General features: G+C 37.6%; 2 pseudogenes; one reads left to right on the top strand and one right to left on the bottom strand.

The window, feature by feature from the left end:
* Positions 1-52588: 52588 nt before the first annotated feature.
* LOC149248561 (3-oxoacyl-[acyl-carrier-protein] synthase II, chloroplastic-like) lies at positions 52589-55217 on the bottom strand (annotated as a pseudogene).
* Positions 55218-56252: 1035 nt separating this feature from the next.
* On the top strand, positions 56253-56799 carry LOC149248560 (heat shock 70 kDa protein, mitochondrial pseudogene; annotated as a pseudogene).
* Positions 56800-72089: the final 15290 nt, after the last annotated feature.

Genomic DNA, 72089 nt, shown 5'->3' with positions numbered 1-72089 from the left:
GTTTATTTCGGTTTTGGTTTATTTAGTTTTTTTTATTACTAGATCTATACCTTTCATTTCTGCGTATGCTCTTTGCCCTGTGACTCTGTGCGATCTGGGCAAATCAGAAACAGAAAGGAAGGATTTTTCTCATGCGTATGCTCTTTTCCCTGTGGCTTAGTGTGATCTCGGAAAATCAGAAACATTGAGGAAAATATTTAGTTTTCGGCTAAAGCTAACTTCGAACCGTAAGGTTCGTTTTCTTTGTATGTCCGTGTTGGGCTTTGTGTTTTTTGTTTTGTAGGGAAAACGAGCTCTCTCAAAGCAAGCACGCAACCCAAAGCATCAACCCCCCCCTCTCTCTCTCAATTTTTTTGTATAGCTCAATTGGTTGAAAGATATCTTAAGAGAGTAGAGGTCTTGGGTTCAAATCTCCATTTTTTGGGCGGATTTTTTCATTTCCGCACATTCCCGCACTTCGTCGGCAACTTCAACAATTTTTTCCAAAAAGCCATAACTTCTTCATCCGGAAGCCGTTTTCAGAGCCGTTTTTTTTAAACCAGCCTAATTTTTCGAGATCTATCCATTGGAACATTTAGTTTCAGCATCTACAACTTCATTTAAAATAAAAATAAAAATGGAAAGTCCATGCCAAGTTATTCTTGATAGCACTAACTACTTCCAATGGTTTTCCTACATGGAGGATTTACTTAGAAGTAAAGGTCTCTACCGAATAGCCTCAGGCCAAGAAAAGAAACCGAAAGATGAAGACAAGGCTGCTAAATGGGAAAATAGACAAGATCAAGCACGTGGTTTGATAGGGATGTCTATTTCTCCAGATCTTAGATTCCATATTGCAGAACTTGATACTCCTCATGAAGCAATGGAACAAATCAATAAAGTTTTTGGGATTAAAAATGAACTTAGAGCCCATCAACTTGAAAATGAGTTGCTTATATTGGACACTAATAATTTTTCTTGCATTGAAGATTTCTTGTCTAAGTTCAAGACCCTTAGATATCTCTTGGAAGGTGTTAAGGTAAAGAAACAAGATAGTAACCTTATTTATTCCATCCTTACTAAGTTGGGACCAGCCTACTCTGTGTTTGTTTCCACCTTCCATTCTACAAGAGAAACCTTCATTTCTCAAGGAACAGACTACAAGCCCCCTTCCTTTGACTCTTTTTGTGATTCTTTAATAAGAGAACAAGAAAAACTCTTACACCTTGGTCTTCTTAATATTGGAAACTCTTCCAAGAAAGCGTTAGCCGCCCAGCAACAACCAAATTCAAAGAATCCTAAGAAGTCATATCCTAAAAAGAATGGTCCTAAACCAAACAGGGGTCCTAAGAAAACTCAGCCTCAAAATGAAAAATCATTTCAGCAAAATGATAAGACAAATAAAAACAAATGGGAGAAGACTGATAGACATTGCAACTTTTGTAATCGAGATGGCCACTTAGAATCCAAATGCTTTAAGAAGATGGAAGCCTTGGAAGCAGCAATGAAGAAGCATAACATTCATTTGGAGCATTCTTCAACTTCAACTTCATCTTCAGGAATGGAACTTTCTGCATGTGGCTGTCAACCATCTCGGTCTGGTTATGCATTAAATGTATCTTCTTCTTCTCATTCTCATGAGTGGCTCATTGATTCTGGAGCTTCTTATCACATGGCCAAAAACAAAGCCATGTTTTCTGTTTAAATGATTGTAACACCAAAAATATATATGTTGGTGATGATAGATCTCTTAATGTTGTAGGAACTGGAACTGTTCATCTAGACAATGGTCAATTTAATGATGTATTATGTGTTCCAACCTTATCCTGCAACCTTCTATCTGTATATCAGATAACTCATTCAGGTGAAGGTAAAATCGTTGAATTTTCACCTCATGATGTTGTAATCAAGGACCTAAGAGATCCTAAACAGATTTTAGCTACTGGCATTACTGATGATTCTACAAGGTTGTATAAGTTTCACAACTTTGGGTCATCAAATCTTCCCTAAGTATTTGTTGCTCATAACGATGAAGTGAGCAAACTTTGGCATGAGCGATTTGGTCACTTAAACTATCGCTCTCTTCAGCATCTATGTAAAGAAAATATGGTGATAGGTCTTCCAATGGTATCTTGCAGAGATGGTGTTTGTTCCGGATGTGTACTCGGAAAACATCATCGGGACAGTTTTGAAAAACGTGCCTCTTGGCACGCCTCAGCCCCTTTACAGCTTGTGCATAGTGATTTATGTGGTCCACTTCCAGTTGCTTCATTCTCTGGCTGCAAGTATTTCTTAACTTTCATTGATGATTTCTCCAGACGCACTTGGGTATACTTCTTAAAACTCAAGAGTGAAGTATTTAACACATTTTTGGCCTTCAAGGCCTTCGTTGAAAAACAAACTGGACATCAAATTCTTAAGCTAAGATCTGATAATGGCGGAGAATATGTTAAAAACACATTCATCAACTTTTACACTGAGAATGGAATTCAAATGCAACATACTGTTCCATACACTCCACAACAAAATGGTGTAGCTGAAAGGAAGAATCGCACCTTAAAGGAAATGGCTAATTGTATGCTACAATCTAAAGGACTTGGTCTTAGTTTTTGGGCAGAAGCAATTAACTGTGAAAATTAAATAATAAATCACACTCCTACTAAGGCTTTAAAGAATATCACTCCAGAAGAAGCATGGAGCTCAATCAAACCAGATGTAAGTCACTTTCGTGTTTTTGGAAGTGAAGCATGGGCCCATATTCCATATGAAAAGCATAAAGCTTTAGAACCTAAGAGTGAAAAATGTACTTTTGTTGGATATTTTGAAGATGTCAAAGGCTATAGACTTATTCCATTTAAGTCCAAAAATGTTATCATTAGAAGAGATGTAAAATTTGATGAAAATATATCGGCCTGCGAGCCTAGTCCGGCGGATGTGCCACCTCTCCCTATCTCTTCTACTTTTGAAATCTTCTTCAGATGATGAAAGTGAGGATGACACTCCTCCCCCACCTTCTCAGGATCCTCCTTCAGCTCCTCAGCTTCCAAGATGGGTTCGTGCTACTCGGGATGCAGCAGGTGATCTTGCCGATGATCCTACAGATCAGCGACACACTCGTTCTCAGTTTGACAGAGCCTCTTCTTTACTGGCTCAAGCTCCAGTGAATTCTGATCCTGACACTTTTGCAGAAGCTTCAGGCCATCCAGATTGGGAAGTAGCTATGAATGAAGAATATCATTCATTATTGGCAAATGATACATGGGATCTTGTTCCTCTACCAAAGGGACGAAAACTTGTTAGATGCAAATGGGTTTACAGAACCAAGTATGGACCAGATGGGAAAGTTGATAAACATAAAGCTCGTCTTGTTGCTAAGGGCTATTCACAAGTTGAAGGCATTGACTACACTGGAACCTTCTCCCCTGTTGCCAAAATGAACTCTATCCGCCTTGTTCTTTCGCTTGCTGCCTCTTTCAAATGGGAAGTCCATCAGATGGATGTTAAATCTGCTTTCTTGCATGGGGACTTGCATGAAGAAATCTATATGGAACAACCTATTGGCTTTATACAAATAGACTCCAGCCTTGTATGTCGACTTAAGAAATCCCTTTATGGTCTCAAGCAAGCTTCTCGAGCTTGGTATGCCAAAATGGATAGCTTTCTTTTAGAATCTGGCTTTTCTAGGTGTCATTCTGATAATACTGTCTACACCAAGAAAGTGGGCAAGTCTCTTATCATCCTTGTCCTTTATGTTGATGATCTTATCCTTACTGGTAGTGATCCCAACCTCATAAACCATGTGAAATCCAGCCTTAAAAAGAAATTTGAAATGACAGGCTTAGGACACTTACATTATTTTCTCAGTCTTCAAGTCTTGCAATCCAAGGAGGGTATTTCCCTTTCCCAGTCCAAGTATGCTCATGATATTCTATGTCATTTTCACATGGAAGACTGTAAGCCAGCCCCTTCTCCCTTTCAGTCTGGAGTCAAACTTTCAGTCACTTGTACTTCTCCTGAAGTTGATGCTACCTTATACCGTCAACTTGTAGGAAAAATTTTGTATCTAACCCATACTCGTCCTGACCTTTCCTTTGTTGTTGGCCTTGTTGCTCGGTTTATGCAAAAACCACATGAAAGTCATTGGAAAGCAGCTAAAAGAATACTTCGTTATGTTCGAGGTACAGTTCAGTTTGGGATTCATTACAGTGCTGAAGCAGCTCCTCTATTGGTTGGTTTCACTGATTCTGATTGGGCTGGTGACCCTGATGATCGGAAGTCTACTGCCGGTTATGTGTTCACTCTTGGTTCAGGACCTATTACATGGGCTTGCAAGAAACAGGGTGCCATTTCTGTTTCTTCAGCAGAAGCAGAGTATCGTGGTGCCGTAGAATCTAGTAAAGAAGCCTTGTGGCTTCGACAAATCCTGTCAGAGTTTGGCTTTCAACAACAGCATCCTACTACACTTTGGTGTGATAATCAAAGTGCCATTCAACCATGCAAAGATCCAGTCCAACACCAGCGCAGAAAACACATTGAACTGCACATGCACTTCATCAGAAAGCTCATTCATGACCATGTTCTTGAAGTGCAATATTGTTCAACAGATGATCAAGTTGCAAACATCTTCACAAAGGGTCTCACAGAGGTGAAGTTCACTAAACTTCGATTTATGCTTGGAGTTCAGGAAGTTGTCACTAAGGGGGGATAGGCTCTAGTGCCTCCTTCCTTCTCCTATTGTGTCATATTTGTAAATCCTTCAATCCTATCCCAAGTTTTTCTTAAGGGGGGATGTTAGGATATTCCGACACATAGGAAATAGTTAAGTACAACTTGGTCTAGTATAGGGTTAGGTAAAGTGTGTTTCTTTACTATGTACATTTTGTAACTTACAATCCGACGGTTCACTCTCTCCTCGGTATTACCGACACTTGATCCGTGGCTTGACACCCGATTGGTCCATGATTTCTATTTAAAGCGCATGGAGGGTCATTTGTAGGGTAATCCGTCTATGAGAGAAGCTTATGTAAATTTTCATTCTTTTATTAATAAATTTCCTGAAGTGGCCGCGTTGGCTCAGGCCGTGGACTGTTTCCCTCTTTTGGGGTTTTAACCACGTCAAAAATACTGGTGTATTGATCTGTGATTTGGTTGTGAGCGGTGTCCTTTTGGTATTCTGTCTGAGGAACTTACCCTGTAAATTCCTACATTTATCATTAAAAATAAATAAAAACAGAAATGTCCATAACACAAATGATTTATTGAATCCTAAATCTTATTATTCCTATATAATTAATAACGACAATATATATTATCTTTTTGAATTAAGTTTTCCTATGATCCATAATAGCTATAACAAAATCTTTTGGTAAAAATCACATAGATATTCTCGTTGACACGTTTCGAACGAGTGTGGTTCATATTTTATATCAAAATTTCCAAATAACCAAATTCACAATCAAATTAAGATTAAAATTAATTGTTAAAGATTAAAAGTACATGATTGTAAGTCTTGTTCAAAAAATATACATAGTTCTTAGTAGAAAAGACCATTCAATGGGGCCTACTTTGGCAATCTTGATATATTTTAAACTTAAAACAAATTAAAAAAATGACTGATTGATTTTAAATTAAAAACTACTTTGAGGCAGAGTAGAACAAAATGATAGTGGATAATTTTACACTAAAATATGTCATAAAACAAAGTAAAAGCAATCTTTATATTATATAATGATTTGTTGTAGAATGATAGTGACCTGTGGAAAATAACTCACAAGCTAGTGAAAAATAACTACATACACTACCCAAAAAAAATGAAGTGAGTACCTAAGTTTTCTCTGGCAAATTCATCAGCCTGTGAGTTATTTTCCACTCGCCATTTTGTAAAGGTTGCAAAGTGGGCCAACATTATGGAATTCTCTGGAACTCTTCTGAAACATTGGAGTGGCAAGTTTCTTCATTTAAATTTTGTTTTGGAATTTTATTGCATAGTAATATTTTCAAAATAGAAAATGTAAAATTGATTAAAACCCACTCGCCTTAACACTCTACATAATTTTGTTTTGGAATTTTATTGCATAGTAAAATTTTCAAAATAAAAAATGTAAAATTGATTAAAACCCACTCGCGTTAACGCTCTACATAATTTTAACAGACAAAAAAGAATATATGCAAAGCAAACTAAGCACATTTTTGAATGGTTTAATGGCCTCCATCCAACCACGAAGGTATTAAGGCCATGCTAAGACAGAGGAGACTGCCTCCAAGGTTGTGAAACCAAACAAGTAAGCCCACATGGAGTGCAATGATTTTAGCATAGCACAAATCGATGGAGGAGGCCTTGATTTTACAAGGCACAAAAAGTTTGGTATACACTTGATTCTTCAATTCCATGTCCCATCCATGATCCAATGCTCTCCATGTGGAGTCACTGTAAGTTGTCCCCTACCCATTTTTTTAAGAATATTACACAGTTGGGCACATTCAAGCATGATTTGGAAATAAATCAGTCAATTTCATTGACAGTACTCCATTGATACATTAGTTGAAGATCATAAATTCTCCAATGTAATGTGCCAAATCAATTTCCATCATACATTTTAGTAGATGAGAGAGGCGCAAGGACAAACAACTTTGATGTCTGCATACTCATAGTCTTACTCTATACTCAGTGAATAAATGGATGGATGCATACTCGCAGTCTTACCCCATACTCAGTGAATAAATGGATGGATGCATACTCGTAGTCTTACTCCATACTCAGTGAATAAATGGATGGATGTGACACCATGACAAGTCCCAATCCAAATGAAACACAACTTGATATACAATATTAAGAACGTTTTTGGAAAATAATAACCCATCAAAAATACGTTTTGTAAATTTCAGAACAAATCAAGGAAGATGGTTATGCAAAATTTTAAACATCAGCAAAAATACCATGTAACAAACATTTTGCCCATCAAATTCCAACCATAACCCAAATTAATTAATATTAATAATAATATATACTAACACTACTAACTATATTTTAAGTATACTAACTATTCTATTACTAATTCGTATAAATATAATCAAAATGATACTATTACGTAGTTAACCTAAGCATTATGGATATGGAACTCATAATATAATACATTAACCATGCCCATAGTACATTACTATAGTCATATTATTAATTACATTATGCAGCGCTGTATAGCGTTGCCTTATATGTGGTTATAATAGTAGGTATGATCATTAATACCTATGTTCATATGTACTTATAAATATTTGCTAGGCTTATATGTTAATTAGATTATTGATTAATGTTATTAATGCTTAATTATTATTAGAGTATATGAATGATGAGTATTAATAGGTATATTGATTTAATTTAATTAATATTAATTAAATTAGTAAGGTATTTGTTAATATTATAATGATATTTATATTAATAGTCTTATTTATATTTTATAGCATGCTAGAAAATAAAATTAGCAAATGGGAAGAAGAAAGAGATAAGCGTGCTAAAGGGCAAGCAGATTTTTGACCTAAACATACTGCAGTTGATCATTGTATAACTTTAAGGCACATCATTGAAAAAGTTTGGGAGAAAAAGGAAGGAGTCTTTTGTTGCTTTGTTGATTTCAGAAAAAGTGTTTGACACAGTTCCTAGGGATAAGATTTGGCACAGAATGAAGGAACTTGGGGTTCCTAAACATTTGAGAGTAGTTGTGCATAGGTTGTATGAAGAAGTGAAAGTCAAAATTAGAATTTCAGCAGGCATTTCTGAGAGTTTTAGAAGCGATATTGGGGTCAAGCAAGGTTTCCCACTGTCTCCTACCTTTTTTGGTTTATATATCGACAAGCTTGAGGAGTGGTTAAATTTGCAAGGGGGTGACGGTATCTATTTGGGCAAGTTTGTTATAAGACTTCTTTTGTATGCAGATGAACTTATTCTGATTGCTAAATCGACTCTTGGTTTGTAAGAGCACTTAATATCCCTTGAGCATTTTTGTAGAAGTGTGGGGGTGCAAGTCAATATCAACAAAACGAAAGTAGTGGTTTTCTCTAAAAAACATGGATTACACAAGAGTATGGAGGAAAACTTGAATAGCTGTATTGATAATCAAGAAAGAGCCAAGAGAGTTACAACCAGTTGTTCTGACCCAGCATCATCCTCTCAGCAAGTAAGCCCTTCTTCACCTCATGCAAAGCTTAGATCACCCAACACTATGATGTTGCCTCAAGAAACCGACAACAATTCCTTACAAGATGCAACATTCCAGCCTCTGGATCTCTGGGATGAGGGATCCATATATAGATATCTGTAAGGGAGATGAGTCAGCTTGTGATTTGATTAGTGTCTTCCCTCTGATAGTTCTTGCTTCCACTTGGAGATTGATGATCTCTTACTCATCCTTGGTCGAATTCAGAAAGGAAAGTGTCACAAGAGAAGTTTCTAGAAGATTCCATGCTTCTCCACCTCGCGAATTGACACTGCCATTTGTCTCTTCTCGCCCATCGCACCCCATAGAAGGGCTTTTTGAAATGCAACGCACCCACTGAGTGTACTTAGGTGAGATGCAACGCACTTTGCCTATGGAGCAGGTGAAATGATCCTGTTTTGACCAGTTCTGAGTAGTTTTTCATGGAGAACTTCTGGGAGAAGCTGTAATCAGTTGACCTTGTTCCTTTAGGGGTTAGAACAACACTTTTAGGGACTTAGGAGCCCTTGGTTTATGGACATTTTATGCTTGGGGTTGCAGTGCCCAAAAATGTCTATAACATCAGGCAGCTGAGATGATTCGTTCACTAGACCTCGAGGAAGTCACTTTGCCAGATGGATCTTTGAGCGCGGAGGCAGTTGATCAAGGCCATAGTGAGTTCTTTGAAGAACATCGGCCTCAACCTGGCCGCGCTCCCGAATGAGTACCTGTACAAGCTGTAGGCAGGTGTGCTAGCAAAGTTCTGGAACGGGAGCAGTGCGCCCTAAGCCTTACAAGTGAATACAGAGTGAACAATGAATAGATGTTTGCTGAGAAGTCAGAGGCGCTAGAGGCACAAAAAAAAAATCCAGGGACAGAACAACCAGCTTGTAGCCTCAGTGGGAGAAGCCTGTAGAATAGTGCCTGAACTGCATATACCATAGGAAGCGTCATTGGAGGTGAAGATCAGAAAGTTGGCTACAGGCATGCGCGACACCAAGACAAAAGTGGCTTGAGTTAAGTTTGAGCTGAACTTGAAGATCATAGAATTAGAGTTGAAGTCGCAGCCTTCAACTCCGCTAGATGTAAGGGAACATCGCGACGCTGTTGTGAAGGATGGAGTCGCGACAGTAGATGCCACGGTTGTAGACTGCACCTCGCTTTTTGAGAAAGCAATGGAGGTGGTCACATCTCTGCAGGAAGATTCCACCCTACAGGCCTTGAATACAGAAGTTCGCGAACTCTAGCAATAGTATGATGAAGTAAGGGCGACGACTCGCACCGTTGCTGCTGCATAACGCCTTGCTAAGCTACAAGAGGTGAGACAGCTATTTACACAGGTGGAAGCAGCGTAGAAGAGAGAGATAGTCCTCAAGGCTAGATTGGAGCCTTGGTTGGATGAGGCCTACATCGTCTCTACCAACGTTCAGGAGAAATTGGAAAATTTACAAACTACGTTGCAGAAAATCAAGGAGGACAATGCAGGACCAGCAACAGAGTAGTTGGTGGAGCACATCATGTAGGAATCCATGCAAAGAGCGGCTGAGCTAGAATTAGCACGAGTGTAGATGGGGGATCTTCACAGTAAGATCTCCGCGCCAGCAGAGTGACTCGAGAGCGAGTCACGAGTTTTGTGTTAGGGGCCTATTGCGATGGGGTCCCCTAGGGTCAATTTTAGGGCAAATGCCCAAGTTTTTTTTGTATAAAGGTGTAAAGTCTCTGCAAGTTGTGGTCGCGGAGCACGTAGATAGTTAAAGTGTAAAAAAGGGTTTTACCCTTCTTTTATGTTAGTTGAGTCGGCTTTTGAATATCTACCTGTGGTCCGTAGACCATGGGATTGTATAAATAGGTGTGTCTTACAGAGGCCTGGAGTAGAGTCCGCTGTTGAGTGCGCAGGAGAGTCTTGAGTCTATAAGCAGAACTGAGTATTAATAAAGAAGATTGTTGCATAAATACTTGTGTTATCTCTTTACTTCTGTTTATATGAATGTGCCTTATGTTATAATGGGTTTATGAAATAATGATGTATTGATGCGCGACTTTACACGACTTTTACTGTTATACGAACGCAATTACTATTAACTGTTTACGCGAAGATTATCTTGTTGTATGTTGAAGTTATTGAACACTCAAGCTAATCTGAGTAATTACTAGGTTATACGTAATCTTTGATGCGCGTAAGTAATGGATTCGCCTATTCAAGATCCATGAAAGACAGTGATAAACATTCGCGGAGGTATAGAAGCTGATTAAGGATAGTTATATCGATAATCCCTAAAGGCTTATCGCTTTGCGTGAAGGAAGATCTAGGGCATAAAATGACATCATGCTCACCTCTAGGTGCAGAAACTTGGTTCCAGCACCCCCCCATACTGCTTCGGGTGAGACTTCAGTCCACGCTCCGCGGATTGATTCCGAAAGGGCCAGTAGTGTAGGGATTTGTTTAGTGAAACTAACTCTGAACCTAGGCCAGGACCCACTAAGCCAACACCTATACCCTTCTTTAAGCATGAAACATGGAGAGCTGCGGGCACTCGAGAAGATGCAGGAAGCTCCAAACTGTATGCCATAGTACCAATGTTTTGCAACACCTTGTAAGGACCATAGTACTTTGTTGATAATTTATTATCCTTCTTAGATTGCTTGAGGGACATTTGTTTGTATGTTTGTAACCGTAGAAATAACCAGTCCCCTACATCAAAACTTCTTTCGCTACGATGTTGATCTACCATTTTTTCATTCTGTTTTGTGCCAAAGTGAGGTTATTCTTTAAGAGTTGGATAACTTGTTGATCTGAAAATGGAATGTACTTGTTTAAGGGTGCAAGGTATCCATTTCCAATAATTTCAACTGTGAGCTAGACACTCCAAATGACCTCTAAAAATGTATAAACTTCTTATTTCTTATACAGAGATAGACTGTAGGGGCATTCACCGGACATGTCACCTCTAAAAAGAGGATGAGTTCCAGAGGCTACCTGGCCCTCTACAGGCTCTGCCCAAAGAAATAACAAAGTAAACACTTAGAAGTCTTGGACATACACATACTTGAAGGTTAAGGTCTTGCGGAATAAGACAAGTAACTTTCTGTAGCTGAATAAGTGATTATGTGTGTATGCAAGTTATATTTATTTGCTGTTTAATACTTTATATCAGTTTTTTTTAGCATATCATCTGCAGCAAATAAAGACATCAAAATGATAAAGCAGTTCACCCCCCCCTTTGGGCTACATCTGCTGGACCAAACCTCTCCAACTAGGCTTGTCCTCTTGTATTAAAATTGCTACAAAGGCTAATACAAGAATATGGTGTCTCAAAGGATAGATTTGACTGTAAATACAGAATCAGAAGATAGGAATTAGCCAAACATGCTCTTTCCCAAACACTAAACAGTGAATTTTGTACCTTACACAATACTTTCCCCAATTGGCCCTAGTGGCCCTTTAAACTTGCATGGAGAATTTCGAGGTGAAGATGACCTCAATTGGTTCTGAAACCTCTGCCATTAGACTCAGAAGGTCGAAAATATCATACATAGGCTTTTGAATCACCAAAAACGGATGAACAGAGCCCCCAAACAGCTCAATCCCTGAAATGGCCTTGGTGGCCCTAAAAGCTTCCCTGAAGCTAAAAAGTGAGAAGAATACCTCAAAAGGAAAAAAGAGCTATAGAAATGGATTCATAAGGCTGGAAAACTTCAGGAATGACCTTCGTTCCACATTCACTGGCTGCACAATTCCCAATGCAGCTCCCAAACTGATTTGGCCCTAGTGGCTCCTAGAACTTCCACGAAGCTAAAACACCTACAAATAACCTCAGATGGCTGTAAAACCTGCACCAATGGCTTCAGAAGGTCGAAAATACCTAAAATAAAAAAAAAATTCGTCCAAAACCGACTTTCCTAGCCAAAGTTATGGCCATTTAAAGTTTCTCCAGTTTTTCCCTAGAAAAACTCCAGCTAACTTTAGTTAACTCCAGATAGCTCCGCCAATTATGGCGGGTCCGCCAAATTTGGCGCTCCTGCCAAAATTCCGCCAACTTAACTGCAGTTACATTTAATGTTTGGTGGTTGCCTCGGATTTCGTGCCAGGAAGAATATTCCTTTTTTAATTTTTTTTTGAAAAATTAAAATTTCTAATGTTATGGACAAATTCTTCTTTTTACCATAACTTCCTCATACGGCGACCGTTTTTCGAACCGTTTGCGGTGCCGGAATCAGGAAGACGATCACTTTCCAGTCATTCAACTTTGAACCAGTTCTAAGCACTTTAAATTTTGAGCATTTTACGACACTTAGGACATGAGCACCTGATCACACCTCCCAAATGAGAAGGCTTTTGGTCCCCAAAAGCTCACTGAATCTCTGAACTGAACTGTACAGCACTTGAGGAATAGAAATATCCTCTTCCATTCAGCCAAAAGAGCATACTAATGCCAAAATGTCCTGCCTTATCAACTGTCGTCATGGCGAATGTTGCTGCATAAACCAAGTATTCGTCGAATCCCGACCAAGCTTGTTTGCCAGACAAACTGAAAGTTTGCAGAAACCAGCAATGAAACTTTCTGATATATGAGCTGAAATATTCTCTTGAACATGTGGGCTTGCTAGCTGTCACGATGCCCATCCATGGCACCTCCGCTCCAGAAGAAAAGCTGCCTCCCAAATGAGAAGGCTTTTACAAAGATGAAACACCTCATCATTTCTCCTCTTTACAATCTTGGAGATCAAATTAACTTTTTCCAAGTCAATATTACATTACATGCATGGTTAAAAACAAAGTAATCAACCCTTCAAGTTAATCACACATACATGTTTAAAATACAAGGAAATCATCATGATCCATGTGCTCATGCATATCATTCTCATGCATGCAGTTTATCCTTCAACTTTCTCTTAAGTACAATCATAAGTACAAGATCCTCAATCACATGTACATGTACTTTCAAAGCTGAAATGAATATAACTTCCACTGCAATAGAGTGAGTCTCATACTCAGCTTTTCCTTCCTGCAACTTGCATTCCCTTAACAAAGAAATGCATTCAATCAAAAGACATGCCACTTTAATTGGATAAGAATTCTAACCATTTCTTACCAATCCATTTCAAAGGCGCTTCCTTTAACTGCACATCAATATTAACATGCGTATCATCCTGACACATATCAATGATGGAAACTTCCTTCCCATTCTTGCCATACTCTTTCTCCCATTTCTTCAATTTTCGTGGAAGCATTGTTGGCTTCAGAGTCCAACACCTTTCAACAGAATGTCCTTGCTTATGGCAATAAGTGCAACACAGGTTCATCTTCTTGATAGCATGATTTGCATTGTTCAATGGAACTTTGGCTTCTTGCCTCCTTTCCTTCAAAAGTTTCCTGTATGTTGCCATTCTTTTCCAACATCTAGAAACACTATGGTTAAACAAACCACAAAAAGAACATGCAATTCTTTTCCAATGCTTATGTGGAAATTTTCCATGCTTTACATGATCAAAGGAAATATGATTGAAATCAGATTTATACCTTTCCCTTTCACCTTCATTACCTTCATGAGGAGGTGAATCAAACGAAGAAGAAGCTCCTTTTGGAACACCATGAATCCTTGCAATGGCTTTAGAGCTTTCACCACTTCCTTGTTCAAGTGCATGCTTATGCACACCTTCTTCCTGCAAGGTCTGTTTCAAACTATTGCATTCCTCAAGGATACAACCTTTACAACCTTGAGATAAAGAACCTGAAATGAAACTCCTTCTAGGAACTGTTTCAATTGCCTTCATGGCTGCTTTGGAACTTTCTCCACAAGATTGTCCATAGCCAAGACCCAAATTCTTAGACATTACCTCAACCATTATTGGCTCAACTATACCTTGTGCATGTTTGCCCAATCCTTTTCCTTCATATCCCATTTTGGACATCAACTTGGACCCTATGCCTCTGGTATGTTTCTCAAAAGAACCAACATAAACATTCTTATCAGAATTTGAAGACAAACTAGAATTGTTTACCTCTTCTTCTAGCTGATACTTGGCTAAGGCTTCTTTGGAAACAAGGAGTTGTGTCTCCAACTCATGCATCCTTTCCAGCTTCATGTTTGCAATATGAAGTTGGCCTTCCATTTCCTGCAATTGGTTAGAAAGCAACTGATTCTCTTCCCTCATGGAATTCAACTGCTCTTGAAGTCTAGAGCTCTTTCTTTCATCCTCATACATTTCTCTCACCATATTCATCATGATGAAAAATTCTTGCTTCAAGCCTTCATCAAAGAATCTTGTGAAGGAGGACGATTTTGAGAACTCACTTATGGAAGTTGTCATTGTAAAAATGAACAAAAGAGCTTCAGCAACTCAAACAACAAGTACTTTGCGGAATAATAAAGCAGTCAATCTCCAACACTGCTTAAGACACCTTTCAAGCTACACAATCAAGCTAGTGATGTCAGTCAAGCAACCTAGTGCTCTAATACCATCTGATCTGAAAATGGAATGTACTTGTTTAAGGGTGCAAGGTATCCATTTCCAATAATTTCAACTGTGAGCTAGACACTCCAAATGACCTCTAAAAATGTATAAACTTCTTATTTCTTATACAGAGATAGAATGTAGGGGCATTCACCGGACATGTCACCTCTAAAGAGAGGATGAGTTCCAGAGCCTACCTGGCCCTATACAGGCTCTGCCTAAAGAAATAACAAAGTAAACACTTAGAAGTCTTGGACATACACATACTTGAAGGTTAAGGTCTTGCGGAATAAGACAAGTAACTTTCTGTCGCTGAATAAGTGATTATGTGTGTATGCAAGTTATATTTATTTGCTGTTTAATACTTTATATCAATTTTGTTTAGCATATCATCTGCAGCAAATAAAGACATCAAAATGATAAAGCAATTCACCCCCCCCCTCTGGGCTACATCTGCTGGACCAAACCTCTCCAACTAGGCTTGTCCTCTTGTATTAAAATTGCTACAAAGGCTAATACAAGAATATGGTGTCTCAAAGGACAAATATGACTGTAAATATAGAATCAGAAGATAGGAATTAGCCAAACATGCTCTTTCCCAAACACTAAACAGTGAATTTTGTACCTTACACAGTACTTCCCCAATTGGCCCTGGTGGCCCTTTAAAATTGCATGGAGAATTTCGAGGTAAAGATGACCTCAATTGGTTCTTAAACCTCTGCCATTATACTCAGAAGGTCGAAAATAGCAGACATAGGCTTTTGAATCACCAAAAACGGATGAACAAAGTCCTCAAACAGCTCAATCCCTGAAATGGCCCTGAAAGCTTCCCTGAAGCTAAACAGTGAGAAGAATGCCTCAAAAAGAAAAACAAGCCATAGAAATGGATTCAGAAGGCTGGAAAACTTCAGGAATGACCTTCGTTCCACATTCACTGGCTGCACAATTCCCAATGCAGCTCCCAAACTGATTTGGCCCTAGTGGCTCCTGGAACTTCCATGAAGCTAAAACACCTGAAAATGACCTCAGATGGCTATCAAACCTGCACCAATGGCTTCAGAAGGTCGAAAATACCCAAAATAAAAAAGAAAATTCGTCCAAAACCGACTTTCCTAGCCAAAGTTATGGCCATTTAAAGTTTCTCCAGTTTTTCCCTAGAAAAACTCCAGCTAACTTTAGTTAACTCCAGATAGCTCCGCCAATTATGGCGGGTCTGCCAAATTTGGCACTCCTGCCAAAATTTCGCCAAATTAACTGCAGTTACATTTAATGTTTGGTGGTTGCCTCGGATTTCATGCCAGGCGGAATATTCCTTTTTTAATTTTTTTTTGAAAAACTAAAATTTCTAATGTTATGGACAAATTCTTCTTTTTGCCATAACTTCCTCATACGACGACCGTTTTCCGAACCGTTTGCGGTGCCGGAATCGGAAAGACGAGCACTTTTCAGTCATTTAACTTTGAACCAGTTCTAAGCACTTTAAATTTTGAGCATTTTATGACACTTAGGACATGAGCACCTGATCACTTGTTGTTTTTGAGGGTCTACCTTAGCACCTTCATGAGATACAATATGACCCAAATATTCCACCTCTTATACTCCAAAGAAACATTGGGATGTTTTCGCATATAATTTTTTCTCCTCCAATAGTCTGAGCACTTTATCAACATGTTGAACATGATCGTTCCAAGACTTGTTGTAGATTAGTATATAATCAAAAAATACTAACACAAATTTTCTAAGGAAGGGTTTGAAAATGGAATTCATCAAACATTGAAATGTAGAAGGTGCATTGGTAAGGCCAAAAGTCATGACCAAAAATTCATAATCACCCTCATGAGTTCGAAATGTTGCTTTCAGAATGTCTTCAGTCTTCATTCTAATTTGATGATATCCTGCAGGAAGGTCCAACTTGATGAAGTAAATTGCTCCATGCAATTCATCCAATAATTAATCAATGAGAGGAATGGGAAATTTATATTTAATAGTGAGCTTGTTAAGCTCCCTATAATCCAGACACATGCACCATGATCCATCCTTCTTGTGCACCAATGCTACTAGAGCAAAGAAGGAACTTTAACTGGGTTAAATTATACCATCCTCTAGCATTTTTGAAACCATACGTTCAATTTCACTCTTTTGTGCATAGGGATATATGTAAGGCTTGATGTTTGGAGGAACACTTCCTAGAATCAAATAAATAGCATGATCATGATCACGAATAGGTGGGAGGCATTTGGGAGTCTCAAACACCTTGGAATGATTACCCAAGACTTTTTAGAGATCTGGGGAAATAGATGATTTTGACATGGGAACCTCTAGCGAACATAATTGTGCAATTACCCCACATTGTTCTTTCTTTAGAAGCTTCGTCATGTCGTTAGATTTGATTATATTTCTCAGTTTCCCTTCGATACCCCTTAATTCAACTTCCTTTCCTTCTGGAAAATAAAATAAAATTAAATCAAATCAAGAAAACTTCTTGAAAATTAAAAATTATCATACCCAAAGATTGTAGCCATTGGACTCCTAGTGCAACATCAGCACCACCCATTGGAATGGAGATCATTGGACCATTCAACAAATATTCTCCCATGGATATCTTGTGTTAGAAAAGTATATATTACAGAGCAATGGAACACATAGAATATAGTAGAAATATAAACACAGAAAATGCATAAAACCAGAGAGACACAGATATACGTGGTTCACCAAGTTTGGGCTATGTCCACCTCGAACAGCCAGTCCTTCCTTTATATTATCCAGCAAAATGAAGAGACACAACCTACAACAGATACGCTGTAACATCCTCTATTTTCTCTCACAGTCTCACCTCTCTGTTTCTCGCTCAGAGAATACATATCTATTACACAGCCTCAAAAATACAATGCCCTCATACAAAGAGATGGGTTGCCTTCTAGGGCAAAAAACCCTAAACTAAACATAAGTTCTACCGTCAGATCATCCGCCTAATGAATGGCCCAAATTGACTAGAAATTACTATACTTTTACAAGGAAAATTTACATTTGTTTTTAGCTTCAGGGGCACTGCCCCTGATATCCCCGCTGAGGGACCGCCGGCCCTCAGACCCCCCAGCTAGGGCGGACGGCCCCCCCGAACTCCAGCAGGGGGGACAAGTCCCCCCGACACCCCCCCACACCCCCCCGCATGGAGGGGTGTACAAACTTCCTGGGGTATACATCTGGCCTAAACAAAGACCTCTAAAAAATCATGCTCCATACTCAACAATCTCCCACTTGGAGAATGATTGTAGCAACTCCACCGCTGCTTCATTTGCTAGACAATGACTACTCTTTGGACCTGGATGTTTCTCATCTTCATCGTCATCCTTGAAGACCAATTGAAATTGAGCATATTCTTAGTTTCTCCCTGGTTACAACTTTTGTTAGCATATCTACAAGATTCTGGCTAGTGTGTACCTTTTCTAGCTTCAACTCTCCATCTTCCAACACTTATCGTATGAAATGGTAATTGAGCTGTATGTGTTTAGTCCTGGAATGAAATGATGAGTTCTTTGCAAGATGAATGGCACTTTTTTATCACTGTATAATGTGCCCATATCATGCACCTTACCCAATTCACCCATAAACCTTTGTAACCAAATCATTTATTTACTAGCCCCTGTAGCAGCAACATACTCTGCTTCTGTTGTTGAAAGTGCAACAACACTTTGGATTTTTGAAACCCAACTAACAGCTGTTCCACCTACAGTAAATACATATCATATAGTGCTCCTCTTGTTATCTCTGTCACCTGCCATATATGCATCAACATATCCCTGTAGAGAAATGTTTGAACCACCAAAGCATAATGCTTGATTTGTGGTAACTTTCAAATATCTGAGAATCCATTTCACTGCCATCCAATGTTACTTTCTTAGATTTTCCATGTACCTGCTTACAACTCCCACTACATGTGTAATATCAGGCCTTTTGCAGACCATTGCATACATTAAGCTTCCAACTGCTGATGCATATGGAACTTCAGACATATAATCCATGTCTTCTTGGGTCTTTGGGCACATTTCCTTACTAAGTTTGAAATAGCTAGAAAAAGGTGTACTAACTGGTTTTGCATTGTGCATATTAAATCTTTTCAACACCTTTTGTATGTACTCATTCTGAGACAATGTTAATTTGTGATTTTTCCTGTCTCTAGTCATTCTCATACCAAGGATTTGTTTTGCAGCTCCCAAATCCCTCATTACAAATGAATTTGCCAATTTTCTTTTGAGCACATTTATTTCCTACATGTTAGACCCTGCAACAAGCATGTCATCTACATACAATAACAATATAATATAGCTGCCATAATTTTGCTTTTTCAGATAAACACAATGATCAGAGTGACATCTAGTATAACCTTGTTCAAACATAAAATTGTGAAATTTTAGATACCACTGCCTTGGAGCATGTTTTATGCCATACAAGCTCTTCTTCAACCTGCACACTATTTTCTCTTTCCCTTTTACCTCATATCCTTGTGGCTACTGCATATATATCTCTTCCTCCAAATCCCCATAGAGAAAGGTTGTCTTTACATCTAACTGCTCAAGATGCAAATCTTCAACTGCTACTAGACTTAAAATAGTTTTGATTGAAGTCATTTTAACAACAGGAGAAAATAATTTCATCAAAATCAATACCTTTCTTCTGTGCAAACCCCTTCACCACAAGTCTAGCTTGGTACCTTTGTTTTCCTCCATCTTCTTCCTTCGGCCTGTAAACCCATTTATTCTTCAATGTAGTTTTTCCTGTAGGCAACCTAACTAAGTGCCAACGCTGGTTATGCATTAAGGAGTCCATCTCTTCTTCCATGGCTACCTCCCACTTCTTCCTGCTTTCAACCTGCATTGCTTCTTCATAACATTCAGGTTCACCAGAATTAGTCAACAATAAATAATATAATGAAGGAGAGTATCGTTCAGGGGGTATACTTATCCTAGTAGATCTTCTAAGACCACTTTCAGGTGTTTGGGGTGCCTGTTGTTGTTGTGGTGGTTGTTGTTGTTGTGGTTGTTGATTATTATTATTTTCAGGAACCTTTACTTTTTCAGTGATTTCATCAAGAATTGCGTATTCCTTGTTTTCTTTTTCTTGTTTCTTTTCTTACAACTGATTCTTATGCAAGAACTTTTCATTGAATATTACATCTCTGCTCCTAATGATTTTTTGATTTTCGTAATCATATAAGCAATAACCAAAATCATTAACACCATATCCAATAAAGGTACATTTCTTTGACTTTGCCTCAAGCTTTGTTCTATTTTCTTTATTAATATGGACAAAGGCCTCACAACCAAAAGGCTTTAAAAAAGAGTAGTTTACCTTTTTACCCATCCATGCTTCCTCTGAAACACCACCATCCAAGGAACTTGAAGGCCCTCTGTTAATTAGATAAATAGTAGTATCTACAACATCTTCGCAAAATTGTAACGACAATCCTACATGCAATCTCATGCACCTTGCACGCTCCATGATTGTTCTATTCATCCTTTCTAACACACCATTTTCTTGTGGTGTTATTGGAACCATCTTCTCTCTATGAATTCCATGCTCTGAACAGTACCTATCAATCTCTTTGCTGCAATATTCACCTCCATTGTCTGATCTGAGACACTTTAATTTCTTTCCTGTCTCAATCTCAACCAAAGCTTTCCATTCCTTGAAAGTATCAAATACATCAGATTTATTCTTAATACAATAAATCCAAGTTTTTCTAGTTGCATCATCAATAAAAGTAACATAATAATGAGAGCCACCGAGAGATGATACCTGAGCAGGTCCCCATACATCTGTATGCACAAGCTCTAATTTTATGCTCTTCTTTTCTTTCCCAACTCTAAGAAATCTGACTCTCTTCTGCTTTCCATAAATGCAATTCTCACAGAAGTCCAAATCAACATTCTTCAAACCCGGCAACAAATTCCTTGAGTGAAGAATCTTCATCCCCTTTTCACTCATGTGTCCGAGCCTATGATGCCATAATCCTGCATCTGCTCCTTTGGAAGTTAAAGCATTAACAGAGTTAGAAATACCATTGCATAAATACAATGTACCAACCCTTTCACCTTTTGCTATTACTAGGGCTCCTTTGGTGACCTTCCAAGCTTTATCTGTGAAATTTGTCACACAACATTCACCGCCTAACTACCCTGTTGAAATCAAATTTTTCTTCAGATCTGGAACATGCCTTACCTCCTTTAGTAGCCATTGGTTTCCATTCTGCTGTTTTACAAGAACCTTACCCATTCGAACAATTTTACAGGGTTTATCATCACCCAAATAGACTTGTCCAAAATCTCCTTGAGCACAGTCATGAAAATATTTCTTATTAGGTGTGGCATGGAATGAGGCCCCTGAATCTGCCACCCAGGAATCAGTAATATTTTCAAAAGAAAGAATCAAAGCATCTTATAACACCTCACCTGTCACATTTTCTTCATGATTTTTTTCTTGTTGTGCATCTCCTTCTTTTCCCTTCCGATATCTATAGTCTTTCTTTAGGTGTCCTTTATTTCTGCATTTCCAGCACACTATCCCTGATCTGGACTTGGATCTGCCTTTCCTTAATTTACTGCGATATCCTGAGCTCTTTCCTCTTTCCATTTTTCTTCCCTAGACTCTACACTCAAAGAATTACCCGATGTCTCACTAGAGCTTTTCCGTCGCATTTCCTCACTAAGGATAGCACCGACAACATCATCAAACTTTAAAGTACTAGATCCAGAAACAGAGTTACTAATGGCCATTACTAAACCATTCCAACTTTCTGGCAATGAGCACAAAAATAACAGAGCTCTAACTTCATCATCAAAGTTTACCCCTACAGAACATAACTGACTTGTAACAGTATTAAAATCATTTAAATGGTTTGCAACGAATCCACCTTCTGACATCTTCATATTAAATAACCGTTTCATAAGAAATACCTTGTTCGAGGCCGAGGGCTTTTCATATAGTTTCTCCAATGCCTTAATCAAACCCTCTGTCGTTGTTTCCTTCGAAATGTTGAAGGAGACCGACGATGCGAGGCACAACCGTACTGTTCCGAGTGCCTTTCTATCGAGAAGGTTCCATTCTTCATCTATCAGACCCGTCGGCATCTTTGTTTTTCCACCCAATGGTAGGTACAGATCTTTCTGTTACAGATAATTTTCCATCTTCATATTCCACAGCGAGAAGTTTTGGTCGTTAAATTTCTCGACCCTAAACTTACCATATTCCGCCATTGCTCCCACTCAAATGAGGAACCCTTCTTTCCTGCAAGTTTATCAGCCAAATAGACCTTCGGCTCTGATACTAGTTGTTAGAAAATTATATATTACAGAGCAATGGAACACATAGAATATAGCAAAAATATAAACACAGAAAACGCATAAAACCAGAGAGACACAGATATACATGGTTCACCCAGTTTGGGCTACGTCCACCCCGAACAGCCAGTCCTTCCTTTATATTATCCAGCAAAATGAAGATACACAACCTACAACAGATCCGCTATAATATCCTCTGTTTTCTCTCACAGTCTCACCTCTCTATTTCTCGCTCAGAGAATACACATCTATTACACATCCTCAAAAATACAATGCCCTCATACAAAGAGAGGGGTTGCCTTCTAGGGAAAAAAACCCTAAACTAAACATAATTTCTATTGTTAGATCATCCACCTAATGAACGGCCCAGATTGACTAGAAATTAATATACTTTTACAAGGCAATTTTACATCTGTTTTTAGCTTTGGGGGCTCTGCCCCCGAAACCCCCGCTGGGGGACCATTGGCCCCCGGACCCCCCAGCTGGGGGGGATCGGCCCCCCTGAACCCCCGCGGGGGGGGGACAAGTCCCCCCTGCACCCCCTCGCGTGGAGGGGTGTACAAACTTCCTGGGGTATACATCCGACCGAAACAAAGACCTCTAAACAATCATGCTCCATACTCAATAGCTTGATATTATGGAATTTTCCAAAGAAATTTATGGTTCTTCCATTTGCAACCATCACTTGACACTCTGGTGCTAGATATAGGAAGTAATTCAATTCCTTCGCTATCTTACAATGAATAAGGTTATGGGTACTACCTAAATCAATCAACACTATTACCTTTTTCTTCTTGTTATGTCCTTCTATCTTGATAGTTTGAGGAGTGGTTATTCAAGCTAATGCATTACAAGATATGATCATATTCATTTCTTCTTTCTCTAGGCCTTATTCCTGGTGTGTATCCTCTTCTTTTCATGTTTCTTGTTCCTTTTCTTGTTCCTCTTCACAATCTATGTAAAATAATTTATTCTCAGCACATTTATGACCTTTAGTGTATTTTCTATCACAACTGTAATAAAGCCCTTTTGCTCTTTTTTCTTTCAATTTTTGTGGTGTCAACCTTGTAGATTGTGGACGGTTAGGGGCAACAATACTTCCATATTTATAGTTGTGATTGGTAGGCTTCCTTGTTGCCATAATTTTTCTTTCATTTTTTCTTGCCAACCTTAATTCCTTCTCCAATGAATCAGGTTCCCAAATTCGAACCTCATGTTGAATGTTATCATCTAATGTCCCTCTGAACACATCAATCGTATGCTCCTCTGTAATATCGTTTACCCTTATATTCAATTTTTGGAAGTCCTCAATGTGCTTCACCATTAAACCATTTTGTTTGAAATTTATCAATTGGCTAAAACAAGTGTTTCTTTTTGTATCCTCATAATGTGCTATCATTTCTTCCGTAAAAATTGCGTGACAATTTTTTTACAAGAGAAAATCCATCGATACCATACAAAATGATTGGGTTCCAAATATAAAGTTACAATGCATACCTTTTGTGTGTTTTGCACATTATGGAGATCGAAATATTGCTCCATCTATGGTATCCATGTTACGGGATCCTTGCCATCAAACTTCCTCATATCGATCTTTGGAACGTGGTGGGTATTTATTCCAATGTTAGAGTCTATGAAATCATGATTAACATTTCTTTTTTTCTCATCATGAGTTTTATCTGCTACTTTTTCACCATTAGGAAGCCTTTCTTGTAGCAACTTTGTCAAACGTTCCTTCAAACCTTCCTTGTCTTTCTTCAAATATTCAAAATGTTGTCATTCTTTGAATCATGATTAACATTTCTTTTTTTCTCATTATGTGTTTGCTCTACTACCTTTTCGCCATTAGGAAGACTTTCTTGTAGTAACTTTGTAAAAACTTTCTTCCATGTCTTTCTCCCAATATTAAATGTTGTCTTTCATACCATCTATCTTATCTTCCACGCCTTTCTTTAAACCATCCATCTTAGCTTCTGTTACTTTTTGTGAGAGTGAAATTTGTTGCACTTGGTCTCGTAATTTTGATATATCATGTTGCATTTCTTCTTCTTCATGAGTCATGCTAGCGCTTTCAGGTTGCTTACTAGGTGTTTCCATTTTCTTTCTTCGGGGAATTAATTAATGGTGATTATGCTTCAATATTCCCTTTGAATTCCTTCAAACTAATTTTTCAAACCAAATTATGCAAAAAAAAAAAAAAAAAAAAAAAACCCTACACTTTTCACTTTGTAGGAGCTCGATATTGAATCTGACATATCTCTGAAATTTCGGATCTCCAAGGTATACAATTGCAAACTATGGTATCCATCTGAGTCCTCTTTCCAGTGCCACCAGTCTAATTGAAATTGGATTCTCCAAGAAAGCGTTATGCCCAATCTCCCAAGATGACCTGATTATATAGTGTTTCAGTAGAGAGATCTTGTACGAAGTGATACGTGTCACCGTTTCGACCTTCGGACCTGAAAATGATGCATAGAAAACTAAATTTCTTCCTATTTCTGTAACTTCTTATGAAATTTTAATCTGATACTCAGAGAAAAAGTTATGATGATTTTCCCAAGGTCACCTGTTTTGGATGTATTTCGGGAGCATGCACAAACCCTAACTTCCTTGGATAATATATCTGACAATATAGCGAGGAAATATCTAAAACTCAGACCCGAGCTTCATCATGATTTCAACTCAAATGGGTTTTAATTTAAGAGCCTGCACCATCGTAGAAAAAGAATTATAGCAAAAATTCCATGATGACCTATTTGTGATGGAAATCTAGAGCTTGCAAAAACCCTAACGTGTTCACATCATATATCCAAAAATGTAGCGAGACAATATCTGAAATTCGGATCTGAGGTTCAGAACTAGTTTAGCTCAAATGAGTTTTTGTTTTAGCATTTTAAACGTTCTAGAGAAAATGTTATAGCGAAAATGCCACAATAACCTGTTTTGGAGCAGCGAAAACCTAGAATCCAAAGCTCTAATACCAAATGTTATGAAACCAGCTCAAAAAAAGATAGAAAAGATAGATCAATGACTTCAAAATAAACCTCTTTGAGGGGGAAACCTCTTTTACATTACACAAATGAACAATTCTTGGATTATACGAATGACAATACCTCCTTTCTATATATAGGAGTATAAGTGGTCCTAGTATAATCATAGCCTACATAACAATAATATTGTAGGGGCACAACAATAATAATAGTGGGCTTCTATGGGGCACACTAATAACAACATGGGGACTACATGGAAAAAAAATACAATAAGGAGGTTGCACTAATAACAATAAGGGGCTACACTAGTAGTATAGGGACCTAACAAAACCCATAGGGAGATAAGTTGAAAATACGAGTTGAAAAAATAGTTTTTCCTTTTTTCCCTCCAAAATTTGATGATGTAATCTAATCTTATTTTATTCTTTCCACTATTATTTTATAATTTCCTTAGGAAGCCCATTTTAGACATCAAAATTCCCCTAATGTATCCTAACTTTGTGAAGATTAATTGTCAATATTTCAAAATGAAGTGGCACTCTAGGAATAATTTTTTGGATGAGTCCTTGAGTACAAGACATGAAGAGCAGTGAGATGGTCCTTCAATACCTCGTTTTAAGATATTTTATGATGTCAATGATTTCTCATGGACCATTTTCTAGTAGAATGTGTTAAAAAATTTAGTCCATCACATTTCCATATAGGTTCCCATAGGATTATCTTGGGAGTTACATAATGATCTCTAAAATTAGCAGCATATCACTCCTTAAAGAGTAAGGTCTCCCCTTGGGACCCCGACCTCTACAATGCTACAAAGAGAGGATTGTAGGGATATGCCTTGGAAAAGAGAATATAAAGAATGAATTCATTCCATCAATTGAAATGATGGAATGAGGTATTTCCACCATTTACAAATATCCATTCATTTGATCTTATTTGGAAAAAAAATACAAAGTGTGAATGTCATGTTCATTTAACCAATATTTGATGTTTGATAACTAATCAAGGGATGATAATTGAGATTTTTCAATGACTTTATCATCCCAAATTTTAATTAAATTTCCATTCTCTATAACTGAAGAGATTTATTTTAGAATGACATGGGAAACAACTCTTCATGATCTCCAAATTGAGGATCCTCTATATACCAAGCCATGATGTTCTAGGTGCTTCACTTGATTCATATGGAAATATTTTTTTTACTATGACTAGATTTCCCCAACTCTAAAACTCTTGAAACCAATCTCTAAAATATTTTTTTCCCAAGGGTAAATTCATTACTTTAGGATATTTGATTCTTAGTCCTTGTTGTTCTTCATGATCACATACTATGTTCCAATTTATTAAATGGAATTTATTTGTGTGAGTCTTTTCTCCTTGCAAAAGAAAACTTTGGATTTCCTTTCTTATTTATTTCATTTCTCATACTAGAGGTAACATGGCTAATCCTTTATATAATGGAAAAGATGATAAGATAGACTCAATTAAAATAATCTTGTTAATTGGGCTATGCCACTAAGATGCCCATTGCTACATTTTATTTTTTAATTTTCAAACTGCATGCAATCAATCTAAAGCTTTGGGGTGACTTAATAAAATAAGGATGCTTAAGTACTTAAAGAATGCCCAACTTAAAACACAAGGGTATTCTAGAATTCTAGAAATAGTCTGCATTAGATGAAGAGAATGCTTTCATCCACATACGTGATTGTTGCCCATGATTATGTTTCCCTCTTATTAGTTTAGAAGCTAATATGAAATCTTCTTGAACCTTATAGAATTATTGTTGATGGTCCTCTCATATGCAAAAAATCATTTGAAAATTGTGAATTTTTTGTTTCTTTAAATCCCATGGCATTGAAGATCCCATATATGTTTCTAATTATAATTTCATTATCTACTCTTTGACTTACACTCTTTCATTAAAATATGCAATAAGAGTGAAAGGGGAGAACCTTTATGTGAATTTTTTTTTCTTTGGATGAATGAGGTAGGATTACCATTAATTGAAGGAGCATTCAAAGATTTCAAATGCATGCTTTGATCCAATGAATGATGTTCTGGTAAAATCAAAATAAAATTGTGAAGGAGATCAAAACGAAAGGAATGATGGACACTATGAAAAGCATTTTCCATGTATATTTTAATATTCATACATTTATATCCTTTTTTATTTGAGTAGAAAAGTTCTTAAGCCAGTGAATTTTTATTTATTATTATCTTCTTTTTATTAAACCCTCTCTAAAATTTTAAGATATCTTACAAAAAATTGTTTTGATGTGATTTTCTAGAATCTTAGATCTTATAAGTTAGATTACATGGGGCTATAGGCCAAAATCTCAAAATGGACATAGGCCACTATTCTTTGTGAATCAAAGCTATGAAACAAGAGTCCATGCCCTCTTCTATTTTGTTCTTATTCATAGTCCAATGAATCATTGAATGGTGATTAAATTTAATTATGTCATAATTGGATTTGAAAAGGCGTATAGATAATTCATTGTGCCCTAACACATTATTCAACTAAACCACCAAATTTCCTCAGTGACCTTTACATCCATAATTTATTCTCATAACTCTTGGTTTCTTTCCTTATTGACCCATCTAGGTATCACTTGAAGCATATCCTCCATAATTTTTATGATCTATCTCTTCTTCTCTTGTATATAAATCCTTGAAATGGGTGAATTCTCCCTCTTTAATGACTATATAATCCGTTAGGCTTCTTGTATTTTCCTAAACAATTTATTTCAAATTTATTTTAGGCAATCTCAATTTTGTCCATTTTAAAAAAAACAGAGGTAAAATTAGTGCATAATGTATCCATAAAATTCTATACTTTATCTTCTAGTATTCTTCTTCCTTTCACTTGGCTTGATGAAACTATGGTGATAGCTTCCTCTCAATTGATATTAATTTGTTGTTAGGCATCCTTGGTGGGCTCCAGTATTGCAGCAATAATGCTGCAACTCCTGGGACTCCCGTCTTTACTTTTATCAACCCGGTAGTTCCTAACAAACTTGGAAGCGACGGTGCTGTATGCACAAGTACTAGCTCTTGCCGCAGCTGTCACTTGGTCAGCTGGCACAAGTCCGCTAGGAGCTTAAGCCAACTTCTATGAGCTCTTAGAAGAAGCTTTTTAATTGATGGATGAAAGCTAACTCGAAGGAAGCTAATCTATTTGCGAAAAGAGATTGAAAAACTGAAGGAAAACACAAACCCTAGCAAACCCTAATTCTACCAGCTAGTCCTACTGATGCAAAGGAGAGACTGCAAACTACTGAAAGAAATTCCATTACTTCTATGAAGGTAAAATACATGTGTCTAGACTACCTCTATCTGAAGAAAACATCTTTTTGTATTTTTGATTAAGTCGTCAGTTTCATCATGCATATGCTTTCACTGTTCTTTGACTGTGCAAGGGTGGATCAAGGAGGAGAAATGCTTGGAAGAGGCCGGGAAGGTTCAGAGAGGGTCTAAGGAGTCCCTAACACCCTTCCAGAGAGTTTCACAAAGTTTGGCTATCAAGAAACCTCATTTGTGAGCTTCTACAGGAAGTCTGCAGGGGTTCTACAAGATGTTCAGGAATTTCTACAGGATGTTCAGAAATTTCTACAGGATGTTTAAAAATTGGATTTTGGAGGATGGGTGAGTGAGGGAAGATGCATGAATGGATATGGAGGTAGGATAGGGGTCTGAAGTGGCCCAGGGACTGGTGGATGGAGTGGTGAGAAGGTGTAGATGGCTAAATTGGCTCAAAGAAGGCTGAAACAATGATTGCACAAAAAGGTAGGGTTACGTGGGCAAGAGGACAGATGTGAGACGAGGAACCTAGCTAGGAGATGGACCAAATGGCTCTGATGAAGCTTAGGTGGATGAAAGAGTGGTAGAGATGCTATGCACCGTATACATTCAACTGAATAACCAAAGTCTTGCGAGTAATAAAAGTCCTAGCTAATCTAATCTAACTAACAATAAAGTGAATGAATAGCAGCTTTATTTGAAAGAGAACCATGTATATCAACTATTCAATGAAACATTTCAGAGATCTGAACACATAACCAACTTCTGCAAATGAAAACAGTACACTAAGGATTGCATGGTAAAGCAAACTAGTGTTTTTGTTTGGGACAGCATGGTTACTTCAATTCCAGCCCCTGATCCAATAAGGAAGAGGTGAAACCAAAAGTGTTTGTTGACCCTTTTTTTGGAGCCTTTTTCCTGTTATTATCCTACCAATCTATTCTAAACATTTGAAGCATTCTATTCATAAACAATGACCTAGTTAATCAACACAACTTAATCTGCCTAACAGAAATACGTTTGCAAATGCACAAAAGGAAAACAACGATGCTTAAAGGAAAGATAACAGTACATAAAGGAGGCCCTAGGCTCTCAGGTTGGGCCCAACCCTGAGAGCTACGACTCCTATAGAAAACTCAGAGTTGATATGAAATAGGACTGCTTATCATTATCAAAAAATAGTCATCAGTCAAGAGTTATGCCAAAATAGCTACAAGAAAACGAGCTAAAGCTGACAGCACTATAGTGAAAAAATATGCAATGGTTTCAAAAAAGTCCCTTGCTAAGGCTGAGGCCTTATCATTTATACACCACGAGGGCCCTAGCAGGCCTCCTAAATCTGGGGGACTTGGCTATCCAACTGTTAGTAGACAGTCCCTTTTCCAAAATCTGCTTGGCTGCCTTCAAGATCCGGTTTTGGTGGCCTATGAGCTTGGAGTTTGGGGGTGAAGATCCCGAGGAAGGGCTATTTAATGTCATAGACAACCCCCCTACGAATCCTCACCTCAAGCTTGGCTGTCTTCTAGCCCATGATTGCTCGGTTTTGCTCCAACATGTGTCAAAAAACCTGAAATAAGCACGTGTTAGCCACCTAGGAAGAGTGACCACCCTTATTCGTACAAATGACATAAACATACTAAAAAATAATGCATAAGCTATGAAAAATGGAGGATTGAACAAGGACTAAACAAGGATAATTAGGCAAAATGAGCCCAATAAGTTACCCAATTTGGGGCTCATCATCACCCCCCTGCTAAAAGGGTTGCTCATCCTCGAGCAACTAGTCCAGCTCCTCATCCTTAATTGCTTTGATCGCCTCCCTCACATCCCAAGCTTTTGAAGTAGTGTCCTCTTCACTGTCATGGAATCCAGCCTCCTTTCCACCTCTTCCCACTACCTATGCTCTTCTTCTTATGTGCCTCCTTCTAACAATCCCAAAAGCAAAGGGGGACTTAACTTGAGGCCTATCCAGTTGGCCTAGAGGTTCTGCATAGACTTTTTGTAGAGAGGCACTCGTGCCAAGGCCTCCCTCATTCTAGTTGGAGTGTGGTATTCCCTGATTTTGAGGCTGTGGGACAATGTGTTCCACCTACGGGTGCAAGCATGAACACAGTTGTCCCCCAATAGTCGCTCCATATCCTCAAAGTGTGCTATGGCCTGAACCTGCCGATCCATGTACTCTAACAGAGCCTGAGATTTGGTTGCTAGGTGCTGGTGGGCGGATATCAATGCTGTGGGGTCCCCTGGCTCTGCTCTAATCAGCAGTGGTTCTTGTAATTCTTGGTCCATGACATTTCTGACCTCTGTCGCTCTCTTTTCTTCGTGGTTTAGCCATGAGGTCATTTCCATCAGCTGCATGTCCCCTACTACTGTGTTGGGATCCCATGAGGTTATATTTGGAAGGGAAAAATTATGAAGGTAGAACTCTGATAGCTTGGCCTTGTCTTCCGATGAACTGCTGTTACATAAATCCATGAACTACTGGGGGTTTTGGATTTGGGAGATACCCTTCTGTGCCAACGTGTTGATTTGGAATTGCAGCCACTGATCCCTGAGGTATAGGCCATAGGATTTGGCCGGCTGCCTACATTGCAGAGCTTCCGTTGCCCAACTAGCCATGCAGGCCAGTTGTGCCTCCTTTTCTTGCATCTGCTGTTTTAGAGATTGTATCTCTAGGCCTGCTTGCAATTCCCTTTCCTGTAGTTGCCAGTTTAGTGCCTCAAGTTCAACTTGCATTCCTTCTTTTCCCTAAGGCTCTTCTGTGGTGTCCTTGGCTGCTATGTCCTCTTCTTTCCTCTGTCCTTGTAGCTGTAGCTGTTGTCTAAGCAGCTCATTCTCTTCTCGTAGCTTGGCCTGTTGGGAGCTTTCCACATGCCGTACTCTTGCCAACTCTCTTTGGGTCTCCTTGAGCTTTTCCTCTAGAGGGCCTATATCTGCCACCCCCTTGGATTTAGCGATCTTCATCCAAGTGTGGGTCCGTACTCTTTCTTCCTCTAGTGCTAGGAAAAGTGGCACTGTGAATTTTTGAGGAATGATTTTCCCGGCCTCTAAGAAGTTATAATAAGAGCCCAGGCTGGGCTGGGGGCTTGGTTCCATAATGGTATCGGCCTTCTCCTCCTCCTGTGATGACTTGGCTGCTCTTTCCTCCATCTGTTCAGTCTCTTTCAGCCTAGCCAAAGTTTCCTGTAGAGCAGCCTCGGCATCCTGTAGAGAGGCCTCCGAGTTCAATTTCTCCATCCTTTCCTTCCATGTGGATGTCTTCGGGCTTCCCCACTCATAAGTGATGGATGCCTTGGAGGGGGACCTCTCCTTTGGTGTGGTAGGGGTATCTATAATTGTGATTGGCTCTTTTGATGGAGGCTGGGGTCTACCAGTCTTAATCCTCACACTCCTCCTTGCCTTAAAATACAGGGGAGTCTCCCTCTTTCGCTTTTCCTTCTGCTTGGGAGAGGTGCTTAGGGTGGCCAGCACAGCTACTGCCTCCCTAGCTAGAATCTCGATCGATTTCTCCTTCTGCTGCCCTTTCTTCAGACTTCTTGTAGAAATGTCTATAGTGGCTGGTTTCTGTCTTCCTGTAGAAGCAGTTTTTGGACTTCCTGTAGAAATGGCCTTCTGGCTTCCTGTAGAACCAGTTGGCACTGTTTTAGCCTGCTTGGCTGAGGGTGCTTTTTTATTTAGCTTAGCTGAGGCTGCCTTAGGGGTGCCTTCACTGGCTTGGACTTTCTCGGTCCTTTCTGCCCTGCTCTGCAGTCTTTTCTCCCTAGGTGTTTGTGTTATTTTACCACCCACTGTTTTGGCCTCAGCAGCTTGGCCTTTTTCTCGTGGCTCTTTCTGTTCTTTCTTTGGTGGTTTGCCCGGGGTTTCTTGACCTTTAGCTTCCTTTTCTACCTCGGTGTGCTCCTTCTCCTCACTGCTGGAGGAAGTGAGCTTCTCGGCCAAAATTCGGATGTCATCATCCTTAGACATATTTCGAAAAATTTCCCAGGAGAGAGGGACAGTGTAAGTATGGAGTGCATCTTCCACGAGGAGCTTGATAAGCCCATGATGGGCCAGCTGGTCTGGTGTCCCCTCCCTCAGCTTTGTGGCACACTCAATCAAGGATTGCAGGAGGAAGTAGGGGATGCTCAATTTTTGTTCTGAGGGCAGATCCATTTGGTGCCTGAGTTCTGTTAGCAAACGGAAATGATAACCATATACGATGCTGAATCGCCCCTCACAGGTAATATACTTCATAATTTGGAGGCTGACTTCGCTCCAAAATGGCTGTAGGTTGGTTCTTCGGACCCCATTCTTGTCCTCTGAAAATTGTTCCTCTGGTAAGAAGAACTCCCTTTTAGCCTTTTGACCCAATTTTCTCTCCTCCTTATCCCAGGGTACCCCCATCGGTAGATTAGTGACTCTGCTAATGAGCTGTGGGGTGAGTCTTAGGGTCAATCCTCTGAAGTTGACAGTGGCTAGTGTCTTCGATTTCGGCTTCAGGGACCTTAGGAATTCTTCTGTAATTTCATCATCGTGACCTTGAAGTTTGTCACAGAATGTCATCCAATGTGCACGAGAAAATAATTCTACCACCTTAGGGGTTTCTCGGAGTTTCTTGGAGTCCGAGGGTTCCTTTTGGATAAACCCTCCTGGCATGGTGAAAAAGACTCTGTTTTTTCTTGCGCTTTGAGCAGAAAGGGAATTCTAGGTGTGTTTCCTTCTCAGAGCGTTAAAAACGGTATCTGCAGGCCTCTTCGTATCAGTTCCTCTATTTTGAAACCGGACTGCTCGTGTACAGAAGGACGACTCGGGATTTCTCTAAACAGAGTGCAGGGCTATGTTTCCAACATACACACAATCATATAAAATTCACAGTTTTTCCACTGGTTAGCCTTGACAGTGTCTCACTTCTCTACAGGAGGAATTTAACTCAGGACTTCGTGGAGAAAATCTTAGACGCAAACCACGAAGACAATTTCATGCAACGATAAGTAAACTGCTTTTGGATTCGCAGACAGACTTGCTTTTAAATTTTTCTCTACCCCAGCACGTCGAATTCACCACCTTTTGAACTATTTTGCATGGGAAAGGTATGTTCGGGCCTACCTCTCTGAGAATTGCCACCCTCGACGTGAACAGTCCAAGCTTCTTCGTAATGCCGGGCTTCCTATAGCACACCTTCCTGTAGAAAGCTTTCCCGGCTTCTGGAGGACGTTACGGTGGTTCTGGATGAGTCTGAGCTGCGGAAGGACGTTGGAACAGACCGAGAAGCTCGAGCTAACAACTTGCAGCGGAGGACGTGTACTCGGCTGCAAAAACGGTTGCAAGTGCGAATGACAGCAGTTTACCGTGAGTTATTCGACCAGCCAATTTGAAATGCTGTAGAATTCATGGCACGGGGGTGAGCTGTCCAGGCCAATCCGTTGGCCAACGTCACAGCCATCATTCCTCGGCGTGTCTCTGACCGCCGAATCCTTCCCTCTACATTCACCACCGCCATTTCTGTCATACTGCCGATTCTCCCCGACTGGACACTTCCCACGTGTCAACTGCCCGTCTTTTTGGCATAACCAAGCCCATTCGGATCCTACGAGGCCATCTGACTGGCTGTGGGTGGCCAATTGAATGGCCACCAAACTTGTTCAATCCGTCCATTCTCACAGTCATGCAAATTTTAGAGTATAGTTCATGTAATTCGACGAATAAGGTTAGGCACTTACCTGTGCGGCCGTGGACGTTTTTTTCAGGCTTCAGGACGAGGAATGCTAGATTTTCTTGCTGCTGCTTCGTGCACGGGTGCTGGAGCTCCTCTTCCATTGGCTGATGCTGGTTCCAAGACCTTGAGACCCGACTCTCTGGTGGTGAATGCTACATCCACCAGCTTCGTTTGATGTGAGCTGCTGGTGTCTCCATGGTATGTGCTCCAGCCGGATCAGCTGCTACAGGATTCCTGTAGGACATCTTGTAGCCATTTCTCCTCTTGGGGTGCATGCTGAAACAGAAAAAGTTGCATTCACGGATGAAGGGTCATGAGGGTGCCTTGACAGGTAAAGTGTGCAGTCCTCTGCATGCTTTATTTTTACTTGAAAAAAACAAATTTTTATCTGAGAAAACAGGGTTCTGGTATGACTGTGCAGGTATATTCAACCAGATGGTGGCAATGGTGGTGAAAGGAGATGAAACAAGTGGAGGATGGAAGAAAAGAGTGGTTTCATGCCTCCTCAACAAACTTCAAGCTTCAAATCCCTCTCCATAATTGATTATGGCCTGCCCAAAGGCTTTACAGGATGTTTCCTGTAGAAATACAGAATTTCCTATAGAAAGTCCTGTAGCTTCCTGTAGAAGGTTGAACCACGACTAGATTGTGTCCGAACCCTGAAAAAATGAGTGTTCATGGAGGGAGTGGATGTGAGGATGCCTGGTAACTTGGTAGGGACCCTTGTCCTTGTGTTGGCAGGCCTCCTTTCTGCATTATGTTCCTGCAACCTGCAACAATTTCCAGGGATTAAACTTGTTTTTTTCTCTCTGTTTCTTCCTTCTTTTTCTTTCTCTTTTTCTTTTTCTCTCTTTTTTCTTTTTTTTTTAAAAGAGACAGCAGGGGTGCCCCAATGAGGTTTTCACCCCCACTATCTGCCTTGGGCGCTTCAGAGAGGTTTTCGCCCAAGGGTCTTTTTATTCAAATTCTTTTTCAGAGAGCCAGCAAGGGCGCCTCAATGAGGTTTTCACCCCTACCATCTGCCTTGGGCGCCTCAGAGAGGTTTTCACCCAAGGATCTTTTTTTTTTTTTTTTTTTTTATGATGATGCTCAAGGTGTGGCCAAAACAGAGGCAGAACCCTTCTCTATTACCAGCACTGATTTTTCCACAGTTTCGATGAACTCTTGCCTCCAAAGAGGTTTCCTATAGATCTTTTGTCAATGCCCATTGACGAGCATGGGGATGGCTTCTTCATCAATGGTCCAGATAAGGATGAAACCATTGTCATTGCAGTTCTTCACTGCATATGGTCCTAGCCATCTTGTCCTCAGCTTCCCTTTGAAATCCTTATGTCTGGAATCATACAGCAGCGCCCAATCTCCCGGCTGGAATTTTTTGTCATTAAGGTGTCGGTCATGCCATATCTTCCTCTGAATTTGAACCACTTCTGAGTGGGGGAGGGCCTGCATTCGGTGTTCATCTAACCCATTCAGCTGCAATAACCTTTCTCGTTGAGCATGGCTGAGATCTAGGTCCAGCTGAGCTTCCATCCTCAATGTGTTGTACTCAAACTCATTGACAGCAAAGCTCGCTTCCCATAGACCAGCTCATAAGGTTTGAAACTGGTTGTGGTCTTCCAAGTGGTGTTGTAGGTCCAAGTGGCCTCAACCAGGCGATCTGCCCAATCCTTTCTGCTGCTGCTCACCACCTTAGTCAAAATCCCTTCTAATGCTCTATTGGTGACTTCCACCTGCCCATTTGCTTGAGGATGATATGGGGTGGAAGTCCTATGCTTGATCTTGTGATGAGCGAGCAAGTCTTCAATTAAGTTGGAGGTGAACTGGCTTCCTTGATCGGTGACTAACTCTCTTGGGTAGCCAAATTTGTAGAAGATGTTTTCTCTTAAAAACTCAGCCACCTTTTCTTCTGTTGCTGCTTTGATTGCCTTGGTTTCTGCCCACTTTGTCAGATAGTCTGTGCACACAATGATGTAAGACCTTTGCCTTGAAGGAGGGTTGATAGGACCCACAAAATCCATACCCCACTTCTCAAATGGCTCAAGGGTCACTTGAGGTTGGAGAGGCATTTCGTCCCTTGGAGTCGGTTTCCCCATCCTCTAGCATCGGTCACATTGGTTGATATATCTTCTGACATCTTGATGAAGAGTGGGCCAATAGTAGCCTGCTTGTAGAATTTTGAAGGCAATCCTCTTGGCTGCAAAATGTCCTCCACAGGGCCCATCGTGACAGGTTAGGAGGATGTCAAAGACTTCCTCCTCCCTTACACAACGCCTTAAGATCTGATTGGGGCCAAGTTTGAACAGGTTGCCCCCGATCCAAGTGAATGAGGCACTCTTCCTCACGATTCTGCTCTTCTCCTTTGAGGATAGATGCGAAGGGAACTGTGCTGAGACCAGGTAGTTTGCTATATCAGCAAACCATGGAGAGAGTACTGAGATAGCAAACAGATGTTCATCTGGCATCTGGTCATCCACTGTTCCTTCTTCACCTGCAGGCAAATCCAATCTAGACAAGAAGTCAGCAACAACATTTTCTTTACCTGGTTTGTCAATGATAGTCAAATCAAACTGCTGCAACAAAAGTAACCATCTAATAATACGAGCATTCACATCAGTTTTATTCATTAAATATCTAATTGCAGCATGATCAGTATGTACAAATGTTTGATAGCCAGTGATGTAGTGTCGGAACTTGTTCAGGGAATGGACCACGGCTAGGAACTCTTTCTCAGTTAAAGTATAATTCAATTCTGCCTTGGATAAGTTTTTGCTGGCAAAGTATATGGCATATGGAAGTTTTTCCTCAACTTGTCCTAAGGTTGCCCCTATGGCTTTGTTCGAGGCATTAGTGTGGATGTGGAAAGGTAGGGCCCAGTTTGGGCCTCTCAAAATTGGGGTGGACACTAACTTATCCTTCAACTCATTCAGAGCCCTCTGACAATCGTCAGTCCATTTAAACTCAACATCTTTTCCTAAGAGGCCAAACAATGGCGAGGCTAGCTTACTGAAGTCTTTAATGAATCTTCTATAATATCCCGCTAAGTCCAAGAAACTTAGAACATCTCTTACCTTCTGAGGAGGTGGAACCTTTTTGATGATAACAATTTTATTAGGATCCACCTGTAATCCTTGGCGAGAAACGATATGACCTAACACAGTCCCTTCAGTCATCAGGAATTCACATTTTTCAGGGCTGAGGGACAGGTTCATCTCAATGCACTTGCTTAAAACTTTTCCCAGGTTGGACAAGGCTTCTTGGAAGCTAGACCCGTAAGGAGTAAAGTCATCCATATAGATTTCCACCGAATCATGAACCAGCTCGGCAAAGATGCTCAGTACAGCTCTCTGGAAAGTGGCAGGGGCATTGCATAGCCCAAAGGGAAGGACTCGGTAGGCAAAGGTACCCCATGGACAAGTGAAGGTGGTCTTATCTTGGTCCTCCGGGCTGATTTGGATCTGATTGTACCCGCTGAACCCATCTAGGAAAGAGAAAAACTTCTTTCCTGCCAGTCCATCCAACACTTGATCTATGAAAGGCAAAGGGAAGTGGTCTTTCTTGGTGGCTTTGTTCAGTTCTCTGTAGTCCACACAGATTCTCCACTTCCCATTTTTCTTGGGTACCAACACCAGAGGGGAAACCCATTCGCTGTCCGAGATGGGGTAGATGAATCCTGCATCCAACAATTTTTGCACTTCGTCTTTAACAATGTCCTTAAGGGCTGGATTCATTCTCCTCTGAGGTTGCCTGACTGGTTTACAGTCCTCCTTAATGTAAATATGATGGGTACAGACCGAGGGATGGATTCCTTTCATTTCCTTGTAGCTCCAGGCAAAAGCCTCCAAATGGCGGGTCAAGAGGCTACATAGCTCCTTTTCCTGAGAGGGAGAGAGAGAGGAGCTGATCTTTAAAGTTCTTTCAGGGCCAAACTCCACATTCTTAACTCTGGGAGTGGTCGGATCAGTCACACATAGGTCCACTAAAGCACTGGCTTGGGTATCTTCCACCAACTCTTCCAAGGATAGTGCACCGGGGGGAGGATTTTGGATCAAGTTCTCAATCAAATCATCCTCGGTTTGAGGACCTCCCCTGGTGGCCTCCACTGTGCATAATGGTGCAGAGTAGACCTCATCCTCATCTCCTTCTTCCAACCAGAGGGGTAAGTCATGTTCTAGCAGAGGTTGGGCAGGAGGGTATAGGACCAACTGTTTGGACATAGGCCCATTTTTGATGGTCATGCTTCCTGCTCGACAGCTGATGTAAGCATCCGCAGTAGCTAGCCAAGGCCTTCCCAAAATGAGGGGATATCCAGTGAGTTTTTCCTTTGGCTGAAGGACCAAGAAGTCCGCAGGGTACTCCCAGGAGTCAACAGAGACCAAGACATCTTCCACAATCCCTTCGGGAGTCACGGTGGAGCGGTCTGCCAATTGCAGTACTGTCGAGGTCTTCCTTAAGGAACTCTGAAGGTTGAGCTTAAGCATGGTGTCCCTGGTCATCACATTAATGGCGGCCCCTAGATCAATCAAGGTGTGGGGTATGATGGTGCCATTGATGTGAACATCAACTACAGGACTCCCAGGGTCCAAATACTTTGGATAGATTACTTGCCCCAACATAAGATCGGACAGTTGTCCTATGACATTGATAGTTGAGGCATCTCTCTTTCGCCTGCCTGGGTGCCTGAAACACTTCTCCTTAATCAATTTGTTGTATATCGGTACATCTTTTATGGCCTGGAGAAGTGGTATTTTCACACACAACTGCTTGAGTTCTCCCAGAAGCTCAGTCTCTTATGGGTTGGGTTGTGTGGTTACTGTGAATCACTCAGGAAAGGGTGGAATTGCGTGGGGTTCACTTTCCTGTTTCTCTTCCTCCTCCTCTAGGGGAGGAGGTTGGCCCTCTGGAAGGACCTTCCCAGATCACAGGTTGATCTCCTGGATCTTGATAGCATAGGTAGGGCATGTTGTCTCCCCAGTATATACTTGCTAGGCCTATCTGTTGTTGGGGTTCGGGTTCGGTTGAGCAGGCATCTGGGGTTGTCTTGGAGGAGCAGGAGGTAATGGTTGTGGTTGAGCCGGTGGTGGAGGCAAAATTACGGGAGGAGTGTTGTACTGGGGCCTCCACCCCAATTGAGGTGCATTCCACTGAGGTTGTGGCTAGGCATGTGAGTGAAACGAATGAGGATGAGGTTGAGTATGGTATGGAGATGGATAAGACCAAGGAGGAGGTGCGGACCAGGAAGGATGAGCAGGGGGGCCCCAAGAAGGTATATGAGCAGATTGGTTGGGGTTATAATAAGCTTGGGATGTCCCTTGCATCCCCTGCTGGTAAGGTCTGGGCCCATGTGGCCTCCTTTGGTTGAGGAAGTAGAGAGGTTCAGTTGCCACCTCAGTCCCTAGGTAAATGGCTTTAAATCCAGGCAAGGTAGGGCATTGGTTTGTGGGGTGGTCTTCCTCACAAACGAAACATACCTCTACTAAGTGCAATGGGCACTCATTCTTAGGATGCTTCCTCGTGCATCTAGGACAAAAAATGGCCAAAGCCCTCTCAGCTTCCTCTTTCTTTTGCTGAATTCGGAAGGTATCAAGTTGCATGGAAATAGTCTGTCTCATCTCACTCTTGAGGTCTTCCATCTGGTTAGCAAACTCATGCTTGGAGAAGGTGGTACTAGCTGAAAGCGGATTCCCCCAACCTCCCTTCTGGGCCACCCTAGAATGGTTTCTAAACACGGTCTTTATGTCCTCATAAGGTAGTTGGTAGATGTCCCCTCCAGCCAGCATGTTAAGGGTGTCCAGAAGGTCTTCAGGGACTCCTCGGAGCAGAACCAACTTCAGAGATTCCGGGTCAAGTGTGCACCTGGCCCATTTATAACTAAGTTGGAACCTTTCCTCGTAATCTTCTAAAGACTCATCGCTTCCCATGGTCATCCGAAAGATTTCTCCCTTGGTTTCCTTGGACCTACAGTAGTCCCGGTATTTGGCATTGAAAGCTTGCTGCATCTGAGCCCAAGTGGTGATACTGTTTCCAGGTAACCCCATGAACCAGCGTAATGTTGCATCCTTGAGGGTAGAGGGAAAGAGTTTCAACTTTTGCTCGTCCTCAGCATAGTCGTAAGTTCGAAAAAGGACAGCAAACTCAAACAGGAAGGTATCAGGGTCTTCAGTAGTCAATCCATGGAAGTGAGGTAAAGCTGAGGGACTTATGTTTTTCATTTTCATGTCTCCATTGGTCTCCCGGATGGGAAAGGCACCTTCTATTCTCTCATCTTCTCTTCTACCGTTTCGGTTTTCAGCCATGGCTTCAGATGGAGTGTTCTCTAACTCTTCTTCTGTTATAGGATCTTCGTATATCTCAGGAGGTTCACCTATAGGTTCTTCTAGCTCACTATCACCAGAGAAGAGAGAAGGTTGACTCAGTGATGTGGTGGGGGTGTTGGGTAAGAATTTGCCAGTTTTATCTCTGTTCCTACGAGGCATGAAATGGAAAGACTTTTGATTGCTTTTGTTTTTTTTCTTCTGGTACCTGCAAAACTGAAATAGATTGAACTGCAACTAACTATCTTGCTGAAATGAAAATGCGGAATTGAAATGAAAGCAGGAAAGGACTAATCTATTTTGCTCAAATGAAATTGCAGGAATGAAATGCTAGTCTACGCTTGCAGAATTGAAATTCTAATCTACGCTTGCATAATTGAAATTGCGGAATTGAAATGCTAATCTATGAAAGCAGGAAATATCTACTCTACTTTTGCGGAAATGAAATGAAATAAACTACTTAGTAGAAGGTTGTAGTGGAAAATAGAAGAAAAGCAGCAATCACAAATACTCTGACGCTTCCCCGGTAACGGCGCCAAAAAGGTGGTGGGCTCCAGTATTGCAGCAATAATGCTGCAACTCCTGGGACTCCCGTCTTTACTTTTATCAACCCGGTAGTTCGTAACAAACTTGGAAGCGACGGTGCTGTATGCACAAGTACTAGCTCTTGCCGCAGCTGTCACTTGGTCAGCTGGCACAAGTCCGCTAGGAGCTTAAGCCAACTTCTATGAGCTCTTAGAAGAAGCTTTTTAATTGATGGATGAAAGCTAACTCGAAAGAAGCTAATCTATTTGCGAAAAGAGATTGAAAAACTGAAGGAAAACACAAACCCTAGCAAACCTTAATTCTACCAGCTAGTCCTACTGATGCAAAGGAGAGAATGCAAACTACTGAAAGAGATGCCATTACTTCTATGAAGGTAAAATACATGTGTCTAGACTACCTCTATCTGAAGAAAACATCTTTTTGTATTTTTGATTAAGTCGTCAGTTTCATCATGCATATGCTTTCATTGTTCTTTGATTGTGCAGGGGTGGATCAAGGAAGAGAAATGCTTGGAAGAGGTCGGGAAGGTTTAGAGAGGGTCTAAGGAGTCCCTAACACCCTTCCAGAGAGTTTCACAAAGTTTGGCTATCAAGAAACCTCATTTGTGAGCTTCTACAGGAAGTCTGCAGGGGTTCTACAGGATGTTCAGGAATTTCTACAGGATGTTCAGAAATTTCTACAGGATGTTTAAAAAATGGATTCTGGAGGATGGGTGAGTGAGGGAAGATGCGTGAATGGATATGGAGGTAGGATAGGGGTCTGAAGTGGCCCAGGGACTAGTTGATGGAGTGGTGAGAAGGTGTAGATGGCTTAAATTGGCTCAAAGAAGGCTGAAACAATGATTGCACAAAAAGGTAGGGTTACGTGGGCAAGAGGACAGATGTGAGATGAGGAACCTAGCTAGGAGATGGAGCAGATGGCTCTGATGAAGCTTAGGTGGATGAAAGAGTGGTAGAGATACTCTGCACCTTATACATTCAACTGAATCAACAAATGCTTGTGAGTAATAAAAGTCCTAGCTAATCTAATCTAACTAACAATAAAGTGAATGAACAGCAGCTTTATTTGAAAGAGAACCATGTATATCAACTATGCAATGAAACATTTCAGAGATCTGAACACATAACCAACTTCTGCAAATGAAAACAGTACACTAAGGATTGCATGGTAAAGCAAACTAGTGTTTTTGTTTGGGACAGCACGGTTACTTCAATTCCAGCCCCTAATCCAATAAGGAAGAGGTGAAACCAAAAGTGTTTGTTGACCCTTTTTTTGGAGCCTTTTTCCTGTTATTATCCTACCAATCTATTCTAAACATCTGAAGCATTCTATTCATAAACAGTGACCTAGTTAATCAACACAACTTAATCTGCCTAACAGAAATACGTTTGCAAATGCACAAAAGGAAAACAACGATGCTTAAAGGAAAGATAACAGTACATAAAGGAGGCCCTAGGCTCTCAGGTTGGGCCCAACCCTGAGAGCTACGGCTCCTATAGAAAACTCAGAGTTGATATGAAATAGGACTGCTTATCATTATCAAAAAATAGTCATCAGTCAAGAGTTATGCCAAAATGGCTACAAGAAAACGAGCTAAAGCTGACAGCACTATAGTGCAAAAATATGCAATGGTTTCAAAAAAGTCCCTTACGAAGGTTGAGGCCTTATCATTTATACACCACAAGGGCCCTAGCAGGCCTCCTAAATCTGGGGGACTTGGCTGTCCAACTGTTAGTAGACAGTCCCTTTTCCAAAATCTGCTTGGCTGCCTTCAAGATCCAGTTTTGGTGGCCTGTGAGCTCGGAGTTTGGGGGTGAATATCCTGAGGAAGGGCTATTTAATGTCATAGACAACCCCCCTACGAATCCTCACCTCAAGCTTGGCTGTCTTCTAGCCCATGATTGCTCGGTTTTGCTCCAACATGTGTCAAAAAACTTGAAATAAGCACATCTTAGCCACCTAGGAAGAGTGACCACCCTTATTCGTACAAATGACATAAACATACTAAAAAATAATGCATAGGCTATGAAAAATGGAGGACTGAACAAGGACTGAACAAGGATAATTAGGCAAAATGAGCCCAATAAGTTACCCAATTTGGGGCTCATCAATCCTCCACATCCATTCTAACATATAGAAAAATTATTTGATCAAGAGATTCCCTATTTTCCAATTCTAGTGGCCCATAAGTGGGTTTCACCCACAAATTTAATTTATATTTCACCATATGCATATTTTCTTCCCATATAAAAGATGAAAAACATTGAATTGAGATATCCCAAGCCCCCTTTATCATATTATAAGCGTTCATATATTAAATCCATATAAGATTGAAATGGAAAGGAATGGATCCAAGAATTTTTTGCTTCTGAAAAAATAATGATATTAGTTTATGATCTAGAACCCCATTGGTTGTAATGTGAAAGGAGACTGGAATTTTTTCTAATGTGAAATAGCTATCAATTAAAAATTTGATGAAAATGAAGTTGGGGGTCTATCGTTTTCAATATTTTTATTGGTCTCGATCTTGGGACTTGTGTATTATGTCTCATGAACTTGTTTGCAATCTTTAAAATCCTCCATCATGCACAATTGTGTGTATAGTCCCACATTGGTCTACTCGCAACGTTAACTTCCATATCTCTTAACTTGTGGCTTTCATCATACTTTCATATGTAAAGTGATTGTGGCCCCTGAAACACATATACATTTATCCTTCTCTCAAAAAACACACTAACCAAGTCATCCAGACACGATTTATATATAATAAAATAAACACATGCAAAGATAAAATATGTGCACACATTTACATCTCGTAGGAATCTAATATCATTACATTAGTTGCTAAACTATTACATGACACCTCAGCTAGCCATATTTTTGTTCGAATGGCCGCCTCCTTTCAATGCTCACAGGCTACAATTTATAGAGGAAATTACATTGTCATGGATCAGTTTGGATCCATGATTTTCTCCATAAATCTCTCAACATAATCCCTAAAAGCGTTGACGATCGCTAGAAACTAGGAAAAATCAATGCCTTCGAGGAAACATTATCCTCATGGCCCCATCTGCTTTCTAGAATCTCGTTGTTTTTGTTGATTTTCTGGAAGTGGGTCGATGCTCCTACATCAAAATGTGTCAATTCTTGTTCCTTATGTCCTCGCCTTACTCTTTAATTGAACTAGTTTTTTCGCCCCTTATTAGGCTCTATATTCACTAATTCCAATCTATTACAAATTTTCAATTTTTTCTTTGAATAGCCCCCTTACTATGTTACCACCCATTTTTTCCTTGTTTGACACGATCAAATTTTTCCTTGTTTGACAAGATCAAATTGAAATAGCCAACTACAATATTGAGCTTTCATATCAACACTCTTTCAATTCTATTGGAGACTAGCAAAAATAGGTTTAACCTCCATATTAGATCAAACCTTACAAATTGAAAATATAAATTTGTTTCTCTAAGTTTTTATAAACCAATGGTACTAAGATCTAATTATGTGAGGTTTGATCTTGAAGAACTAAAAACACGCTGGCATCCTCAAGAGTGTAAACAAATTTAGGTTCCCCTTTAACACTTCCCATAATTCCTTAACTAACTAGCTTACATTTCTTGCTACCTATTTCCTTCATTTCGTTTCCTCAAGTGTAGATAGGGATGAGAAGGATTTCTATATTTTTATATCTAATGATTTCATTTAGCGCTTCCATTTTCAAGTGATTGACTAATATGCTATAATTCTAGGAGACAACTTTCATTAGTTAATTGATGCAACATTTGTGCTACCACCATGGGAATCTAACAACATCTACATTCTTATGATTTTGAGAAATATGATCCTGACCCCTAATCCATAGGTACTCTCAACGGTTATCTATAACTTCATATTTATTTCTTTCATTGTTATCTCTCACCTTTTTCCGTTAAATGGTTTCCTTCCTAGCTTATTTCGAAGGCATTTAGTATTTTAAATCTTCCATATCTTCATTTATTTGTTGCTGAGTTTTTTTCTTATCATTATTTTCCTTGATTTTTGAGTGTCTTTCTTACGAAGAGGATATGATGTTAAAGGGATATTTGAGGGTTCTAACAAGCTAGGATTAAACTAACTTTAACTACATGCATAAATAATAATTGTTCCTTGTCATAATATAACTTATATAAGAAGAATAACTCAAAAGTAAAGTATAACACATCAATCATTGGAATTATTGTTTATGTCCAAAAGGAGAATGATGCAAATCCATATCCTTAAAATATAATAAATTAATAATATTTGTTTATACCATAATTAACAAATATTAGTAACAATGTTTGTTTATATATTAATGAACAAAGATTAGATCTTTGGTTAGGATAATGTATTTCTATTACAAACACCACATCATTATCACAAAATATAAATATAACTAGAAATTGCACCTCATGTTGCAAAGGGAACGCTATAAGGCGGTAGCATAAGGAAGAGTGGCATTGATGAAGGTTGTTGGTTGAAGTAATTAACTATAGTTTAAAAGGTGCAGTGGTGAATTTTTGCATTCCAAAAACTTGTGCAACATGCATACCATGTGATGCCAACAATTGCAAAATAAAATAGGTCTTTGGCTTCAAAGTTTGTCAATACCATAATCCACCCAAATACAACAAAGATACTTAAGAAACAACTACTTTTAAGTCATGCTTGCAAATTGACAAATTCACAGGTTTTTAATGTACTTAACATTTGCCATAAACGAACTATTAATTAAATTACAAAAGGACGTCAAATTAATCTGAAAATATTACATAATACCATGTTTTTGCTTGACACAAGGTTGCCTCAGAGTGGTTGCAAACACTGAATATCTCTACTTTGGAAACAATTGAATATTGCAAGTGAAATGGATGAACAATAAAGGCTTGACATTCACAACATCTAGGTCATATGAGTATATGTTTTCAAATATTTTGCCTACAAACACTATATTTGATTTGTCTCACAATAATATTACTGGGAAAATCCCCACAAGCATAGGTAGTATGTGCCATTTGTGGTTGTTGATTTATCTTGGAATCAATTGGAAGGGAGAATACCTACAACTCTTAGTCAAATACTACTTTGGAGCAGTTGGATTTAGCCCATAATAATTTGAGTGGACCAATTCCTGAGGATATTTCTAAATTACATGAGTTGAGTGTTCTATATGTTTCATCAAACATCGTTTGTGGGAAAATCCCAACTTGGACACAATTCCCTACTTCAATGTAACTTCATTTCAAAACAAGAGGTGCTTATGGGGTTGTCCTTTAGATTCATGTAATGAAAATGAAAGACACGTAAGGCAAGGTGATAATGCTAGTAAGAGTGGGATGGTTAAGTCACATAGATGAAAATATGTCATTGATAGCATTGGGCATGGTAATGGGGATTTGATTCTGGGAAGTGGTTGTTTTCTTTGTGTTATGGAAAAGAGCAAAGGACTAGGTAGTGCCCCAAACATGCCTCATCCCTTTCTTGGGGTATATTGATTCGTTACACCACAAAGCAGATGAGAAAGAATTACACAATAACATTCATTGATATTATGAATAATTAAGTGTGTTATTACATTGAGATTCACCTCTATTACTTAGAGATCAAGGATAATTTTAGGGGCGAATGTTCGCCCTTTGGCGAAATTAAGGGGTTTTAAATTTTTAATGGGCGAATATTTTGTATCACAGTACATTTTTACAAATCACCTCAAATAGCCCACCTTATTTTAAGGGAGAGGGTAAAAAAGGTAAATTTAGCCCTTGAAATTAGGACTTACAACCTTCCATTCGCCCATTTTCAAGAATAGGTTTTATTTAAGTGAATCCTATGGGCCAAATACCATATTTATAAAAGAGGTATGGTAAATTAATAAAAATATAAATAAATGAGAGGTATAGTAAATAAATAAAACATTTTTTATATTTACTCCATAAGTCACCTTATATACATGTAAGGGTGTAAACAAATAAAAATATAAGTAAAGTGGAGGTATGGTAAATAAATAAAACGTCTTTTTATACTTATTCAAAAGGTATGGTAAATAAATAAAAATATAAATAAACTAGACCGTAAATAAATAAAACCTATTTTTATATTTAGTCCATAACCCTCGTTCTATTTATGAAGGCTCAAGAAAGAGGTTTTATTTAAGTGAATCCTATGGGCCAAATACCATATTTGTAAAAGAGGTATGGTAAATTAATAAAAATATAAATAAACGAGAGGTATGGTAAACAAATAAAATATTTTTTTATATTTACTCCATAAGTCACCTTATATTTACGAACACTCAAAAAATGGGTTATATTTAGGTGAAACCTATGACCAAAATACTATGGGACAAATACCATGGACTAGATTGTTATTAATACCATGCAAAAAACCATTATTAACCCTAATATTAGAATTAATAAAAATAAAATGGCACATGGTATTGACCCATGGTATTCACCAAAATGGCACATGGTATTGACCCATGGTATTCACGCCTATTTAAATGGGGGAATTAAACCAGCATGTAGCCTATGCTAAGATTCACTAGGACTTTACAAAGTTTTATTATTTAGTGAAAGACTCGCCAAGATCTTACAAGATTTTATAATTGAGTAAAATATTCGCCATGCCTGGTGAGAGATTCGCCAAAAAATTATATATACATATTATATTATTGATAAAATCGCCTTCCATTTTTCCTATATACCATGGAGATTCGCCCATTTATTATATTTATAAATTTAGGGGGGGTTCTTAAAATTTTCCAGATCAAAAGGTATTATTTGTCCGAAACCCTAAAATCTAATAACCAGTGTTCCACAGGGATGCATCCCCCAAGGTGGGGTGCATGCACCCCACGCTTCCCACACACTTGAGATGGGGGGATTCTTGGGGAAACATTTCCCCAGGTCCCCCTTTTGGGGAGATGTGGCGAGACGCAGAGGGGAATGTTTCCCGAGTGTGGGGGACAAATCTCCCTAAAAGGGGTGCTTCTAGGCGCATCTCCTCAAAAGGAGGACGAGCGGAAGAACCTCCTTTGAGTTTCAAGTGTGCTTTTATGGGGAAGCCTAATATTCAAGCCTGCGGCCCTATTATTGCTATGGAATTCCTGGTAATTTTAATTTCTTAAATTACAAGTGACATTCTCCTTGATATTTCATTTTCATCCTTTTACTTAAATTTTTAACATTACCATGAAATGACTCGGGATGTTTGAGAGTGGTTCCGAGCTCATTGGATTTCATATTGAGAAAGTAGAATTTTAGATCTCACTCAAAATTCAACAGACTTAGCAGTATTTCAGGATCGGGGGGATTGCAACATTTCCATTGGATTTTGTCATGTACAAGGGTATGGAACTAGTATTTAATCAAGAGCACCAAGCCCTCTATGTACCTTGATGTTAGTGTCATTGATTGTTGAACTCCTCTATCATGACCCTACTAAAAATGTACCTATCACTCAAACAAAATCTTGACTTGACATGCTCCATTTTTTTTTAATCTTATTTTAATGCTTGGAGGGTGACATTGATGACGAAGATCCCAATATAGGTAATGATTTTGATGATATGTAGGTATTTGTTGTAGCATGATTTTTTTGGATGCTAGAGGCCATCTTGAGCCTGTTTGTTGATGTATTTTCAGTTTAGAGATGGATTGTACCCACTATTATTTTGGTTATATGCACCCTTACATGCTATATAAATGAGAACTTTTGCTTATTTATGTATAAATGGTTTGGATTCATATGGATGCACATAAATATATATGTTTTTCTTTAAATTTTGAATATTTTAGGTCTTTTTGGTTGTCTGGTTTTTGGCCCAGTTATTTTACCGGTTCCAATCCAATTCCGACCAATTCTTGGTTTAGAGGGATTTCTGATTTGATCATCGGTTTGGTTCTGATAAAATTGGTATATACTATATTATATTTTTCTTAGTACTAATTAGATTCCATAATGATGTATGTTGAATTTAAATTTTAAATCAATTTACATTCTAGAATTATGAATGATAAATTTCATTTTTAAGTCAATGTAAATTATAGAATGATGAATGATGAATATGGATCAATGTATTTCATTATTTTTACCTAGCCACTCAACCTACTAATCATATACCTTATAAAATTGTCTAGACTCCATACAAAAAGAAAAAATATACAAAATATAAATTGCAAGAGACCAACCCCCATTTGCTCCTATGGGCCACTCTGATTGTTGGTCGAACCAAAACTAATTGTTTCATAAGGATGTGAGTGGACTACAAATCCTTGAAAAAGGTCACCATCAAAGATAAGTTTGTCTATGAAATATGCAATTGTCCTTTCCAAGAAGGATTTAAAAAGGACTAGCTTGGGATTTCGAAGAAAGATGCATCAAAAAATAGCTTTCACGAATTGGGATAGACATTATAAATTTTGGTAATGCACTTGTCCAAACCCATGCTCCAACTACTTTAATGAGATTGATAACATAATATCTTCAAGTCATATCTTGGAAAAAAATTATAGTTGTGTTCTTGGCTAACATCTAGGAATATTATAGCATGTCAAGGACAAGGGAGAACACAAGGCCCGTTTATGAGTGTTAAAAATCAAGTCAGGAATCTAAACCACATGCCAACTTCTCCAAAGGAAACAAACACAAAAGAACTAGGTAACTATAGGAAATATATCAGCTTTAGCCTCTAAGGCTAAAGTAACACCTCTATTTGTCTTTATTGCACTGTGGAAAAGGTACTTTTCCAAGTTTTATTTCCAGAATATAGCTACAATTTCTTGCAACTTATGAGGTAATTCCTCCTTGTTTGCACTTGTTTTGTTAATATTAATATGAGATTATTAACTTCACAGCAAGGAATTCCACAAAAAATTCCCTCACAGATCTCACGAGACTTTTCCACACAACTTAAAAGTTAAACTTTGTCAAATCAACTTGCAATTTCTGTATTGGTCACTTCACACTCTACAAATAACTACTGAGAATGTGAGAATGCATATCTTATCAATGAGATACATTTTTTTATATATTTTGCATAGGAGTTCACAAACACCTTAAAATGGCCATCATATGCATGCACATTAATAAAAATGTTTTCTTGAATGTATATCCAATCAATGCCATGCAAATGCTACGGTTGATCAAAGGCCTTATGTACACTCCAAACACAATGCATTTTGAGGTGCTGACATAATTTTACCATGAAACAACATTTAGTTATAAAGTACATTATACTCAATTGTGTTTCCAACCTTGTTGTTGAGCTAAAATCTCAATCAAACTCTAAATAAAGCCACTGAACAAACTAACTTGCTTGGAAATTTGAAGGTCACACAATTCATTTTATGTAGTTGGAAAATGTGTGGTGATTGTTCCAACCATGGGTTTATCTATGTAATATTATCATTACCCGTTATCACCAAAGTTGTTGTCATCATTATTATCACAATGCTTGGCCCTACCAAAATTTCTGCCTCTGAAATCAAATCATTCAACCAAGAGTACAACCACTCTTCTTCTTTTCCAGTAGTGTTTCACTGTTTAATATCAAGTAATGTTTGGATTTTTTTTTTTCTTCAAGAACAACCTCAATCATCATATTCAAAGTGATGAACCATTGCACTCTCAACAAATGTAGCTTGATTTATCATCTTGTGGGATTTTCATATTTCTCAACCAATTTGTGGTTTGAAGTAATACTAAGATTATATATTTTATGTCCAGCAAACAAAGCCAAGGGGAAAGAATTTGAAAGTATTTTTTGTTGAGAGAAGTGATCTACCAACATCTAAACACAACTAATTTAGTATTTCTCTTTAGAACACAAGCAATATCTATGTTTTGTTATCTTTAAGTGAATTCATTGCAATTGTTTTGCTTATATATGTGATGCTCTTGTGATTTGACATATACGCATTAGTTTTAAGTGTGAAATTCTTCAAACAGATATACAAATGCCTTATAAATGCAAAAAATGGATTCAGCATGAAATAACAATAATGATTGCATAGATATCCCGTTGGACATTTCAGTACAATCCAAACTAAAGGCAAAACCACTTCCAACCTTGAGCATATAACATGATAAAATTATCAAGGAAAAGGTTAGTTTTTATTACATTATTCACAAGGAGCAAAAAAGAGAGAGGAATTGTGACCTCCAAATCCAAAAGAATTGGATAAAGAAACTTTAACGTCTAATCTCTCCTTTTTTGGTCCAACAATGAATTTCATATCTTGACAAATAATTTTTCGGAATCAGTGAGATTTTACAAATGTATCCATGCTATTAAGGAAGAACCATAAACTAAAGAGGACTTTGAATTAGTTTATACTTAAGTATTTTCTATATGTTAAAATTCCACATACAACAAAACAAAGAAAATTTGAAGTCTACATACCACATATTTTTCTGGATTTTCTAGGTTGATAGTAGGATGAACCCATCATGTGCGAATGGCTTGCAAAATCTAGTTTAGTAGAATAATTATCATACACAAACATACGGGCATATGTTAATCATGTCGTCAAGAACAAACTAGCTGTAAAGTTGACCAATATATTGGAACACAGAAATAAATGGTTTCAAGTTTACACTTATGCAATTTATGTAACAATCATGGATACAAAATACCATTTAAATCTAGAAAATCAAATGGAACGAAGAAGTAACTTATTTTTTATATTAATGAGAAATAGATAGGAGTTTCTTTGACATCCGTTCCAAAATTTTACTAGAATGACTTATACATTTTAGATGAACAACCTGTAAATTCAAAAGGCCAACTTTCAAGAATTCTCCTTTCCACCCAAGCATCATACATCAAAACAGTTTGTACTTGCAATAGCTACATGCATCCTGCAAGCTTATATTATATTGTAGTAGACTTCAAACATTCCAATAGGATTATCATAGTTAAGCACAATATTCACATAAGTCATGACCCATGCTCACATAAGTGGATCAAAGCCCACCCCATGTCCATTAAAAATAAAAGGGGTGGTAGGCGCAATGGGATACTCTATGATCCCAAAGGGAAAAAGTAGCATCATATGCTTGGTGCCTTGGGGTAGCACCAAACAATCTATTAGCAACATATGCCCTTTTGAGGGGTCTCCATTTAGCAAAGGAAGCTAAGGTAAGATCATTGATTATCTTAGGTGATTCCTCAATGATCATTAGAGAAATGTTTCAGAAAATGTCACCAGTGGATAGAAAGCTTGTTGTAATCATAGCTTGAAAGCCTTGAACTAAAAAGGAGGAAAGAACATTAAGAAAAATCACATTCTACCATGTGAAGCTAGAGCTGAATGTAGAGGCTGATCTTTAGGTCAAGGAGGCCACTGAACTAACCAAAGGTGGGTTTGAAAAATAATTGGGTGGACTCACCATGCAACACCCACTAAGGTATTGGATTAAATTCATGCATCAATCTGCGTTTACTACCCTCATGATTCAGTATCAAACATACCAACTCCATTAGATTTGGATGAGAGCCTCTGTGACATGCAAGATTTAACAATAGCCTTGTTTACTGAATGATTTAGTATGAACATTTGTCGGTTGTGGGATAATGTGATATGGAAGAAAAGGAATTGGGAACATATACGGTTGATACCTTCAAGCATCAAGTCCCTTGGTAACAAATTTCTCTGTAATGTATCTGGGGCCCTGGTTATTTTATTTCAATTTCGGAGAATATCGCAAAGGATTGTAGTAAAGGTGATGGCTTTGGCTTCAACATTTTGGGTTTGGTTCTCCAATTCTAGTGAAGGTAGTTTGTAAGGGCCTTGGAAGAGAGTGGTCTCTCAGCTCCATTTTCCATGCATAAAATAACTCCAGTACCTAAAATTATCCCCTTAGGTCAATAAGGATTTAGTTTAACATGAGACTTATGAACAGTGAAATAAGTGTTTGACATCCTATACCTTTGGATGAGGATTTGTCATACGATGTGCATCAGAAGTAGAACTTCCTCCAAGAAACTCTACATAGATCTTTGCTCCCCTTTTCTGGTAAAATAATCGAAAGTGAAAATTCCTATAATGCTAATGTTAAAATACAAATTGTTTAATTCTGAAAACACAAGCTAGATTACTTGTTCAATGTCCTCTATGACAAAATATTATACCTTTGCATGTTCTAATTCTTCCAGAAGAAGAGATCATGCTCCCTCTCTCATAACAAATCCATCACGGTCCTATAAGGTAAAATATTATATGATATATCAATAACTTGAAAATTGTATTTAAAGTTTTAATTGATCGAATAACAAGAAAATAAATATCCATGGGACAAAAAAAAGACAATATTATTATAATAATCAAGTCACAAGTTACAAAATACAGAATAAAGAAGTAAGAAGAAATTAGCAATACCACATCCCAAGGACAATATGCTTTTGTAGGATCTTCATTTCTTTGTGATAATGCTCTCCAAGGTATAAATCCTCCCACACCAGCAACAATCACATATGAGCTCCACTTCAATATCAAACAATAGTTCCCATTCAAAAGAAATTAGACACCAATTAAGTGCATTTAAAGTACATATTGGAAAGTGACAATTATGCATGATAAAATGCATCACAAATAGCTGGTATATATTACAAAACGAAAAACACAAATCTTGAGCCTTTTCATTATATACAATAAGGTAATTCAAACACATGGAAAGACATTTTTTGTCAAGCCTGGTATCAGACATTATGTGATCTTTATTGAAAGCAAATGCTTAAAAAAACACTCAAGACTTAATCACTCATAGTTGGCTAGAATAATCTTAATTATAAAACAATATGTGCCAAAGAATAGGTAACCACATAAATATGACGATAAGCATGAATTGTTTAAGAAAAAGGGATAATAGTGGGTTTTATAATAAATCCCAGCTGAACTTACCAATTAGAACAATTGCAGCGTCAGAGCCACTAGAGATCATGGCATCCTATTCATGGAATGACCCCATGCAAGGAAACTAACATATTTTTTGCAAAAACAAATGCAGTGAATTGAAAAGGTCAAACAACTTACAACTTCACCCCGCAAAATATGATTTGCATTAGTTATGATGTAAAAATTGCTTGTAGCACACGCAGTAGATATGGAATAGTTTGGACCCATCCATCCCTGCAATAGGGGCATTCATCAAGAAAATAATAAGTGTGTATCAAATCTAATCCAATTCCAAACATTATTGAAAAGGTATCTAGAGTTTTTGACAAGCCAAATCCATGGCCATCCTTGCTAATCCCATATTTGTTGTTGCAAATGGTACACATAATGGGTTCATTTTCTTGTATAAAATCCTCAATGCTTCTACTACATCATTGAAAACCTAATGCAATATTGATAGACAAGCAACTAGAGTATAAGTACATGTAACCTACACCAAGAAAGTCTATGCCATGATTGTGGACCTGAATGTATCTTTAACTATCAAAAATCTATCTAGCTTACAAATTACAACTTTATAGAATATCGAAGCAGTATGTGTCTTCTTTTATGTTTTCCAACATTATTTCCTTCCAAAATAACAACATTGTAATATTACCTTCATTCCACCTAATGCAGAACCAATTACGACCCCACACTTTGCTTTGTCTAATTCTTTGAGGACATATTCATTCATTCCGCCATCTTCTACTGCCTTTTTTCTAACAGTAAGCGAGTAAAGCATGAATTTATCCATGCATCTTGAAAACTTTGGTGCAACCCAACCATCCGTTGAAAATAACTTTATTTCACCAGCTATTCTCTGAAAACAAAACTGAGATATTCCAGTCAATATCATAGGCCATATCCCTGGAAAAGTGATATTAAATTTAAATAAAGACCTGCAGCCAGTTTTGACATGTCTTCCTTTCATATCAAGTGGATCTAGATTTAATACTCCTTTTTCTTGCAACCTAAAGTTGGAAAAGTAAATCTAGATTTGATGCTACATTTAATGACAACCCAGTGTGAGAAATTCAATCAGTTTGAACTAGTGATCCGGTTTCCTATAAAAGACTATGATCATGTTCATTTGAATGGCCACGCACTAAACTATAATATATCTCTAGCTAGTTTCCAACATGGGGCATATATGTTATATAATACTGTTAATGGCTCAACGTCACTTGGTTTATTAGCAACATAACTTAGTCTATAAGCAGCACAAGGGAGAAAGAAAAATGTAGAAGCAATTACAGTTGGAAAGTTTGAGCAATCAAAGCTCTCAACTTCACTGATACCACTCTATCCCTAAAGAAGATTCTTGTAGAAAGTATCTGGATCATGACCAAGGGAAGTTACCACTCCCATTCCACTCACAACTACCCTCCTCGGCTTTATAGTAATTTTAGTTTTTTCTTGTACAACCTTCACAAGTTGTAGAGCAATGGCCATTTCTTTGCCTGAAATTTAATTAAAGTGTGTTAGAGAGAAATTACCAGAGAACTTGAGAACCCCCGACCTGAATCTCGCATTTAATTACCCCCATTGCTCATTTGTAGAGTCGTTTGCAATAGGTTGTGCAAGGGAGGATTTCATAACTAACTAACTAACACCGGTCAAACCAATCCAATGGCCTAAGTTATTTCAATCGTCTAACACCCAAAATCAATGATACACAAACACATAGGTGGCATGGGAGGGGAGTTCTTCCCAGAGGGAAATGCCTTATGGCATAAAAAGTATTAATATGAAAAACCTTCACTTAAATAAATGTTAATGTAAGAGTACTACACACAAAGACATTGAAATCACATTCACTGGAGTGAGGGATTATGTTATTACCTGTGAGTATCTTATTGTATCCAACCCAAAACCAAATATTGTGTGGTTCCACAACACTTTTTTCATAAATATCAAGAATAAGATTTATAGTTTTGCACATATTCTATGCAAAACATTTGGCTCTGAGTTTTGGTTTTTGGTTTTTGTTTTTTTTTTAATATAGATTGTATAATTTATGTAATCTGTAGATAATTTGTCCATTTGGAAAGTGTTTTAAGTAAGGAATTGCACCAGACTAGTAAATATTTTGGGCATTTTGGAAAGTGTTTCAAGTAAGGAATTGTAACGAATTGTCATCTAGCTTCATCCCTTTCAAAATTGAGGCCATCCAATGGGATGTAGCACATCCAGAATGGAACCTAATGGATGGCTGAAAGAATTGTTGAGCCTTGTTGGAAATGTTGTAGATAAATTTGCTTGAATGTTGGATTTAGCTAATAAAAGGACATAAACATGGCACTATTTGGTAAGAAATAGTGGTTAAAATTTACCCAACTTGACTGTCGTATGAAATGAAAGATCTTTAGGTTAGAATGCTAGGTATGTATTTAGATTAGGGAATTTTGATAGTCGTTTCCAGCATCAGATATTCTCAACTATAGCAGATGGTCAAACTCAGATGGTGTAAGGTTATTCCAAGGAGAGCGTGAAATGGATGTAGACAATAAGCTTCTAGGTGAGTTTCAGTTGGTCGGTATTCCACCAACTCCTAGAGGTGTTCCCCAAATAGAAGTTACCTTTGACATTGATGCAAATGGTATAGTGACTGTATCTACCCATGAAAAATCCACTGGAAAGGAGCAAAAATTACTATAAACTCATCTAGAGGGCTTTTAGATGATAAAATCTAGAAGATGGTGGAGGAAGCTGAGATGCATGCCCAAAAGGATCAAGAAAAGAAATAGTTAATTGATGCTAGAAACCATGCAGATAACATGATATACAGTGTGGAGAAGAGCTTAAGTGACTACAAGGAGGCAAAGATAATCACCGAAATCAAAAAATTGACAGTAGCTAATTTGAAGAAATCCATGTCCAGTGACGACTTGGATATGATCAAAGTGAAAACTAACGTTGTAAGTCAAGCGCCCTTAAAAATAGGACAACATATGCATTAGCAATCTAATGGGTCATCTTCTTTTGGATCATAAGGGGAACTAAGGCACCTGAAGCTAAATATGAGGAGGTGAGTAAATGATCAAAAATCAATTGAGAGTTGCAAAATATGTGTTTGGTTTCCAAAGTCATTTAGATCAATTTTTTTATTTAGGATAGTAATAGAGCTGTTTTGAAAAACTTAAATGGCTAGAACCATTTAGAAGGTTTTTTGTTTGATAGCACATCTCTCTGACCTGAAAAAGGGTTGTTCTTTAGCAAAGTTGTAGTTGGAAACATAGGTGGCAAGAGACTATACTAAATTTCAGTGATATACTTATATTTTCTAATCTAAAGTCAATGATTTGTGTGGTTGGTTTTCTTCACAAATCGATTATTTTTATGATTGATTTCCAAATGGGTCTTTCATTTCCTGTTAATTGTACATGATGCAACAAATTACCCCACAGGGTGCCCTCTACAGGAATGAGACTTTGCATTTTTGAGATCAAATATCAAGGGATAAGCATCTCATTTGCATTGTGCAGCGTAAGAAACTTTGTTTTCAAAATGTGTTTATTCAAGAACTAGTTGGGAAGCTCCTACACCTTGTAGTTGTTTATTATAATGTTCATTGGCTTGTTGGGATGGTTATATTGTGTTGTAGTAGCGACAGAGGGGGAAGGGAGGGCAGGTGAGACAGTAACAAGTTTTGTAAAAAAAAAATATAACACTAGGCCCAAGTCAGATTGAAGATGCCCCAGATTAGGCTTCTTGAACATAGGGCAATCAACCTTAAGGAATCTTGTGCTAAAGAAATATGCAAAGAGTAAAACTACCTTGAACATCTAAACCTTAATTTTTTCATTTGTAAATCTATCCAGAAAACTAAACCAGTTGTTTCTAGACATTAGTGTTCCATTGAATAAGAATGCATTCTCAGTAGGAGAGGGAGCTTACAAAGTGAAAAAATACAACATATATGAAAGGAATCAAACCTCAATTTTTGTATCTACAAAATGCAAGTCCATACTTGTAAAATTGTGAGGAACACTATACCTACACTTTCTTGGGACTTTACACTTTGAAATTTGTATTTGTACTAAAGGATGTGGTAGCCAGAGGTCCTGCAAATTGCACAGGGTTCTCCACTTGGAGAGTCGTCGAACCAATTTTTTTTTGAAATTTTCTAAACCTTCACCAATAATGAAGTCCTTGTAGCAAGCAATGGGAATAGCTCAGAGAAGGATGTATACCTACAAAATCAGAAATGTCATTATTTTAAATTTACTAGGAAGGGTAAACAAGATACAAAAATACCTAAATGGTTTTTAGGTATTATATGAATACAATATTGATAGTAAAGAACTAAGGCAAATTCAAAATATAAAGGGTAGGAAATAGGTAGTCCCCTACTCCGCAACTCAATCTACTCTAGTGGAGTGGCTACACTTTGCATCTTTAACCCGAAGTTTGTATCCTTTCCCCTATTAGGAGATAATTCATTATAATAGCTCATACTACCAGTACCATCGTCAAGCTTTTGATTGCTATACTCAATTTGGTTGTTCATCATATATGCTACATTCTACAATTGATCACCACAGTGGCAACTTGCCACACAATCACACAGAGAGTCATCATTTAAAAATAAATGCACTTCCTAGCTCTACTACATCGACATCATTGTACCCATTGACTTCCTTGATGTCTAGGATGCGATTATTGGATTGCCCCAACCCGTTGATTCCTCGTTACCTGAAGGTTATTTCCACAAGCCTTCTTTAATGCTATGTCAATATTACCACAACATTGACTCTTCCAGTCCCTCTTCTTCCAACAATCATAGATAACTTTCAGGCCATTCATTTTAGGATGGGCATCATTCATTCAGTTACATTCTTATTCTTCACTGGTGCTAATTGTGTCACAAAATTATGAAAAACTTCAGAGTGTTCCATTTGGTACAGGTGAAACAGTAACAAATTCTTTACAAAATTTTTGTAACGCTAGGGCCAAGTCAAATTGAAGATGCCCCAAACTGGGCTTCTTCAACTTAGGGTATTCAACCTGAAGGAATCCTACGCTAAAGAAATATGCAAATAGTAAAAACTTCTTTAAACATATAAACCTTAATTTTTGTATTTGTAAATCTATTGAGAAAACTAAACCAGTTGTTTCTAGACATTAGCGCTCCATTGAATAAGCATGCATTCTCAGTAGGAAAGGGAGCTTAAAAGGCACAAAAGTGCAACATATCTGAAAGGAATAAAACCTAAATTATTTTATTTGCAAAATGCAAGTCCTTACTTGTAAAACTGCGATGAACATTATACCTGCACTTGCTTGGGAATTCACACTTAAAAAGTTACATTTGAACTAAAGGATGTGTTAGCTAGAGGTCCTTCAAATTGCATAGAGTTCTCCACTGTGAGAGTTGTCGAACTAGTTTTTTTTGAAATTTTCTAAACCTTCACCAGGAAAAGACCCTATAACAAGCAATGGGAATAGCTCAGAGAAGGATGTATAACTGCAAAATTAGAAATGTCAGTGTTTTAAATTTACTAGAAAGGGTAAAAAAGATATAGAAATGACCTAAAGGGTTTTTGGGTAAAATATGAATACAATATTGATAGTAAATAACTAAGGAAATTTCAAAACATAAAGGGCAAGAAACAAGTAGTCCCCTAGTGAGGTTTATGTTTCTGTTAACATTCAAGATAAATTTTCGGAAAATGAAAAAAATCTAAGTTGTTTGAAGAATTGTGTGAAGAATCACACTAGCATCCATTTTCCATTGAGGAGATTGGGAGTTGTTGTAGGTGTTGGAGTAGAGTAATTAACTCTACAATTTCAGCCCTTGTTTCACTGCTAGCTCTCAGTCCCCTGTCAATACTGTAGAAAGAGTCCACCAAAGCACGCTTCAAATATTTCATTTCAATGGGCTCCTCGTCAACAATAGTAGCAGTATCTACGCTAGAAGTTGCTTGGCTTCCAATAAGAATGACTTTGGATAGTCATTTTTGTGTTGTAGAGAGAGATTAGATACAAGACATAGGAAACATATATATTTCTTCTTTCATTTCTTAGTAGAACCTTATTTGTACCAACCAATAGAAAAATCTTATTCCATTTGAAAAACCAAATAATAGTAATACCAAGCAAGAAAGAAAGAAACAATGAATTAATTGGTAAAACCAAAGAGAATAGATAATAACTGATGCAGGAGCATTCATCTCAATAATATCATTGTATTTTAGTAGACATAGGGGGTCTTGTGTTGACAAGGAAGTTGGTTTCCTATGTTTTGAATTAATGTAATTATTAAGGTTTTGAGTTATTTTAATGAGAGAAGCTAGAATAGGGATTTAATTAAGTATAGTGAGGCATATTTGTAAATGTTCTCGAATGTAGGAGAACATGAGAGAATCAGGATAGTTGATAGATTGAGAGATTTGAGAATTAATTGTAAAACTTAGATTAGGAGTTAGTTCATGATTTTGTGGATTACAGAGGATCCTTAGGGATAAAGAAGAGATTTTAGGATTTTGTTGAGAAGGTTATGGATCTAAACCATAAATTGGTTATAGACTCCTTTTGTATAAATGTAAGCCTAAAAGGCATAAAAAGAGTTAGTCAGTAAGTAGTTAGGGAGGTAGTTAGAGAAGTCAATCAATCAGATTGTAAACCTACGACAGGAACAAAGGCCACTGATACAGAAGATGAGGCCAAGGAAGGAGTTCATGTGTAAATACTTGTTTATTAAATAGACAACTCAATTCTGAGTTCATATGTGTGTATTGAGTAATTGAGATGTATATTGCATATGATCTTGAGTTATTCTATGTAACATAGGTTGCAGGTGCAAATCCAAAAGGGAAGTACAGAGAGGAGTAATAGCGAGGTGTTACGGCTTTACACACAGACCATACAGGAGGAAGCCTTTAATGTTACAACAAAGGTGAAGGAAACATAAAGGCATGAGCGGAAGTCAAGACCAGGAGGAATGAAGATCATAGGGTGAAGCCAAATACACAGGCTGGAAGCGAATGGGATTACATGGGAATAAATAAAAAAGAGCGTAGCAATGCTTAGGGACTGTTGGATTGTATAGATCGACGGACAAGATTGGTTGAAGAAGAAATCGAGACAAATAATCAAGACCATCTGATGGAAAGAAATATACAGCTATCGCATGGGTAAAATGTGTGAGCGTTAATGCACGAGAAAAGTAGTTTCATAACAGGAAATGCTTTATCGTGCGGGCTCTAAGTGGTAAGTGGTAATTCGGGGTCATCACCTGATTCCATTTATCAGTCGACACGTAGCACGCCATAGGAGAGAGGAAACCGCTTTATCAGGTGGGTAAACATTGCGCAAGATTTCCATCCGATGTCGTTGTTAGCCGTTGGATCAAATGTGCCTTGATCAATGATGGAGGATCACCGATTAGTTTTGTTTATCTGGTGGAGTGAAATTAGCGGTGGAGGATGAACGCGATAAGGTGAGCAATGGTAAATGTGCCAAGGTCGTGGATTGGCGGATAGGTAAAGTTAAATGTGGTTGATGTGTATTTCTATTATATGGGTTATAATAGAAATAAAGCGGATTAAAATATTATGGGTTACGTTTGCGTTTTAACCAAAGGTTATGGTTGATAAGAGGAGTTGAAGAATAACCCAAAGTCGTAACCATGGATAACTAAATGAAATATTTCCTCTTAAAGAATTAAACCTTGGTTATAGGGGGGATTTCACCATGGAACAGGTGATTAATTCCTGGGACTAGTGACATGCAATTTTATTTGCATAATGTGGGTATTGTCAGCTTAGGCTGGCACCATTTTTGGTATTAGAGCAGAATAAGGAAATTCTGTGTAAAATATCTTTGAGAAATTTAGAACAGAGTTATGTTTTAAAATGTGTATGTCAGCAAGAGGAGATCATATTTTAATCTGACAAACAATAGGAAAACAAAGATATAAGTATAGCAGAATTTGCAGATGTAAGAAACAGAGAAAAATCCATTCAAAGTGTAGGAGAATAGTAGAACAAGATCATGTAGAGATCTTGAAGGTGAGATGATATGCTTTTATTTTAATTTGATTTGAAGATTGGAGAATTTGTGGTCCTTATATTGATATACAGGTAGTAGCATAAGAAGGTGATAAGATTGCAGCAACCTAGAGCAAGGAGTTCTTAATTGGTTCCAGAGGAAAGAACCAAAGAAATGCCAAAAGGCTGAGCTCAGAGGAGAGAAACTTAGTGAGGCATATGTAGCAAGAAGGAGACTTGTTACTGCAGGGGTTTTGTTGTAACTCTCAAAGGAAATTCCACAGAGGATGTGGGTAGAATTGCTAAGGGATGAAGGAAGTTGGTAAGAGTTTCTAAGTGAAAGAAGAGGTGGTCAAAACCTAGTATTTCATTAGTGATTGAAATACAAGAGGACAATTGTGTTCTTAAAAGGTGCAGATGAGTTGAAGCCTAGAAGGAGCAGAGAGAAGTGCTCAAAAGAGGTTCCAGAGATAGAGAACCAAGTGCTTGCCAAAAGACCAAGTACAGAGGAAAGCTTGGTGAGGTAAGTGGCAGCAGGGAGGACTTGTTGTTGCAGAGGCTTTAGTGCAGCTCATAGTGAGTGAGTGAGGAACTCATAGAGATGGAGAAGAAGATGACTACTGATAGTCATAGCAGAGGTTCTGAGGAAGACCACAACAGAAGAAAAGTGAAGAAGGAGGATGCCAAGGCAAATGGCAAGAGAATGAGTCAAGAGGAGCTTGACAAGGAAATTGTAGAGTTAAAAGAACAACTCGATGCATTAAGGAGGATATTGGAGGAAAGCCAAAGACAAGGTTGGGTCTTGAGGAAAAGGGCAGTAAAGTGGCATAAATTACAAAGTAGGCTACAACAGAGGAAAGTGAAGTGGCTGGTGGAAAAACTCAAAGAAGCTGAGTTGGAAATGGAAGTTTCTATTTGTGTGGAAAAACAAGGTCAATTTATGGGTGAAGATGAAGAATGGAGATCAGTGAACTATTGGGATAGTTCAGAGCAGCATACTGAAATGTTGCCAAAGGAAGAAGAGACACTGAGGCCTTATGTTTTTAATTATAATAATTGTTTTGTGAGTGCAGGTTTTGCAGAGGATTGGCAGCCTTATGAAGCTGTCATAATACTTGATAAAAATTACTAGAGTTCAGAGGAGAACTTGGATGAGCATACTTATGTACTGGCAGAGGATGAAGAGTACCCTTCAGAGGATAAGTATTCTAGAGCAGAGTATGATGGAGAATGCCTCTTGAATGAGAAAAATATTGAATTGTTGCAGCAGAAAGAAATTATTGATGAACTAATATTTGGAACTGTAACAAAACAAGGACAATTCCTTGTGGAAGAAGGAGATGAAGATCAACCTGAAGAGCTGATATGTGAAACATTAGTTGAGGTTGTTGAGCCTTACATTTTTCAAACTGACAATTGTTGTGTGAATACAGGGATTATAAGTGTTGAACAGGAACTTATTTCTGTGGAGATGAATGAGACAAAATTGTCTATGGAAGGCAGTCCGATTGAATCATTGGGCAATAGTGACCATGTAAAGGATGAAGCTAGAAATGAAGAGCATTGTGATAAAACACTTGCTAAATGTAAAGAGGAAATTGAATTGCTGGAGAAGTTTCTAGGAGGAAATGGCAATAGAAAAGAAATGGTTACAACAGTACTTAACAGTAGCAGAGGGTCTTTAAAAGACATGGAGACAGAAGAGTGTTTTGATTCACAAACCAATAGTTTGTTTGCAGGAACAATGCATAGAATGATTGAGTGTGATGTTGTGATCAAAGAAATTGAACAAAGGTTATTTGGAGATGAAATGGAAGTTCAGAAGCAACAAGAGGGTAAGGATGTAAGGGTGGTAGTAGGGAACCAACAACTACAAAGTGAAGGTAACCAGCAAAAGATTAAAGGCAAATTTAAAGAAGAGATTATGTTAGCTGAAAGCATAGTAAAGGATCATCATTCCATTATGATGATGGGCACAGTGGAGATAACCAGGGAAGCTGTTGAAGCAGTCAATAAAGAAGAAAGATTAAACTGTCATCAAAGGATCAGTGAATGGGAGAAAGAATTGGAGCTACTAGAGAAATGGCTGAAAGCACTAGTAGGGAAGAAAGAACCTGATGAAAATTGCAAAGGATATGCAAGAGAGGAAGAGGAAAGAGTCCAGCAAAGAAATGAGTTGGACATAGAAATTTAATTGATGATGGATTTGATGAGAAAAGTGTCTCAAAGGGAGAAGACAATAGTAAGAAAGAAAAGAAGCAACAAGAAAAAGACAGCAACAGACTGTGAGAGCATAGCTAGTGGGGCAATGCAGCATAAAGTGTGGAGACCTGGAGAACAACAACAAACAACAACAACAACCAAGGACAGACTACAGAACAAAGTATGGGATCCAGGAGGACACAGATCAGAAGCACATGATCAGGAGATCATGATTATTTTCAACCTTGAGAGTCTGATGCAGGAGCATTCATCTCAACAATATCATTGTATTTTAGTAGACATAGGGGGTCTTGTGTTTCCAAGGAAGTTGGTTTCCTATGTTTTGAATTAATGTAATTATTAAGGTTTTGAGTGATTTTAATGAGAGAAGCTAGAATAGGGATTTAATTAAGTATAGTGAGGCATATTTGTAAATGTTCTCGAATGTAGGAGAACATGAGAGAATCAGGATAGTTGAGAGATTGAGAGATTTGAGAATTAATTGTAAAACTTAGATTAGGAGTTAGTTCATGATTTTGTGGATTAGAGAGGATCCTTAGGGATAAAGAAGAGATTTTAGGATTTTGTTGAGAAGGTTATGGATCTAAACCATAAATTGGTTATAGACTCCTTTTGTATAAATGTAAGCCTATAAGGCATAAAAATAGTTAGTCAGTAAGTAGTTAGGGAGGTAGTTAGAGAAGTTAATCAATCAGATTGTAAACCTACGGCAGGAACAAAGGCCACTGATACAGAAGATGAGGCCAAGGAAGGAGTTCCTGTGTAAATACTTGTTTATTAAATAGACAACTCAATTTTGAGTTCATATGTGTGTATTGAGTAATTGAGATGTAGATTGTATATGATCTTGAGCTATTCTGTGTAACGTAGGTTACAGGTGCAGATCCAGAAGGGAAGTACAGAGAGAAGTAACAGAGAGGTGTTACGACTTTACACACAGACCATACAGGAGGAAGCCTTTAATGTTACAGCAAAGGTGAAGGAAACATAAAGTCACGAGTGGAAGTCGAGATCAGGAGGAATGAAGATCATAGGGTGAAGCCAAATACACAGACTGGAAGCGAATGGCGATTACACGGGAAGAAATAAAAAAGAGCGTAGCGATGCTTAGGGACTGTTGGATCATATAGATCGACAGACAAGACTGGTTGAAGAAGAAATCAGGACAAATAATCAAGACCATCCAATGGAAAGAAATCTATAGTTATCGCGTGGGTAAAATGCGTGAGCATTAATGCACGAGAAAAGTAGTTTCATAATAGGAAACAGTTTATCGCGCGAGATCTAAGTGGTAACTGGTAATTTAGGGTGGTCACCTCATTCCATTTATCAGTCGACACGTAGCACATCGCAGGAGAGAGGAAACCGCTTTATTGGGTGGGTAAACATTGGGCAAGATTTCCGTCCGATATCGCTATTAACTGTTGGATCAAATGTGCCTTAATCGAGGGTGGAGGATTTCCGATTAGTTTTGATGATCTGGTGGAGTGAAATTAGCGGTGGAGGATGAATGCGATAAGGTGAGCATCGGTAAATGTGCCAAGGTCGTGGATTGGTAGACAGGTAAAGTTAAATGTGGTTTATGTGTATTTCTATTATATGGGTTATAATAGAAATAAAGCGGATTAAAATATTATGGGTTAAGTTTGGGTTTTAACCAAAGGGTATGGTTGATAAGCGGAGTTGAAGAATAACCCAAAGTCGTAACCGTGGATAGCTAAATGAAATATTTCTCCTTAAAAGATTAAACCTTGGTTATAGGGGGGTTTTCACCATGGAACAGGTGATTAATTCCTGGGACCAGTGACATGCAATTTTATTTGCATAATGTGGGTATTGTCAGCTTAGGTTGGCACCAATAGCCTATTATTTCTCTCATATCGACGCCAAGGAATTTATCGGTCCATTTTATCTATTTCTTTCTCCTATCCCTATGCTCTGATGCCTCTTGGAGTTGTTGTAACCATTCAAAAAGATTTATAGGAAATTCAACCCAGAAATGTGATAAAGAGACTATAGCGAGCGTGAATACCATGCCATTACACTTTAGCGAGCTTTGAAAACCCTTTATTTAAGGCAGGTCAACTTCATGGATTCTAAAATGCCTCCTTCAACTTCAAGCTCCACCGTTCAGGTCCACACTGACAAGGCACGCTTCAAATATTTCATTTCGTTGGGCTCCTCGTCAACAACTGTAGTAGTATATGTGCTAGAATCTACTTGGCTTCCAAGAAGAATGGCTTTGGATAGTCATTTTCCTGTTGTAGGGAGAGCTCAGATGCTTGACATAGGAAACAAATATATTTCTTCTTTGATTGCTTGGTAGAACTTTATCTATATCAACTAATAGAAGGCATTCCTATTTGTATGAGCCTAGCTTTCCAAACAGTTCACCCTCTGCATCCACTAAAAATACTGTGAAAGGATCCCTGCACATCGAATATGCAAAGGCTTGGAATAAATAGTAATAATTAACCAATAACTAACATACTCTAACCAACCAAAACAACCAAAACTTACATTTGACGACAGATAATATTTGAATCGTCTAACACATAAGATTGACGGTGCCAAATAGTGCAGAGTGGCAGTTGGGGGAGTTCTTTTCGGAGGGGAACACCTTAAGGCCTAATTATGAACTTTACAAACATCACGTGATTGTCATAAAATATAAATATAATTATGAACTTAGGTGGAGAATTTATTTTATACTAGTTATAAGCATAAAAACTTACAAAAAAATCCAAAAATCCAATAATCATATTTTTTGCTTCTTGTTTCTTCAATTTCAGTTATATTGCCTTTCAATTTTCACATTTGATTTTTTTCCTTCCCGTGTTTTTAATTTTTATTTTTTGTTTTATTATTTTTTAGTTAACTCTCTTTTTTCTAGTTCTTTTCTTGTAGTTTTTTTCCTATATCCTAGTACTTTTAAAACTTTAATTCTCTCTACTAATAAAATGGCACAAAATCAAATTTTAATATATTATAACAAATTTTAAAGCATTACTTAATAGGTTTTCTAACTATTTGTAACATACCTCTATAACCTCACATGTAAAAGCAGGGAGTTAGAATTTTTTTATACAAATTACCCACACGTATTTATCCAAATCACAACTCCACATTCATCATTAACCATTAGATATAATGTTCATTAGTACATAAATTAATTACAGTAGACGACAATACGATACATAACCATTAACAACCACTGTTGTAGTGTAATAACATAAACTGTCTCATGAACCTTGCATCCATTTCATGATTTCCTTGGACATTATGATTATCACATCAAATAAAGAATCATCATCATCAAGGATTCAACATCATCAACTGACACAATAAGCAATCACAACATTGAACACCGATATACCTGGAAACCCCGTAGGGTGAAAACCAGCAAATGTTTAATCTTATTATTAAACGCTCGTGAGGGTTTTCACCCCTCACTCAATGGCTTATAAGGGATTCCATCCCTTAACCATTGTTATAAAATATTACAATGAATTATCATTAAATTGTCACATAACTAGCTAAAAGCTAATACATTTTCCATGAAACCCTTTACCTACATATCGCCACATGCAACATCCTTGTGGCATGATTGTTCTAGAAATGTACGATCCTGCAACTCGTACTCATCTATATGGACCATTAATTCTATACCTGCCACAATGTTAAATATAGTCTTTTCCTGCCAACATCGACATCATGATTACATTTATAAATAATCATATTAACTAATATTTCCCTTCACATAAGCATCTATTCTTAGAGGGCAAAACACTAAGTCATCCCTTTGAAGGGACTAACTAAAACATCAGTTATAATCTTCTTACATGAAAATTTACATAAACTTTATCAAAAGAGCTAGTCTTTTAGCTATTACTTTTGATACATGCAAACATGTAAAGCAATCTAACACAACTTGTTATCTCTTCCTGCAAGCGTATGTATACCCTTGCTAATGAAAGCTAAAACAAATCTCGTGTGCATACACACACATCTCATTCAACAAGAAACTAAGATAATAGTTTTGTTAGCATAAAAGTAATCACATATCATTTTCCTAAAGAAATATTGCTCAATAGTTCTTCTATCCATACAAAGAACATATCTCTATAACACAATGACTATTCTTTGTGCATCCAATAGCTTATCATAATAGCCCTTCTTTAATGTATTCCCTTCTCTAGAATTCTACCATCATTTCATGTAAACATTTATATACTTCCTTCTTAAAAAGGAAGTCATTATAACCTCATTTCTCTATCTCCCTATATGTAGGTTTCTCATGCTCCCCTTTCAAGAAATTATTATTGTTACCCATCTTTATGCATAAAAATCAAGAACAATAACAAAGTTAACTTAACCTTTCATGCACCAAAAACAAGAAACCAACACAACTCATCTAGCAAGACAATCCTTTCAAGAGATTATTATTCTCAAGCAAGTTAACATAATCACTTTCTCTATGTGCACACAAATCATATTTCCAATGTCACAATGGCTACCCCTTTTGTGCATGTCTTTTAAGGAAAGAATCTCTATTTCTGTTTTCAAGAGATCTCTCATAAAAGCCATCATTTTTATACATGAAGTATGCACACTTTTTCTAAAAGAAAAATATATTTATGTGTATATAAAACATACGTTTTCATCAAGAAAGGTAGTAATGAATATCTATGTGCCTAGAAGCACATCATTAGCTATTTCTATCATGCATGCAATGCATAATTATTTCACAAGAAACTTCGAAATTAGCTAGTATCACAAAGCATTTAAGCATATATCCCTTTTCAAGAAAATGACAAGTGACTTGGCATTTAACACACAATATTTACATGTAATCATTCTAAGAGAAAAACTACATATTTTCTTAGCTTTTATGTCCACACATTTTCCACATTCCTCTTTGCATACTATTATGCATATATTATCTATATTTGGTAAGAAACTTTCAAAAAGATAACCAAATAAAACATACATTTATTTTTCCTTCAAGAAAGCTAGAAAATTACTTATCTTATTATGGCAGCCTCATTGCCTCCATCACCTCTGTTCTGGGAGCTAAACCCGCAAATCAATTTGGTGTAGCCAAGAGAAGAACCCAACAAGGGTTTGAGTAGCAGCAACAACCCGAACGCATTTAGAAGATAACAAGTCTCCCCTCAGCGGTTCCATTTATAAACCTAAATTAACTGTGTTAAAACAGCCAGACGCATGCATTGTTTAACATATGCATGAGTGAAAAAAACACACAAGCAACCAAAGCAAACAAGAGCACCAGTAGACATCTCGCTCACTATGCTCTGCGAAACTTCTCCTATTATCTATTTTGGCCCTTGAATGTCATTCCATTGATATGGCCGTCCGCAGAACCATAAAATACGTTGTCACAAGATCATCAATGGGATAATCGTGTGTATCGTTTGGGCCTGACAGCGACAACGGACAGAGGGGCTGGGTTCCTGGCTTATCCAACTCTTGTAGTTGTTTCAAGAAATCAAGTAAACTTGATGGGACTTGCTGATTCGGTGCAGTACGCTCAGTGTCAACAAGAGTTGAAAAATAGGGCCGCGCCCCTGAAACATTATTTGTTTCATCCCCTGTGCCCTCCCCACTACCAGATCCAAATTTGACAACCAAACATTTCCCCATGGAGTCAGTGCAGTGAGCAGCACCGTTTCACAGCTTTTCACAGTTATGTTAACCCTTTTTGCAGGATCCAACGTTTTGCTATGAGGAAACAAGCCGCCCCGCCCCAAAATGAAGGTATGGACTCCCAAAACATATACAAGCTTCCACCTACCGGATTCAAACCAAACACGTAATCGCTTTCTTCCATCCCCTTCCCCATTGTGTGGGAAACATTCCTTGTTTCTTGCCTGGGATTCCCATTCAGTTTCACAACTACCAAGAATTAGTTTTTGAACTGATTTGTAACTTTTTACAATGAGTTATTTGGTTATTTACGAGAGGAATATTACACTATTATATGTTTTGAAGTTTATAGTTGAAATTTGGGGAAACAATTCTTGGTCAAATAGTGAATCAAATTTTAATATATTATAACAAAGTTTAAAGCATTACTTAATAGGTTTTCTAACTATTATATGTTTTGAAGTTTGTAGTTGAAATTTGGGGAAGCAATTCTTGGTCAAATAGTGACCTTTTGTTGTTTAAAATACATTTTTAATTATATATATGAATTTAACACTCTAAAAAACTCCCATGAAACTTAGATTATAAAGAGTCCATAGCTCAAACTTGTGATTCTAATAAATCTCTTGAGCAAATTCACTGAAAAAAATATACCCAAAAATATTCCAAAATATTTAATAAATAAATAAAAACTTAATATAAAATATAAATCATATAATTTCAATAATACAATAATTCCGACCTAACTTTACTTTCCAAAAAAATATTAATTTAAAATTAAGTTGATATAATATTTTTATTTATATAACTATACATATATATATATATAATTTATACAACATTAAATACAAAATACAATGATTTCATGATAATTTCCTACTTCAATTATTATAAAATTTAATAAAAATGATAATGAAAATAAATTTGTTCAGCAAGTAAATATCTATACAATAACGTCTAAAATGCATAAAACCCAAAAAATTATTTATAAAAATGGATTTTACATTTACAACTTTCCCTGACACATCAAAAATTGATAATCAATTGTCTAAAATGACAAACGCATAAATCCAAAACACTTCATTTATAAAAATTTGTTTTACATTTAATCATTGAAAACAACTTTAACCGACACATCCAACACAGCCAAAATTCATAAATGTTGATTTTAGTATATCTCCATACTAAGATTGAAATAATTTATGATATATTTAGAACATCCTATCCCAAATAACTTTTTCAACGGTGACTTTAGATGTGGATAGAGATATTGGTTTGCATGGAGATATTGGTTTTATCTCCCATGAGTGTGACCCACATCAAGTAATAGTAAAAACTTTAGGATATGAATGTTGTTCTCTATTAATATTAATAAGCATGTCCTTCTCTCCTTCATGGATTTTCTATTTTTCAACTTATTAAAATTAAAATTAAGAATATAAGTTGAAAAATAGAAAATTGTTATTTTTAAATATTTTATTATGTTTATAGGTATTTATATTTTATTTTTTTTTATTTTGAACTTGTGATTTTTTAGGAGGAAATACATGCTCTTAACCATTAGGTTCACTCATGCTGTATATTTAACTTATGGGTTAATGACTATCAATATTTACAAACTATTTAATTTATAGTAAGAATCCCAAAAAACAATTTTTGGTCAAACCTTTTAATTTTTATTTCAATTGAATTTCAACCAATTTAATTGACTCTTTTTTTCTAATTATTTTCTTATTTTTTTTTCCATATTTCCAATTCAATGGTCATTACTTTTAAAACTTTCATTCTCCTTACTAATTAAGTGATACACAAATCAAATTTTAATATATTAAAAAAAAAAAAAAAAAAAAACAATACTCAATAGGGATTCTCTAACTATTATATGTTTGGTTGGAATATGGAGAAACAATTATTAGTGAAATCATGAGCATTTGTTATTTAAAATACTTTGAAAAAATATTGAGACACTCCATTTGTGGATAGTTCACATTTCAAACGTATGGTCCTAACAAATCTCTACTAGATTTAAATAAATTTAACTAAAAATATATATTATTTTTTTAAATGTATAAAAAAATAAAAATATAATTCATATAATATCAATAATATAATCATTTTTATATAATTTGAATTTCTAAAAGACTAATAATTTAAAATTACCTTCCTATAATATTTTTTATTTAAATAATATTATCTAAATTTATAATCAAATATTAAATATTTTATTTTATTTAAAATAATATATATTTTTATGACTAAGGTAATATAAATTTTAATCTATACAACATTAAATACAAGATACGCATTAATAATTACTATTTAAGTTACTATAAAATTTAATAAAAACGATAATGAAATTTTTTTTTGACGATTCAGCAAGTAAATATTTATCCATTTAGAACGTGTTGACGGACTAAAACGCATAAAACATGGAAAACAACCTTTACCG

The sequence above is a fragment of the Pinus tabuliformis genome, chromosome 7, assembly GCF_031772625.1.
Source record: "Pinus tabuliformis cultivar Carrire ecotype Pingquan chromosome 7, CPIR1, whole genome shotgun sequence".
Taxonomy (NCBI): domain Eukaryota; kingdom Viridiplantae; phylum Streptophyta; class Pinopsida; order Pinales; family Pinaceae; genus Pinus; species Pinus tabuliformis.
This window is presented reverse-complemented; position numbering and strand designations above follow the sequence as displayed.